The 71,706-nt window shown below is 36.6% G+C and overlaps 5 protein-coding genes and 1 long non-coding RNA gene across 6 annotated transcripts in view; 2 read left to right on the top strand and 4 right to left on the bottom strand.

Annotated features, from left to right (window-relative positions):
• Positions 1-11,240: 11,240 nt before the first annotated feature.
• LOC111401568 (peroxygenase-like) lies at positions 11,241-15,502 on the bottom strand. The gene is made up of 7 exons (XM_023029366.1): positions 15,396-15,502; positions 15,146-15,314; positions 13,492-13,641; positions 12,901-12,986; positions 12,129-12,223; positions 11,930-12,055; positions 11,241-11,580 (listed from the first exon to the last, which is right to left on the bottom strand). The coding sequence occupies exons 2-7, from the start codon at positions 15,258-15,260 to the stop codon at positions 11,424-11,426; spliced, it is 729 nt and encodes a 242-aa protein (XP_022885134.1). The 5' UTR covers positions 15,261-15,314; positions 15,396-15,502; the 3' UTR covers positions 11,241-11,423.
• Positions 15,503-38,677: 23,175 nt separating this feature from the next.
• On the top strand, positions 38,678-48,372 carry LOC111401555 (eukaryotic translation initiation factor). Its single transcript, XM_023029346.1, has 5 exons — positions 38,678-39,044; positions 45,155-45,323; positions 45,469-45,594; positions 47,985-48,050; positions 48,133-48,372. The coding sequence occupies exons 1-5, from the start codon at positions 38,848-38,850 to the stop codon at positions 48,184-48,186; spliced, it is 612 nt and encodes a 203-aa protein (XP_022885114.1). The 5' UTR covers positions 38,678-38,847; the 3' UTR covers positions 48,187-48,372.
• Positions 45,789-47,978, bottom strand: LOC111401562. Its single transcript, XR_002704056.1, has 2 exons — positions 47,069-47,978; positions 45,789-46,669 (listed from the first exon to the last, which is right to left on the bottom strand). It is a non-coding gene; the product is annotated as an uncharacterized LOC111401562 (long non-coding RNA).
• A 1,641-nt stretch (positions 48,373-50,013) lies between the features above and the next one.
• On the bottom strand, positions 50,014-50,781 carry LOC111407472 (protein PROTON GRADIENT REGULATION 5, chloroplastic-like). The gene is made up of 2 exons (XM_023036972.1): positions 50,315-50,781; positions 50,014-50,112 (listed from the first exon to the last, which is right to left on the bottom strand). Exons 1-2 carry the CDS (start codon positions 50,579-50,581, stop codon positions 50,014-50,016), a joined length of 366 nt encoding a protein of 121 aa, XP_022892740.1. The 5' UTR covers positions 50,582-50,781.
• A 16,153-nt stretch (positions 50,782-66,934) lies between these two features.
• Positions 66,935-71,062, top strand: LOC111401545. Its single transcript, XM_023029334.1, has 2 exons — positions 66,935-68,276; positions 70,826-71,062. Exon 1 carries the CDS (start codon positions 67,380-67,382, stop codon positions 68,247-68,249), a length of 870 nt encoding a protein of 289 aa, XP_022885102.1. The 5' UTR covers positions 66,935-67,379; the 3' UTR covers positions 68,250-68,276; positions 70,826-71,062.
• LOC111407460 (actin-related protein 2/3 complex subunit 2B-like) overlaps positions 69,305-71,706 on the bottom strand; it is a 6,117-nt gene continuing 3,715 nt past the window's right edge. The window contains exons 2-5 of the mRNA XM_023036947.1: positions 71,051-71,282; positions 70,780-70,857; positions 70,512-70,641; positions 69,305-70,386 (exon numbers count right to left, since the gene is read on the bottom strand). Of these exons, the coding sequence (XP_022892715.1) occupies positions 70,271-70,386; positions 70,512-70,641; positions 70,780-70,857; positions 71,051-71,282 (556 nt within the window). The 3' untranslated portion in view covers positions 69,305-70,270. The remainder of the gene's footprint in view (positions 70,387-70,511; positions 70,642-70,779; positions 70,858-71,050; positions 71,283-71,706) is intronic.

Genomic DNA, 71,706 nt, shown 5'->3' with positions numbered 1-71,706 from the left:
AGTTGAGAACATAAGGATAAAAATAAGAAAAATCTAGGGATATGCATTGCAATAAAAATGTTGTGTAATCAATAAAAATTGTGATGTTAATATATTTACCCCATGACAAAATAGACTAAAGGCTAGTTAACCAAAAAGTGTTGATCATAGATCATTTTATTAAACATTATAGTTAACTAGGCATTTTAAGCGAATTCCCTATGTCAAAACCAAAACCGAAAGCCCAAGAAAACACATCATATCATATGTAAGTATAATATTGCATTTTCAGCAATTTAACATTTCATCATACACTGTAGTCTAAAATCAATCAACATTCTTCTACTAATCAAACAATAATATAGCACATGAAATACAACTACAAACATCATATTGCTGGAAGACATTTTAGAATATAACCAAGTGTTACTAATACAATCCAACCCATGCTTTCTAATCATTTATGAACCTGCCAAAGTGCAACATTAAAGAGTTTGAGCATAATTTATAAAAGGAACATATGTATATCAAATGTAGAACAAGCAAGGGTATTGTTCATCTTGCACATAATGAGGACACGTTAAAAAATTACTTTAAGAAAATTAGGGAGTAAGAAAACAGAAACTAGAAAGATAGTAGATCAAATATGGAAAATAATCTTTTAGCAACTCGAAGTGAATTATAACCAAAGTGAACATTGCATTGCACAGGACCGCCCTAGCATCAATAAACGTACAAATAAAAGAGAAAATTTCGATCCAGATAAACTTTTTAATAAAAAATTAATTAGCATTAGTAAATACCACATAAATTATCAACAATTACCACACTTCAATTAACGATAAAAAATATTACACGAAACTCTAGAAGTAAGAAAACATCAATCTACATCAATTATACACCTAAAGAGGCTGGTCAACTTGAGATAGGAGATTTGAGGAGCGTTGAGGTAAGAGGTTGTGGTGTACAATTTAGTCTGTGCAGGGTGAGCTGTCTCAAATTACTTCGATGGTATTCTTCATCAGACACATGAGAGAGGGGGAGAGAGAGAAGGGCGTGGGGGATGGGAAGAAAGGAATTACACGCATGCACAAAGGGCAGACGGGAAAGAATCAATTGGCCCTTAAATATGATTTTTTTTTCATTTAAAAAAATATATTTGAGGCCTCTTTTAAATTGGGCCTGAGGCACAAGCCTCATTTTTCCTTTGCCCAAAATCAGGCCTGTGTTGTGATCAAGTCTGTGTTAACAACAACTGTTTGCGATCTGATGTGTGTTAACTCTTACGATTTGTTATCAGGACATTGTCATCCACAACTGTTTGTAATTGTGACTAGGCCTATGTTAACTGTGATTGTCTATGACTTGTAATGAGTTCAATATGACTTGCTATTTTGTCTGAAATATTATCTCAAATACATTATCAACATTTTCCCCTATATAGAGAGTAACCTAAATCTAGTTGATATAAGCCTAAATAATTCCAACCATGTACACTGATGTCATACATTAAAACCACCAATCGAATAACCTCAAACTGCATTAAAAAATAGTCATTTGTAGCATTAAAGAAGTGAAAATATTAATCCACATGTACATAGCAACTAATATTCAGCTACATAATGTATCAACTGTGGTTGGACAACAATCTCGTCTGCGTTGGGTTGTGTCTCCTCCCGTAAAAGTACATAATGTATCAACTATGGCTGGACAAAAATCTCACTGTGGTTATGTAATATGTTAAACAGGTGTCAGTTAGTATCTCCTCTGCTCATCTCTGAATTTCCTAACAAAGTTTGAGATCACATTTGTTATAGAGCTTGTGGTAGATTTTCTAGAGAACAAACAACCTTCTTCAATCAAGTAATTTCAATCTTACATGAATTAGAATGTTAGACATGTGATTGTCATCTTGACCACAAATGGAAACATATGACTCGGACCTATAATTGGTTGGTTGTGACCTGTATAAAATAGAACATAAATTGTGGCCTATACAATCACTTGTATTATGGTATGCAAAATTAATGTTTCATGTAATGACTTGCATGTATCTTAATTGAAATCAATGGTCACAAAATCGAACATAAAGTTACAAACAAATACAACGTTGGATGAAAGCACATCTTCTGACTAGGTTAACAATTTTCATGTGAAATCAAATCCATGTAATCCTCCACATACCAACCTAATCAAGCTCAAATCCAAACACATTTAACAAGAATTACTTCATAAAACTAAAATTAGACTATATTAAGAAATTATCTCAGAATTTACAGATGCTAAGTTACACTATACGTAAAATTAGGTCACACACAAATTACCAAAATCAAGTAAAAAACCCATTCACATTATACTCCCAGTACTCATTTATTACATTTGACATTGCAGAGCATTTAAACGAAGAAATATGAACAAAAAAATGAACTATGTTAAGCCTCTTTCAACGAGGCTCTAAGCATTATCAAGTGACAATCGCATAGCAAAAGAACCTAGTGTTGGGACCGGGTGGAAACGAAATGCAAGGATTGAGATTTAATGGACACCAATTTGAAGCATAAATATAAGATCGCAAAAATACCATAAACGAGATTAAAGTAAAGAAATAAACTGGCAGATGAACGATGTTATTTTATTCCTTGAATGAAAGGAGAGAATTACAACAATTGGTTTCAACAATACTGAAACTCGGGTTCCAATTTGAGTCACCAATTCTAACAGTCTCCACCTTGACTCAAATTTCGGTGCAACGAACGAAGCTCCAAAATTTCTCCACCTTGAGAAATAATCCGTCTGCATCAGAATATCCAATCTCCTCAACACAGTAACCAAAACTCTCCACGATAACAAGTTCACCCGCCCGGCATCCACAAGCGACACCCAAACCCAAAACTCGGGTTCCAAAAATTCCACCAAGGAATTACTGTTGACCAAACATGGTTGAAGCACACCTTGTAGTAGAAACCAAACACAGTGCTTGATCAGAAGATCCCTTGCCAGAACTATCACCTTCATTGATCTACAAAGCATCCCAGACATTATTGACAACACTGTACCTTCGCTCCATGGATCTTCCCCTAGCATTTGAACATAGTGCAACTGCTGAATTTGGTGGCAAAGCAGAATCACCAACGCTTTCGCTAGCATTGTTCTGAACTGATCCAGAGCCCAACACAAAAGTTACTGTACCAAATTGAATGTCCACCACGGTACTAAACTTGTCCAAATGTCTCTTCTTAACTGTTCTGCGCTTCCCTGCAAAACGTACAACTGGGATCTCCTCCATCCCTCCAGTACGACCCAAACACCCCTTCGAACCTTCAAGACGCCACCTGCACCAGAGAATTTATACCCTTTTTCATCCAGGGCACTTAGCGAAATAAGATTCCTTTTCAGGTCTGGAACATGTTGAACTTAGCCAAGTAACAGTTCCATCCTCCAGCTTCAATCTGACTTGACCGATCCCAACAACACGGCAAGACTGGTTGTTTCCCATGACAACTCCACCTTGCTGAACAGTTTCATATGTCTGAAATAAATTCTGTCGGAACACATGTTGCGAACACGCTGAATCAAGAATCCACTCATCTATTTAGATTTCACGTCAGATATAGCCAACAAGACCTCTACGCTATCCGAAAAATCCTTAATTACATTAGTCTCATTCGAAGTACAAGATTGCCCCGAATGATTTGCATGTAAATTACCTTTACCCTGCAACTTGTCACAATCTTTCTTCAAATGTCCTTTTTACCTGCAGTAGAAGCAATACACATTGTCGTACCTTGTCTTCGACCTACGCCTTCGTCGTTCACCATGAGTAACCAGAGCATCCCCACTCCAAGATATAGGATCTCCAACCAACAACTGCATCTTCTCCTTTGAGAACAGAGCGTCGTATACCTCCTCAACGATCAGTGTGTCTCGACTATACAAAATAGTATCACGAAACAACAAAAAAGAATTGGGTAGCGAACATAACAAGATCAAGGCGAGATCCTCTTCATCATATTTTACCTCCAACATCTCCAGATCTGCAATGATTTCCTTGAACATAGCGAGATGTCCTGCAGTGACCCTCCTTCCACCATGCGATAGGAATACAGCTTCTGCTTTAGAGTCAGTTTGCTCGTCAGACTCTTCGTCATGCACAACTGCTCCAACTTGAGCCACAAAGCAGCCGTCGTCTTCTCCTTCAAAATATCTTGCAACAAATTATTGGATAAATGAAGATGAATCAATGAAACGGCCTTCCGATCCCTCCATTGTCTTTTCTCCATAGACAAATTTGCTAGCATCCTTTCAATACCTAGCAAAGCATCATCAAGATCCATCTGCGTCAACACAACCCTCATTTTTACTTATCATAGCGAAAATCTTGTATTGCGATCTAGGAGCGGAATATCATACTTTATCGAAGCCATCTCTGACAAATCTCAATCAAATTACGAAGAACTTGCAACCTACAATACCCCAAACTGAAAAATTTTCGAACGTGCAAGGAGGCTAAATAGTCCAAAACCACAATTTTACCCAAAACTGAAATTGGACACCACCACAAGGTCCGTCTCATTGTCCAGAGAAAACTGCCTGAAGACACCATCATCGGAAACCACTGCACGAGCCCCACTCACTCGCCTGAGTTCCCACCGCCAACGATCGGTCGGAAACGCATCGGCGATCTATAACTCTTTCTGGATCATCTCTGCCTGCTGAGTCCACTTGTGGTGTTTGTTTCTCCAAACTCTTTTTGGTTTGACCAGAAAAAACAAAAACAGATCCGACAGAAAATCGAAAAACTGGACATATTCGTTTTCTGATTTTCTGGTAATTTTCAGACCAATTTTGATTAGTTTCTGACCAGAAATCCACCAACAACCCCAATTTGATACCACTTGTTGGGACCGAGTGGAAACGAAATGCAAGAATTGAGATTTAATGGATACCAATTTGAAGTATAAATACAAGATCGCAAAAATACCATGAACAAGATTAAAGTAAAGAAATAAATTGGTAAAGGAACGATGTTATTTTATTCCATCAATGAAAGGAGAAAATTACAACAATTGGCTTCAAAAATACTGAAAGAGGAGATTCATATTTATACCACAAGAATCTAGCGCTAAAAGAGTCATAAAAAGGTAAGAATTATAGGTTAAACCTGAAAAAGGGAAAAAAACGAGACAAGGACTTTGTTTCCTTATTTTCCGGATACTATTTGATTCTCCAAATCCATCACGCATCTTCAAGATTTCCTTTCCAATTTGAGTCACCAACTCTAACACCTAGGTCCGCACTCTACATCATTCTGCACATGTAGCAATTTGACCGAGCCCATACTAGCTGAAACCTATGGGGGCCAACCTCATGGATGAGGTGAACTAGGTAGAAGTATCCTAGGAAAGATCTTCATACAAGATCTTGTAAAAAGTGGGTAATGTAACAACTCAATGGATAGGTGGCTATTTTCAATTAACATGTCAAATCTATTCTTACATGTTGGGCCTAGGGCTGCATATGGTCATAATATTAAATGCACTTAAACTTAGGTTTGATTGATTGATACCTATGATAAGAGGCTCTCAGCTACTAAAATGAAGCCACATGTTTCTTCATCCAATGGTCCATGCTCATCCTCTTCCACTATAAAAACCCACACATTTCGCACTATTTCAAGGTAATGCAAGTTTAAACTCTCAAACTACAACATGATCATAACAATATTTTATTCTTTACTCCCAAAATCGACCATCGTTTTATGTTTGGGGCTCATGTTTAAAGTCCTTTCATACTTATATATCTACTTCTCCTACTGACTTGACCGTCGAAGTATGCATGGCCAACTCTACCCCTATCGGAGAAGACCTAGAGCTAACAGTTGGTCCTAGTGTGCAGATGTGGACATGAGAGATCTTAGGATCTGTTGGCCACCTTGGAGGTACATTTTTTAAGGTCAACAATTCTACGTCGTTTGTGGAAAAGTGTTTGAAAAACATATGGAGGCATATCCTCGCAAAGAATGACCTCCTTCCAAGGAAAAAATCCAAAGAATGACGACCTCTACTAATTGGCTCCATGCATTTAGGACCAATTAGTTAGGAGCTAGGTTATACTGCCTAAAGATGTATATAAAGAATGGGTGAAGGGGCAATTTCATTTCCCCACTCAAAATCGCTTCGCTCATCGCCACGCAACCCTGCCTGGGATAACAAGTTCTCTCATCAGGTGAGACAAACATCTCTACAGTATTAGGGATTCTATACCTCTCCTTAAAAGCTCCAGCTCACTCCCCTTCACACAAGTCGGGCATGACGAAGCCCACATCTAGCATTGTAATCTCAAGACCCTTCTGTATCATCCATACGCTATGAGGTCCCTCCATTGCATCCCTATTCCTCTCAGTTGAAACTAGTAGAGGCAAGCCAGCCTCGATACAAATCAGTGCCATATCCACTTTTTCAAACCACCTCCCTGTTTTCTTCCTCAAAGATGATGCCATTGAATGACGACTCCACGGCACTAATGCAGAAAAATATGAGCTTCTCACGTACAATAATCACGAAGAGACAAAAATATGAAAGGAAATACTCACCGAAGCAACAACAACAATGACTGAAAATCTCAAAATAAAATTGTCAAGTGTTTTGGGAGATTATTATAAAGTAGAAAGGTAAAGAATGTTTGATTTCCTCCTTTTATAGGCAGCGTGAGTGGAGCACCACCACTCGATTGAATAAGATTTAATTCTGATCGAATATCTGCATCACCATCAGACACATTAAATTCAAAGGGTGCCTACAACAAAACTCAAATAAACGACTTTGATGGATTCGTGAATCATATGCACTAGGGGCTCGAGTGACCCTACTGGCTGTAACAAACACCATTATTGCGCAATAAATGCACACGTAACACAAAAATTGGAAACCACCAAGCCACGTTGCAGTTGTACCACGGGAATCGACATTTCTTTCAAATCATTAAGACACGTGCCTCCATAACCCTTAGTAATTCAACAACCTTATCATCGACTGCCACTTCACTAATGGGCTCTTCCTCGTGCAAAAGGCTTCGGACAAATTTGCTTCAGCCTTATCATCGCCTACCTCATTACTAATAAGCTCTCCTTTATGCAAAGTGCCTCAACCAAATTTGCTTCAGCCTTATAATCGACTGCCTATTTACTTATGGGCTCTCCATTATGCAAAGGGTCTTGCCAAAGTTCAATTCAGTTTTATCAAAGGCTTCATCTTCTCCAAAAGGCTTACCTAAACGTAAAGGCTTCACCTTAAATCAAGTTTGTAAACTGCTTCAAAAATCTGGTTATATTGTACATTCTAAGTCTACGCATTATATTAATTTTCATACATAGACTTGGAGGACTATTGTTACGCCTCTTTCAAGAAAGCTCTAAACATTGCCAAGTGGCAATTGCACAACAAGAGAACCTAAGCCCGTACTCCACATCATTTTGCACATGTCAATTTGACTGAACCCATACTAGCCAAACCCTATGGGAGCCGAACCCTCATGGATGAGGTGAAGGAGTAAGAAGCATCCTAGAAAAGATCTTCATATAAGATCTTGTAATAAGTGGGTGATGTGATAACTCACTGGATAAGCGGCTATACTCAATCAACAAGTCAAGTCTATTCTCACACGCAAGGCCTAGGGCTGCATATGGTCATAATACTAAATGCACTTAAGCCTAGGTCTGATTGATTGATGCCTATGACAAGAGGCCCTTGTTGCTAAGATGAGGTCACGTGTCTCTTCATCCAACGGTTCTTGCTCATCTTCTTCCACTATAAAAACCTAGGCTTAGCGCCATTTTAAGGTAATGCAAGTTTAGACTCTTAAACTACAACTTGGTCATGACAATATTTTACTCTTTACTCCCAAAACTGACCATCTTTTTACATTGGGGGCTCACGTTTAAAGTCCTCTCACACTTATATATCTACTTCTTCTACTGACTTGATCGTCAGAGTGTGAGCAGACAATTCTACCCCTATTGGAAAGGCCACGTGTGGTTAATGGTTCGTCTTAGCGTTTAGAAACACAGCTTACGTGGATGTTAAAGGTTTTGGAATTTGTTGGCCACGTTGAAGGTATATTTTTTGAAATCAACAAACTGCACTAGGCAGGCTAGGGGTTGGACCATAAAATGGGAACTTGTGTATTTTTCCAGTTGAAGAATTTGGAGTATTTTGAGTTGTTTTATTGGATTTTAATTTAGACCGGTGAATGTTCCATGGTTTTTTATCACAATCACTAAGAAAAGACAAAGTTAAAGGATCGGTGAACAAGAGACGAAAAGAGGAAATCAAAAAAAGTTTGATGGGATTTGTGAATTGCTTAAAAAAAAAAAAAAAAAACACTTGTGAATTGGCGACCTATTTGCAAAAGGTTGACACCGATTTTAATGCCTAAATCTGCGTGTCATTAGTATTGATTTGCTGTAGAGAATTATTGTAATCATTTTCGATCATCGACAACAAGTGTCTGATTATGGTACCAAAGAAGTAGATGATTAAAGCCACCTCTATTGAGATCTCGATTTATCTCAATTTAAGAGAGAGAAGACTAGTGATTGGGGCGGAGAGGAGATGATAGAGATCAATTGTAATTTTTTAGAACAATCTCTCTCCCATTCTGCATGATAATGTAGACAATATATTTTTTCTTCGGTCCCATTTATATAGACTGAATTTTCTTATTTTCTTTGTCCCAATTATATAATCATATTTCTTATACTGAGAATGATTTATTTTGTTCGTTTACTAATATACCATTATTTAATTTGTCTAGTTATAAACAATTTTTCATGCTCAATCTTGAAATTGTATAAATATAAATAAGAGTAAAGTATGAAAGATTTTTGTCTTGCTTTTTCAATAACATTAAATAAGATTTCTTAATCCGTGAAAAAACAAAACAACCCTATATAAATGGGACGGAGGAATTATTGCTATTTTATATTTTAAAAATTAATTATAAACACAATTTTGAAATAATATACTTCAATTCTCATTTTTGGCATAAGAAGTTAGGAAATTGGGATGTGTGTACTTTTCCAATAAAATTTGAGATCGTCTTGAGTTGAGCTTGGAGTTTCGGCTAGGGCCCAAATCGAATCAAATCGAACAGTTCTTCTTAAGTTAAATATCCAAACAAAAATCTGAATCGAAAATCAATGGGTTTGATTCGATTCTTGATTCTAGATCAAGAACCAAAGAACCGAATCTCTCTAATTTTTTAATTAATTTATTTTAAATAGTCATATTATATTATATTTTATAAATAAATTTGCTAACAAGATAATTTAGCCCAAACTCAAAAATATGATTTTCTTATTTTTAATTTTCAGTTCAAAGTTAACTTAATCAGATTATCTAAATTTTATACAAATTTGCTACTCTACCGTAGTGTCATTTTTACTGTTTTGGAGAAATTGAATGAAAGCTCAACAACGCCTCTCTTAATTATTGTGAGCTCGATATTTTCCTGTTTATGTGATTTTAACAATTAAATCTATGAAAAACTTAGCAAAGAGAGACACAAAATACATATAAGATTGGATTACGTTATTTTATAAGAGCTAAAATTGAACATATCATTATTTGAATTAATATATTTTTTTAAATATTACAAAATTTAATTATACTACTGAACCTGAGAACCGAACTCGAACGATTCCATAATTAAATTTGAACCTGACGGTTTCATTGACTAAATACTCGAAAATTTCGAGTTCGGTTCAATTCTCATTAGAACCGAACTGAACCGGACCATGTTCAGTCTTAATTTCGGGTCATGAATTAAAATTCTAAAGATGGTATGTACATAAGGCAAGGCAAGAAAAATAGTTTCGCCCCCACTAATGGCTTAAATTTTGTAATACTTATATGGATTGTGAGACTTAATCTCACCTTTATTTACATTTAAATCATATTAAATTATCTTACCCAAAAAATTAAGAGACTGGATAATAAAGAAATTTATTTATTTACATTGTCTTACATAATTGCTTCATGAATTAATTACATATTCAACATGTTTATCCACGTTCATGTTGGAGCCAATTAGGACATGATATCTTTTGTGCCTATAAGCATTTAAATTGGCAGACACATATTCACACCCTATTCTTTCAGTGCATGTGCAAATAGGAATATTATTTATGCTATTTTCATAAATTCTCCCCTTCAATGTTAAAGGGCATCTAAAATTCCATGTCTATAACACTTGATTAAGTATTCATCTTTGAATTAATTAATTAAGTCCATTTGCCAGCCTGATATTCAAGAAAATCAATTACTTCGTGACAAGTGCGAAATCCCTACTCCATGTGATCCCATTCTAAATACCTCATTCTGCTCAGTACTGTTCAAAACTGCATATGTATAATAAGCACTATCCCACAGGTATCAATATGCAATATACAATATTTTCTTATCAAAACAATGACAAGAAATCTAAGGGCCTTGTTTCATAGGGGGAATTTTCCATGGATAATAATTCTCTATTTTCCACTGTAAGAATTTTCCAACCTTGTTTTACAAAAAAGTTTTAAATTATTTTTTTTCTCAAAAGCGGAACAAATTCTATCCACGATTGTAACAAAATTATATTCCTTTAATTGAGAATTTTCATGAAAAACAAAGTCAAACAAATACCAAAAGATAGAAAATTTCAACTTTTTCCAGATGAAAAATTATACCAGTCAAATACATTTAATTGACAATTCCCAATAAAATAAGTTCTAGGCAATTCAATTTCCCGAAATTCGTTTTCTTTCCACCCAAATTTGTTCAGTATATTCAGAAATACATGACATCAACTCAATACAAGGTGAATTCTAAAAGAACAATTGATGAATGCACAGTTCATCTTTGTTCTAGTTGCAATATCAAGAAAGATAGCAAAGATACCTGAATTTTTGACATTAATCACACACTTCTGTCTACCGTCCCTTAGCACAAGAAAAATGATTTCAGGTAAATCTAAGATAGTACTTGTTACTAGTCTTACATTTATTCTACTCAAGTCATTTCATTGAAACCTATTTAGAGGTCTGGACGAGCCAAGGGAAAGCTCCAGCTTTAGAAGTGATCTGAAGGAAACCTAAAATTCAGATTCAAAATATATAATAACATTGGAAATGGTCGATTCTTCCCGTTCGATTTGATAGTCTTTACTTGAGAGCATGATAGTCAATATTGCATGCGACCAAACATTACAACGAACAAAATCCACCGTCAACATAAAAATGATTTGATTACTTTCATGACATGATAACAAAATACTTGTAAACCAAGTCTTATTGATCAAGCAACAATGTGTCCTGGACAAACTATTAAAGAAATGTTCACGAGCTATTACACATAATAAAAGTCTTCGAGTGACTTGCACCTTATACGCCAAGCAACGACTTGGACAACTCATTTTATCTTATTCTCCTCTGCTTCCATCTGCATCCTAGCACAATACTCGAACAAACTTCCATCATAACAGCGTCTAATTGCTTCCTTAGAAAGGAAACCATCACTGTCCCTAGCTAGGACGTATAGAATCCCCCATTCCATCTTGCTTGCAAACCTACAAATCCAAATTTGGCTCATAATCAAACAAAAAAGAGAGGGTTTACAGCTATGAAACACCGACACGGACAACCAACACGTCCATATGTTGATTAAATTCTTTATTTATATAGTATAAATTTAATTTTATACTTGTTATTAATTTTTCTTGTTGAAATCTTTTAAATATGAGTATCTATTTGTTATTTAATAATAACTATGATTATAAATATATAATATTTCTAATAAGGTAAATAAAATGACCATGATAGAGTGTCGGTATCCAATACGTATCGAACACGGACAAGCTACCCTAGCTGATGTGTTAGTGCCACAGAGGTTTATAGCTTTAGGTCAGTTGTACAAACCATCCAAAGATGTCAAATGCTTGTCTGTTGCCTTCGGTCATATTCCACAGTTCTCCAAGGGTAAGCTTATCTGGTACTGTCTGGGCGTACTTGCTAAACATGTTCTCAAAATTCATGAGGAAGTACCTGCATAAATGAATTCTATGTATAGATGCTCCAAAAGCTACCGTATAGAGTTTTAACTGTGCGTATTGCGTACCTTCCCTCCGTGTCATAGGTTCCAGAATCACTTCCATGCTTCGCCTTATGTATGTTATGTATGTATATAGGAAAGAGAGGAGAAGGTAGCCAACCCTGAAAAAACAATATAATTAGAAGAACCAATAAATATCAGAAGAGAAAGGAGGACACTGAATGCCCACACACACACACACACACACAGAGGAAAGGCTTCGTTTCTATGTCGAATACCATTCCGTCTTCAGACTAGGAAAAAGAGCCAGGAAAAAAAAGCCGTAACATGGAAACTGTAAACCTTAAAACCAACTAGGTAGCTAACTAAGTGACTGAGCATAAAAGGGAAAAAGAAAACTTTACTGAACAATAACTCACCTTTCAAAAAAGTTTCTTTTATTTCGGATGTAACTCACATCTTACAGTAAAAAATAAGTACTAATCTCCGACCTTCACGTATATATATTTTTTTAAATAATAATAATAATTATTATTATTATTATTTCAAAACTTACTTGTGTGCATATAATTGAAATTTCCCATGAGTAAACCTTTTTAAGTTTATGCTTAGCCAAATATGCCCAATACTGATTTTGGCATGAGTTGAATTAATAGAAACTACAATGAATCATTCTGGAAATTGAAGAATTTACAAAAAAATTCATGCTACCCTCTCATATATAGATCCAGCGATAAAGGATAGCTTTTTCTTTTATGATCCACCCAGCCACTTGATAATAAGTATGTTTTCGTATCAAAAAATGGTTGAATATTAACATGAAGGCACAATAACTTACAGGAAGTGTAGGGTAACTCAACCCCACATTAATGACGATAGCAGCTACAAGAGATACTATCATATTGAACCCAATTTGGCGAAATCCTGATAAAATTAAGATGAAATTAGACATATAGTTTAAAGAGAGTGACAGATATACAAGTCACTAGACTCTCCACGACACTGCTGAATTGTACCTCCATGGTCATTTCTGAACAAAGGATTACACATATCATGATTTTTGCTCTAATGTTCCCCATCATAAGTACATATTTGGTACAAAATATTGGACCGAACTGGAGTATAATCATAAGGTTTTATGCCCTGTTTGGTGGGGATGAAAAATCAGTTTTTTAGTAGATTTTGATAGAAGAAGATGAAATGTGTGGTTAAAAAGTTGTGAGTTCTATGAAATGTATGGTTAAAATTAATTGCTGACTTTAAGAATCCACCAAATAGGGTATCTTCTTTTTCTTTTTTAATATGTTAAGTACTACCCAATAAGACATGCATCAATGTATCCAAGGTATCGAATACAAACCCTGTTAAGGTTTGACATGAAATGAGCTACTGAAAGAGAGAGTTTAACTAGGCATCAAATGATATTTACCAGCATACGTCTCCCATGGATAAACAATTCCATTGTCATCTTGGTCAAAGAAAGCACAATGTTGCTGAAGAACGCTGAAGTTGTTATGCACGTGTCCTGGAGTTCCATTGGGATGTTCTGTATCTGGAGCAACTAATGCTCTTGCCATATCTGAATATTTAGACAAGAAGTTTAGATAGTACAGTCACAATGGTGTCGCCAAGTTCTGTCAATGCCAAGATCAGTTGCATAAAATTTGAATAATTGAAGACTTCGGAGAAAGCCCTATAGAATAGAAACTATGCAAAAATATTGAAGATTATAAAATTCAAGCCTTTGGAGAAAGCCGAATAGATAGTACACGAGTTAATTGTTCCAATGATTACTGAACTTAGGTCCATATTTTTTATTAGTCACTGAAATTTAAAATATCGAGTTTTGGTCACTGAACTTAGGTCAATATCTTCGATTACTCATTGAACTTAAGTTTATGTCTTCAATTGCTCACTGAAATTTAATGTCGAGTTTTATGGCCATTGAACTTTGGAATATGCCGTATGTTACTCACTAGCATAACTGTTGAACTTCGAAAAATATCGAGTCTACAGTGAGTAATGTACAACATTCTTCAAAGTTCGATAAGTAATGTGCAACATTTTTCAAAGTTCGATAAGTAATGTGCAACATTTTTCAAAGTTGGGTGGCCAAAACTCGACATTTTAAATTTCAGTGAGCAATCGAAGATATGAACCTAAATTCAGTGACTAAAACTCGACATTTTAAACTTTAGTGACCAATTAAAGATATGGATCTAACTTCAGTGACCATTGGAACAATTAACTCGATAGTACACATATATATGATTATGAAGGGTGGCTCATGCAGACAATGAGCCTCTCTTGTCCGGCCATGCTTTCTATTTGATGAGCCTACTCTGTCTGCCAAACTTCTACAACTCTACTTAGGACCTGTTTGGCATGGTTTTTGAGCAGCCAAAAGAAGCTTTTGTGACCCAAAAGCTAATTTTTTATCCTTTCGATTAACTTAATAAAGATTATTCTTCTAATTAAAAAGAACTTTTAAACGAAGTTGACCAACGTGACTTCCTCCAACCTTTCGAAAGAGGAAGCTCTTTAAAAAATTAATTTTCAAAAACAAAAAAGTGATTGAGGTGAGACAAAAGTCCAGCCAAACGATCCCTCTTACTAGTTAAAGCACAAGAGAGATCTCCCGAAGAATGGTAGCCCACAGTCTACGGAATAACTGTAAAACCTCAGAAATTCCTAGTTAGCATCAATAACACTATTTTAGCATCGCATTTGACAATACAAATTGGATCTTCCTTTCTACAGGACTCAAATTTCGCCTCTCTTATAATTAACAAACCAAGTTCTACGAATCTATCTTGGCATCGGGGAGACGATGAAGACAAGTTAAAAATATCAAGAACGCCATAAAATAAAGCAGAAAATCCGATCCTTCATCTGCCCATATGTAGAAAATATGGGAAAATCTATATTCTAAACAGAAAGAAACAGAAAATTCAAAATTGCACATCAAAATTCAAAAATAAATAAACCAACTGAAGAATACAATGATTCATCCTTGTACTCATATATGACACAAATCATCAATATTCTGCAGAACTGGCACATAAAAAGAGGGTAAAACTTACAGGGTTTCGGGATAGAGGTTTCCAAATCAGTCCGGACCGGACGCTCAATCGTCACCGGAGCAAGCGGGGCCTCCGTCGACAATGCAGCGCTTTTCTCCACTGCACCAGCTGCCATTTTCCCTCGATTACTTGCGAATTTTCACGATTGGATTCTATGAACGATTTTCTCCTTACAGACCATAGATATGAAAATTGGTTATGGAAAACGTTAAATAGCGGAATCAGGAAGCGGTGAGAGAGTGAAGCTTACAAACAGCGTGGCAATCATGCAATGCATCCCCCTTACAAGTTCGGCGCCGCGTGACATTCAGGCCTTAGGCTTGCGACACGTACCTTTGACAAGTGAATAATACTACGCACGACTCATTCTTCATGGAGTGTGCAAAGTTCTTTTAGGGACGTTTCGTGGTATAATTAAGCCATGTTTGAGGGTCAATTTTTGAATAGTATTTTTGAGAGAATGTATAGTTAAAAGTGAAAAAAAATTAAATTTATCTGTAAAATATTTTATTATGTAAATGTGTGGTCGAAAATAAGTATGAAAAATAAAACTAGTATTAAGCTTATGTTTATACACACCTCCCAAATATGAACTCTAATTAATTCGACTGCTTATCTTCCTTCAATGAACTTTTGAAATTATTCGCTATATGGGTCATGAGATAGTTCTAGATGGTATTATTTATTCATCATTTTATAAATTAAAAAATTAGTAAAATTGATACACATAAATTTACTTGCAAGTACCTAATGTATTTACCTTATGTGACATGGGTCGACTCTCTAAATCATATAACAAGACTTTTTCACATCTCTAGGTTAAAAAAAAGGTTGAACCCTAATCTTGAAGGCCCCCACTGTCCCTCCCTTAGATCTTTGTGAGGGAGGTAAATGGCGAAATGTGCCCCAACAGGTCAGGGAACAAAAGTTGCTTGTACACTGCGCCTACAAGGAGTCCAATTCCATGTCTCAGGAATCAAACCCCCACACTGCGGCTGCCAGCAAGGCGTGAGATAACCTCACTCTTGTCCTTTGCACCACTGGACTATGCCCCAGTGGACTTTTCACATCTCTATGTTGCATCTATGGATGGTGACAGAAGCTAGCCTAGAGAACCACCCCCAACGACGAACAAGGCGGGTCACTAGACGTCGACGCGAAGCCATCGACCCCCCAGGGAGGCTTTACCTTTACGCGAGGCCATCGACTCCCGAGGGCGCTCTACCTCTACGCGAGACCATCAACCCCCGGGGGCGCTCTACCTCTATGCGAGGCTATTGACCCCCCAGGGCGCTCTACCTTTACGCAAAACCATCTACCCCCAGAAGTGACCTATGTGGCCACCCCAACACTTAGTCAAAAATCTCAGGTAAATTGACAAAACTCCATGGCGGTTATTATGGGCACAATCTCTAGGCGGGAAGTTGGGTTAGTTGGGAAGCCAACGTGGGAAACGTGGCACCACGATCGCCCGGCACTCACTCGGATTCCAGCACCTATAAATATCCCCGAAGGCGACACAGGCAAGGGGTTTGACATTTTTTTAGTTATCTAAATTCCATCCTTATTTCTCCTAACACATATACTGATTCTCACGACGGAGGTATAACAAGGGAGAAAGCCTCGTCCTCACTTGTCTGGTTATACACACTCGTCGGTGTAGCAGGAATGCAAACAGCCACCAGGTAGATTAGGAGGTATTATTCCACCACCATTTCATTGGTTCGTCTGTGGGAAGTTTCTTCCATTGAACACCAAAGCCATGTCAAGAAAACGAACAAGAAGTGACGCGCTTGAGAGCAGCAATGGCGGAGACGGAGTCGGAATCGATCACTAGGGGCCTCGACCTGCCACCGTCGTCGCAGTACGTGACATAAAGCCAGTTCAGTGCCCTGGAGACCCAGCTAGCGACTATGATGACCTTCTTGCACAATCAAACACGGGGAGCCACCCTCCCACCTCATTCGGTGGAAGCCGCGCCACTACCCCAGGAGGCACACATAGAAACTCCGCCTATCATCCAATTGATAACTGCAGGCTCGGGAGCTCCAGGGGCTACAGTCTTGCAGCCTAACCCACCCATGGCGGATTTGGAACGGAGGATGGAGGAAATCATGACACAGAAAATAGATGATGCAATATCAAAGAGAAAGGATAAGCGTAGGTAGATGGTCTTCGAAGAGGACCCATTCACTCCTGAAATTATGGCAATCCCCTTGCCTAAGGGCTTCAAGCAGCCTATGATAGAAGCTTACAACGGGGTCACAGATCCACTTGACCATCTCCGGACCTTCGTTGATTTAATGAGGCTCTATGCAGCACCTGATTCAGTCATGTGTCGGTCTTTCTCCCCGACCCTCAGGAGAGAAGCCAGAGACTAGGTGGCGACACTTGCCCCCCGATCTATCCGAACATTTGATGAACTTTCCAGGAGCTTTGTGGCCTATTTCCTCAGTAGTAAAAGAAAGAGGAAGACGGCCATCAAGCTAATGTAGGTGGTCCAGGAGAAGGACGAGTCTCTACAAGAGTATATGGTCAGATTCAGCCGAGCGACCCTTGGAATAGAGGATCTTCAAATGTCAGCAGTGGTGACTATCTTGATGAACGAAACTTGAAACCGGGCCTTCAAAATGTCACTTTCCAAGAACCCCCTAGAGTCAATGCACGACCTATTGAAAAAGGGAGACAAGTATGTTGAAGTTGAAGAAGCGGAGAAGGTCACAAAACACCTCGGAGATGGATGGGAAATGGAAAGTCACAAGCGAAAGGTGGGAGACGAGCTAAAATCTGCCAACAAAAATAAGTCAAGTAGTGAGTAGACGGATAAGGGAACCATCTAAGACCGACAAGTCAGGCAAAATTGGGAGGAGCCCAGGACGTTCACCCCTTTAAACACCCCGCGCGCAAAGCTATTGATGGAGATACGAGATATGAAGGAGCTCGAGCGCCTCCTAAGACGAGGGCTCTTGCGCAAATATGTGAAGGACAACTGGGGTAAACAAAAAGTGGATGGCTGCCCTCCGCCTAGGGCAAGAGTGATAAACGTGATTGCAAGGGAGATAGCAGGAGGCGGAGATTCAAACTCAGCAAGGAAAAGCTATGCGCGTTCTCTTGGGATCTGTTCCATCCAAAGAAAAGTAAGGTTTAGTCAGAACATCACTTTTGGCGAAGAAGATTTGGTAAGCGTACCCCACCCCCATGACGATGCCTTGGTGATAGTAGGCAACACAGCTGATTTCGACGTCAAGAGGGTGCTGGTTGATGGAGGAAGTGCTGCAAATGTACTTCATGTGATGCTTTTTTGGCTTAAAGATCTCCCCTGACAAGTTGAAAACAATAACCACCCCCTTATAGGGCTTTGGAGGGGCCACGGTAATTCCGAAAGGGACCATGGAACTCCCTGTCACGCTCGGCACATATCCGGTCGCTGTGGTAATTGTGGCAAGCTTCTTAGTTGTAAAAACTCTCATAGCCTATAATGCTACCTACAATTGGCCATTGCTGAATGTAGCTGGAGCCATCCCCTCGACTTATCACCAGGTCATGAAATTCCCAACCAGCAGGGGAGTTGGGTATGTGCGAAGGGACCAGCAAGCATCCAGGAAATGCTATGTAGATAGTATATCAGTGAAGGGAATACCATCAGTCATGATGTTGGAGGTTGAACCTCCGAAGGGGCGGATCGAACCACTTGACATGATTGAAAGGATCTCTGTATCAGAAGGATGTGAGTTTAGCATCGGGGCAAGTTTGGAATCTGATGAAAAAGGAAAGTTGGTAAGGTGTATGGCAGATAACCTAGATGTTTTCGCGTGGAGCCCGAACAACATTACTGGGATCAGCCCAGCCATCTCTCAACATCGCCTCGGCGTCCTCCCCGGAGCTAAACTGGTGAAGTAGAAAAAGAGAAACCTCGCCTGCGAAAGGCAGGAAGTGGCAAAAGCGGAGGTAGAAAAGCTACTGCAAGCTGGTTTTATTCGAGAAGTGCAGTATCCTGAATGGTTAGCCATCATCGTATTAGTGAAGAAGTCAAACAGAAAATGGCGCATGTGTGTAGATTACACCGGGCTCAACAAAGCATGCCCAAAGGACTCATATCCACTCTCCCGAATAGACTACCTGGTCGACGCCACGTCATGTCATGAAAGACTTAGCTTCCTGGATGCATTTTTTGGGTACCATCAAATCTCTATGGCTGAGCTCGACTAGGAGAAGACATTATTTATCACAGATTCTTGGACATATTGTACACGGCCATATAGTTCGACCTCAAAAATACAGGAACAACCTACCAAATGATGGTGAATAGAGTCTTTCGGGAACTGATCGAAAGTGTCATAGAAGCCTACGTCGACAACATGGTAGTGAAAAGTGTCAAGGCTATCTATGATGTGGATTGTCTACAGAAAGTATTTGATTTGGCCCGACACAATAACTTGAAGTTCAACCCGGAGAAGTGTGTCTTCGGTACTGTCTGCGGGAAGTTCCTAGGCTTCATGATCACCCAAAGAGGAATTGAGGTAAACCCTGACAAGATACATACGATACTAGAAATGAAGAGCCCTACTAGTAAGAAGGAGGTTTAGCGGCTGACAGGGCGAGTGGCAGCCCTCAATCGCTTCATGAGTCGGGCGGCGAATAAGTGCTACCACTTCTTTAAAGCTATAGGGGGCTCCACCAATTTTGAGTGGACTCAAGAGTGCGAAGAATTGCTGGAATCCTTAAAAAAGTCACTATAGCAACCTCCTATTCTGACCAACCCATGCCGGGGTGATGTATTGTGTCTCCACCACGAGCAATTAGCGTCGTTATTGTGAAAGAACTCCCAAAGGCACAAAAACCGATCTACTACATCTATCAGGTCCTCAAAGGCGCAGAGACAAGGTACAGTCTGGCCGAACAGCTGGTGCTCGAGTTGATTATTGCAGCGAGGAAGCTTAGACCTTACTTTCAATCCCATACGATGCAAGTAATGACTGAACAACCCATCAAGCAGATCCTACATAGACCGGAAACCTCTGGGAGGCTACAAAAATGGGTGATCAAAATAAGTGAGTTTGACATTGAATTTATACCCAGGACGGCCATCAAAGCACAGGCTCTGGCAAACTATATTATCGAGCTCACCATCCCGACAGAGCCCCCAGAAGGGCAGAAGGCATATTAGAAAATCTTTCTAGACGGTTCCTAGAATGTAAAGGGATCAGGAGCAGAAATCATAATGATCGGACCAAACTCTGAAGAATTAGAATACTCGCTGCGATTTGAGTTCCCTGCTACCAATAACAACGTCGAGTATAAGGCAGTCATCACAGGTTTGGATTTGGCAGCAAGGCTGGGAGTGACTTCAGTGGAGGTATGCAGTGACTCACAGCTAATAGTAGGGCAGGTATCTGGAGAGTACGAAGCAAAAGATGGGAGGAGGGCAGTGTACCTAATAAAAGTAAGGGATTTGCAAAGAGGGTTCGCAAGCTTTAAGATGACGAAGGTCTCGCGAAGAGATAATAAGCATGCAGATGCACTAGCAAAGCTCGCATCGGCCAACCCAAAAAACTTACTTCGGACAGTAAGTGTACAAGTCCTACAACAACCCAGCATTCAGTGCTGCGTTGAGGTAAAGAATATTGAACACGATGAAAGTTGGATGGATCCGATAATCAAATATCTAGTAGAAGATAAGGTGCTGAAAGACCCCTTAGAGGCGAGGAGATTGAAAGCTCGAACAGCTTCATTTACCATCATCGATGGGTAGCTCTACAAGCAGGGTTTTACCTTGCCATATCTAAAATGCATACGCCCTACCGAGGTTAAAGAGGTACTATTTGAGGTATATGCTGAGACCAGCGGTAACCACCAAGGGGCAACATCCCTTGCCTTCAAAATTCTGTGACAAGGCTACTATTAGCCAACTATGAAAGAGGATGCCAAAGAGTTGGTATGAAAATATTACACATGCCAGCGTTATGGAAATTTGATCCATGTCCCAACCGAACAGCAGGTAGCCATATTTGAGGTGTGCCCATTTTTTCAGTAGGAAATGGACATTCTAGGACCTCTGTCCATGGTAAAAGGACAGAGGAAGTTTTTGTTGGTCGCCATCAACTACTTCACTAAATGGGTGGAGGCGGAGCCACTGGCAACCATCACAACAGGAAAGATACAAGGTTTTGTATGGAAAAATATAATATGCCAGTTCGGAGTACCCAAGGTATTGGTAACGAATAATGGCAAGCAGTTTGATAATCATAGTTTCAAGTACTTTTGTGCAAGTTGTCACATCGATCATAGACTGACCTCGGTCGCCCACCCTCAATCGAACGGGCAAGTCGAAGTGACAAACCGAGTCATTTTCTAGGATCTGAAGACCAGATTGGAGAAAGAGAAAGGGTTGTGGACAGATGAGTTGCCTAATGTGCTATGGGCGTATCGCACGGCTCCATGAGAAATGACCGGATAAACACCATTTAGACTAACCTTTGGGATGGTAGCAGTAGTCCCAGTTGAGATCCTAAGCGAGACTAGTAGGATGAAAATCAAGCAGTCGGATGACACTGCGACTAGATGGGAACTCGACCTGCTTGAGGAGGTAAGGGAGAATGTGGCGATCAAAATGATGGCCTATAAATGAAGAGCAGCAAGGTACTTCAATCGAAGGGTAAAACCAAGAATCTTTCAACTAGGAGACCTCGTTTTAAGAGATACAACAGCAGCAGGACACCCCCCGGCAAAACTCGGACTAAACTGGGAAGGCCCGTATGAAGTAATCCACAGCCTGAGGAAGGGAGCTTATAGCCTGAAAGACATGAGAAGAAGACCACTGGGTAGGCTACGGAACGCAGAGCATCTCAAAAGATATTACCGGTAGAATATGTTCTTGTAAATACAGTAGAATATTTTGCATTTTTAATCCCCCCATGTAATGCCTCACAAAGTCGCCATTAGTTATAATTATTTATCATGTTAAATGAAAGATCTTGGTAGTGGCGGATGATGAGGGCACTAAGGAAGGGCCAACCTAGCTGAGACGTCCCGGTGCGCCTACCGAGCTCACGAATCCAAGTATTTTTATGCTAACATGCAATCTTGAATCTCCATGCTCATCCCTTGAGGACATGCGATCGACATAACCTACGTCGCTAGGCGGAGAGCCTTGAAAAGCCAAAAATTGGCTAAGACCCTTAACCGTTAGACCACCTTCTGATGGTCGACATAGCCCACGCGGCGAGACAGGAACTCTTAAAAAGCTAAAAAATTGGCTAAGGTGCTTAATCGCGGACCACCTTCTGACGATCGACATAGCCCACACGGCTAGGCGGAGAGCCTTGAAAAGTCAAAAATTGGCTAAGGCCCTTAACCACCAGACCACCTCCTAACGGCCACATAGCCCACGCAACTAGGCAGAGAGCCTTAAAAAGCCAAAAAATTGGCTAAGGCCCTTAACCGCCAAACCACCCCTTGATGGTTAACATAGCCCACGCGGCTAGACGGAGAGCCTTGAAAAGCCAAAAAATTGACTAAGGCCCTTAACTGCCAGACCTTCTCCTGATGAACGACATAGCCCACGTGGCTAGGCGGAGAACTTTGAAAAGCCAAAAAATTAGCTAAGACTCGTAACCACCAGACCACCTCCTGATGGTCGACATAGCCCACGCGACAAGGCAGAGAGCCTTGAAAAGCCAAATAATTAGCTAAGGCCCTTAACCGATACACTTCTCTCCCAATGGCCAACTTAGCCCACGTGGCTAGGCGGAAAGCCTTAAATGGTCAAAATGTTGGCTAAGGTCATCGACCGTTAAAATCAAGCCTAGCGCACGCGGGACTAATGACATTCACCCATGCTATCAAACAACTGAACGTATGAAACAACAGTAGAAAAAATAAGTTTCAACATTAATAATCGCTGATAACATAGCATTCATACAAAAAGTATGTGATGTACTCTTGCCCATACCTCGGACAAGTAGGGAATGACGCTACAAGTAGACATAAAAGGCGACACAAAAAAGAAGGAAACTAACAAAAGGTGCTACTACTAAGCCATGCTTCAACTCGAAGAGGAAGCACCACCACTATCGTCCCGCGACGAATAACCAAGTGACCTAGATGGCGGGGCCCCACTCTCCTTTTCGTTGCGCTGCGCAAGGAACTTATCAAAACCTAAGGAGTCGATAGAAGGGTGCTCGGTCTATGTCCACTCCATGGTCAGTTTGATGGACGCCGTTATCGCCGTCCCCCTGTTTGAATGCAAGGCCCTGGCATAATCAGACGATGACTTGTACTGCTCCACAAATGCCTCTAAGTCCCTAGTGTACTTAGCAGAGGCCTTATACCTCTCAACTACCTCCTCCGGAGCACAAGCCAAAACAGACCGCAAATTGTCATTCTATGTCTCCTACTCATGGGCTCGAGCCTCCGTCGCCTCTAGAGATTTCTTCAAGGAAGGTATTTTCTTCTTGTAATGATGAGACTCTTTCTTTTTTTCCTCTGCAAGAGTCTTCAACTCTAAGGCCTGGCGACGACTCGATTCAGCAAACCCGATCTAAAGGGCCACCACCTATAGGATAAGGAGACAATGTGAGAGTCAAGTAATAAAACCATGCTCAAAAAATAAAACTCAGTGTAAAAGAGATATGGAATTAGAAACATACCCTCTAGAGATAAATCACCGTAGCTCTCTTGATGTCATCTGCACTGCGTCCTGGCCCAAGCAGGTGTCACCAAAGATTTAAGCACCTCCATCTCATGATAGCCCGGGGTGGGAGGAAACCAAAAATTCGGAAGTGAATCCTTGCGCTCGCACTACATACGGCTAGAAGCAGGGATAACCTCAATAGGCTCATCCGAAGGCTGGGGGTCTCTTGGGCCATCTGAGACCTTCCCCCCTGAATGGTTGTCTTCTTCCTTTTTAAAGGGATAGGAGACGGATTAACATTGCTCATACGCCCCTGCTTGGGCATAGAATCCATGGTTCCTTCTAAATCAAACTCCATCCCTGTGCATGAAAATAAGGTCCATTAAGTTTACAAAAAGAAACATGGGAGTATGAAGTAATGAAGAGGACCTTGAGAGCTTACCGCCAATAGGAGCAAGGTCCTCGTCGCCACCCGACAGGGTCTTCAATACCTCGTCTAGGTCAAAATCCATATCTACATATATACTCCAAAACTCATTAGCCCAGAAAAACGACAAGCAAAAAATATGTGCAAGCAAAAAATCGCAAAAACCAACGAACCCGCCTACCAGTAGGACGACTTATCCCTACTATTAACATGTTCTTCATGGTCAGAACCGATCCTAAGTCAGGCGTGAGGGGGGTACATCGACCAACTCCTGCATTTAAGTTTTTAGAAGAGAAGTAATTTCTACTTGGCTATTGAAAAGGTGAATTTAGGGATGCCGCCAGTTGGTATTGAAATGGAATCGACCTTTTAGAGGTCGGACAAAGAAGAACTAGGATTTCCACCCACTGTTCGAATTCCTAAACTTGGGAGAGAGCAAAGGGATCCTAGTAGTGAAAAAGACAAACGCACTGCAGTGAGCCAGTTCATGCATCTCGAAGACGCACCTAAAAAGGTCTATAGAAAGTGGAATTCTCCTCTTAAGGCAAACATACAAGAAATACAATGCCTTTCTTTATGCATTAGGGTTAATTTGACTACGGGTAAGGTAAAATTCATTGAAAATCAACACCAAGAAGGGGTGAATAGGAAATCGAAAACCCCCATCCATAATATCCTTATACACAGCTACCTCACGCGGATCAAATCCGGGAAGTCTTTCTTTGGGACCTAGCGCTCTATAGACATAATAATCAACCCTATCATACCTAGCGAGAATATTTCTAACTTAAGTGGGGAATTGTAGAGACTAAAACTTTTTGGAATTTCAAGGGGGACGATCTCGCCCGATTTCTAAGTTTTGATTTGAAGACTTGGTATAGCCAATATGTCTCTTGGAGGAGTTCAAAATAAACGCTTGGGAATCAGATGAAAGGGTTCGATGATCAAACTCACAAGGGAATCCACTGGACGAATGGGGGGAGGTCGAAGGACTTTAGCTGGTCGTAGGTCCGATCGGCTTCTCTGATGGACGGCGGGGGCTGGTCAAACGACCAACTGCCAGTCGATCGGATTTGTTCTGGCATCGACCGACCCCCCATCACTACTTTTGTTGGAAGAAGAAGGAAAAAAGATAGTCTTGTACATGATTTTGCAAAATATAAAGAAGAAAGAGGAGAGAGTTACCTTGGAAGAGAGGGGAGACTAAGATGTTGGGAGGACGAGAAAATGATTCACATGTGAAAGACCACCTCTTTTTTTTAAGCAATAAAGTTCGAATTCTTTTAGGGGGAAAATTTCTTCCAAGTTAGGGGCCATTGGGTGGACGCCAAGTGTGCAGTGAAATAAGCCTCCAACTTTTAATTATAACGCTCGACTTACTTAGGCGAATAAATAAATAAAAACCCAGGATAGAGGAATTACTACCCCTTGCTGAATAACATCGACAAAGGGTAAGGGGGCTAATGATATAAGTTAGGCTAGAGAACCATCCCCAACGACGAACAAGGCGGGTCACTACACGTCGACGTGAAGCCATCGACCCCCCAGGGACGTTCTACCTTTACACGAGGCCATCGAACCCCCGGGGGCGCTCTACCTTTTCGCGAGGCCATCGACACCCCGGGGACGCTCTACCTCTACACGAGACCATCGACTCATCGGGGGCGCTCTACCTCTATGCGAGGCCATTGAACCCCCGGGGGTGCTCTACCTTTACGCAAAACCATCTACCCCCCGGAAGTGGCCTATGTGGCTACCCCAACACTTAGTCAAAAATCTCAGGTAAATTGAAATGGGCACAACCTCCAGGCGAGAAGTTAGAGATCCCCCAAGAGAATGTAGGTTAGTGGGGAAGCCAACATGGGACACGTGGCACCACGATCGTCCCGCACTCACCCGACTTTGAGCACCTATAAATACCCCCGAAGGCGACACAGGTAAGGGGATTGACAATTTTTTTAGCTATCTGAATTCCATCCTTATTTCTCCTGACACGTACTGATTCTCATGCCGAAGGTAAAACGGGGAAGAAAGCCTCGCCATCACTTTTCAGGTTATACATGCTCGCCAGAGTAGTAGAAACGTAAACGACCACCAGGTAGATTATGAGGTATTACTCCACCACCATTTCAGATATGATGCTCATCTATTCACAATGCACATCTTTTAGCTTGCCCGCATGCTCATGCATAACATGCGGTCCTCTCGAAGCATACTAGTCGGAAGGACCTATCCTAGCCATGACCGAAGCATTGAGGGTCATTCGCATGTCCCACAATGCAATCCTTGTTTGTGTCAATTGGGTACTTTAGTTTAATACTAGTCGACATGTCCTTCGTCATTGCTTAGCCCAAGTAGGTCATCCATTAATTCATGGCTAAATAAAAGTGCTTTCTTAGCATCCTCGTTCTCACCATATCGTCATCTTGTCATATTTATAAATTATTTGGTGTTGCCCCCAACGTCCTCATTCCTTGCCAATGGACCTCCCCACGAGGCCAAAACTTATAGTCAGTGCACACAATTTAGCACACAAGGCCTAGAGAGTGCTTGTCTCAATAGCTCATTTGACCTAGAGGTGTTATCGTATCCTTAGGGTAGCTAGAAGAGCATAACAATGCTTTATCCTGAACCTCAGGCTCCTTTAAGGTGCCCAACTAAGGCCTAATACTGCTCGATGGATTCTCGACCCCATATGAGAGAGGTTGCAATCCCCAAGTGTTAGAATTTGAGCCAATTGTTATGAATGTTAAAGACGAGATAATAAGAAAGATGAAAATAACAATCACAAAAACACAAGATTTATGTGGAAACTCGAGCAAAAAAAAAACCATGAGTAGAGAGGGGGGGGGGGGGAATTCACTATATCAAACATAAGAATTATAATATGTCTGATCTCAACTAACATGCTGGATAGTTAGATAACCAAGATATGTGTTGTACACCACATATATGTAATGCTAAGACTCCCTAATACACTAGGAGAATATAATACAAATAAAAGTCTAACACAAGTTGAAATTTTATTACAATAGGTAACACGAATAACAAAGTATTTGAGTTGGAATAGGACTCCAAAACATTGCTTTGACTCATTGTAGTCTTCTACATTGTTAAGACTTCTCTAAGTCAAACAACTAATTCCAAATATGCCTCTAAAATATAATTTGGGTCACACCGAAATTTTGACACTTCATTTTATGCATAAGTAAAGCCCATGGGCTATCTTTTCATCTAGATGGAAGCACGAAGGAGGTAGGCTAATTGATCCCAAGCATGTCCCCTTTTGCATTATTCTCATGTTTGGTGTAAATTAAATTTTTTTTACAAGTCTAAATCAAAGTCAACAATTAATTTTAAGTAAACATTTATCAAGATCCACAACTTTTTAACCACACAGTTCATCAACTTTTATAAATTTTATTGAAAAATTATTTTTTAGCAACGCCAAAGAGGAGCTATAATAGACGTAGTAAGAAAAGTCCAACCGACAGTAATAGACTTCTTTTAGTGGTATCATACTTTTCATAATTGATGTTCTCCACCTCCAAATAATGCTCCATTTGATCCGCAAAGCAATTAACATCTTTAATACCAAATCCACATAGTTTCAACCCCAAAGGATATACAATATTTGAGATATTACCATCATAATATTCTGAAATTACGACAATGTCATTTCCTGGCGCTGTTGCCTTCGGCACCTACATTTCCTAACCAAACAAACTCCCTTTATCATTTGACTTGGTAAAAGGTTTCCTACTTTTTGGCGAGCTCTCCATAAAGAGACTCTTCAAAAGTCAATTATTAAGGTCATCTTCTAAACACAGGAAGTTCCTACCATTATGACTACTATAAACACATGTCAAGCTAAGTTCTCTCCTTGTCACAATGGTCGTCAAGGGCATTAGCATCATGCTTAGTTGTGGTCTGTGACACTCTCATCCACTCTTCCAGGCTCCCTGGCTTGTTGAAATTTTAATCAACTTTAGATGAAGCCCTCATGGCTAACTGTTTTTTATAATAGGTCCTTCGACAAAATGTTCATAAATTCTTCTATGACACTATTCTCTACTCAAATGTGTTGACGTCCTCTACACTACACCAACTAAAAAATCTATATTTGCCTCACCCGAAATAAGGTTGATGCTGTCGAGTGTGTTTACCCAAACCAACCTAATCGCTTATGGATCCACATGAAGAAAATAGGATTACTTCGATACGAACTTTACCTTGTGCTTGAAGCATTAGTTCCTTGATTGAATGAATTTATCTCTCTACCAACTTCGTATTATGCCTGGTGCATTTGTTCCTCAATTGATCGGTTATATCTCTTCATAGTGACATCTGTTAAATACTAAATCAAAATATACAATTGAAGTCCACAACTTGAACAAAGTTTAGAGCCTAACGCTCGCTCACTTAAAATTCTTATGCTTCCTTGTGACAAAAGATTGTTACTTAAGAAATATAGCCCGAAAATAAGACAAAAGTAGTGATAACCACAAATTATTACTTTTTAACTCATTTCTTTCTTTTTTTTTTTTTTTTATCTCTCTATTGCAATACAATTTTGCAAATTGTAAAGTAATTAACAAAGTATGATGTGAGTACTTTAAAATGACAACAAAAACCTTTCTTAACGTTCGAAAATTCTAATTAAAAGTTGACCTTGAAAGCTAGCTCACTAAAATGAGACAACTGCAAATTTTTCTCTAATTTGTTCTAGAGGGTTGTGTGGCTTGAGTTCACCCTACCCACTCGTAGATCTTGCCATACTTAAACTAAAAATATATAAAGATGAGTGATGGAAAAGTAGATAATGCTTCTAGATCTAATGAAATATGCTTATAAAAAATATGTTTGACCAACTATACTTATATTTAAACAAGTACCAAACAAGGGCTTGAGGTGACATACAAAATTTTTATTTTCATATTTTTAGTTTTTAAAAACTTAAATATAAATTAATGACCTCTTTTTTTCTCTCTAATTCTCCATGAAAAGTTCTCTTACAAATCTAATGAAAATCTTGGTATGAGAGCTAGCAAGGACAATGATCCGTTGATTGTGGGGGAAGGGGCAATGACTAGGTCACAAGCAAAGAATGTCAAAAAAGCCATGAGATTACTTGTTCCAGTTACGATGGAAGAAACATTGATCACAACAAGCAAAATGACAAGTTTCATATTGGGCATAAAAGAAGAAACAAGGTGGATCAACTTGATTCTAGTAACAAATGAGGGAGCTGGGGCGAAGACCTATGCGACCTCACAGTATATCTATGCAAGTGATCGTATAGCCCGTTACAGAGACCAACATGGAGGCTGTTGATTGGCCTATGCAACCATATGCCTTAGACCTATGCAGCCGCATAGTACAAAACTAGACACAAATTTTTTAAATATGGTATCTTTTTTATATCTTTCAGGTTCAATTCCATTTTTAACTAGGGTTTTATGGATTCCCTCTAAATAGGATTATTCGTTTAATTGTAAAACATACAATTTGAGAGATATTATTGCGAGGTATATTTGCTTTCAACTTGTTCTTCATTGAATTAATTCTAAACTTATCAAGGATTAATTTCTTGTGACGTTCATTAATTCAAGTAAGGTTCGTAAATTTTGTCATGAAGTCGAACTATTCCAAATGTTGATTCTTGGCTTTTTTGGGTTTGATCTAATTTGTCGTGTGTTTTGTAATTTCAATTGCTACGTAGGTTCACCATCATTTGGTATCAACGTTTAAGATCCAAAAATCAAGGTTATATCCTTTACTTTTTTGTTTGAGTTTTTGTCCTTGTTTTTCGTGTTCTTCATCTTTTGAGTCATTCAATCCAATTAAAGTTTAAAATAAATTCAAAAGTTGTTTGTGCAATAAACTAGTGCCCAAATCAATTTCCTTTCAAACCTCTGAGGTCTTTGTTGAACTCCGTTTAGTAAAAAAATCTGAAATTACAAGAAAAAAAAAAAGTCCAAAGTCAAAAGTGTCCAATTCAAATTCAAGAAACACTTTCTTGAATTCATCCTTGGTATTCCATTCAAGTGCCAATTCCTACTTTCTTGAGTTATTCAAGAGTCACTTTTCCTTACTCAATTCTTTGTTTGAACTCTACAAGGATTGAACTTTGATTAGGATCGAATTAGTTCTTTGAGCACTTGCAAGGAAGCATTAAGCAGAAAAAGTCAGAGTGGTGAGATTGCTAGAGGGAAAAGGCAAAATTGAGTGATACACGAGTGTCACACATTATGCAAAAAATATTCTAAATTTAGGATGTCTGACGGAGATGATTCTACTTCAGGCATGAAGAATAGTCAGCTCATCATGATGGAGGAGATGATATGACAATTTGAGAGGTTGTTTGGGGATATAAGAGATAGAATGGATAGGCAAAAGGCGTGGATAGAGAGGCAAGACACATTTTTTGCTAATTTACGTAGGAAAGGGCCTATAGACATTTCTAATGCAAGGAGGCATGGTCGGGGGGGGCGGCCTAGATTGAAAATTGGTGGTAAAAATGAAGTGGGTAGTGAAATTGATGATGATGTATTAGTAGAGGTTGAAATAGAAAAGATGAGGAATAGAGGTAATAGGCATGATTGAAAGGCTAGATATTATGTTGGAGATGGAGTTGATAGAAATATGGGCAGTATTAAAATGACAATTCCTTTATTTAAAGAAAGGAGCGATGCGGAGGCATATTTGGAGTGGGAATAATGTCATTAAGTTTACTTATTATCTTATCATTTGGTGGGATTAAATACAACATCTAGGAAGAGGAGATCATGAGAGGCCTGTTGGTACATGGAAAGGATTGAAAGCTATAACGATGGAAAGGTTCATTCCTAATTATTACTATAGGGATCTTTATCAAAAATTACAAAACTTTTACCTAGGATCTATGAGTTTGGAAGATTATCATAAGGAGATGAAAATTGCCATGATTAGAGCAAATGTTTAGAAGGATAGAGAGACCACCATGGCCCAATTTTCGAATGGTTTGAATAGGGAGATAGCTAATGTAGTACAACTACAACATTACGTGGAATTGGAGGATATGCTAAATGTAACTATGAAGGTAGAGAGACAGTTGAAGAAGAATGGAGCAGCTAGATACCAATTGGGTTTTTCAGGTTCCAATTCTTCGTGGAAACCAAAGTGGGATAGCAATACAAGTGATAGATTTGTTTTGAAAAGAAGAACTAAGCTATTGAAGAGAAAGAAAAAGTTGTTAGCAAAGCTTTAAGAATCGAAATATCAAATGCTTTAAGTGCTTGGGATCATGACACATTGCTTTTTAATGCCCAAACAAAAGGACGATGATTCTATGAGATAATGGAGAAATGGTGAGTCATAGTGAGGGTGATGATGCTAGTGATTGTCAGAAAGTGAAGTGTGCAGTGGGAGAGTTGTTGGTTACAAGGTGAACTCTTAGTGCTCAAATCAAAGTAGATGACTTGGAGCAACAAAAGAAGAACATATTTCACACGAGATGTTATGTCAACAACAAGGTATATAGTATGATTATTGATGAGAGCAATTGTACCAATGTAGCTAACACAACACTTGTTTACAAATTGGGATTAACCATGCTAAAATATCCTAGGCCTTACAAATTGTAATGGTTGAATGAATATGGAGAGGTTAAGGTGAATAGGGGAGTGTTGGTGAGTTTCTCAATTCGGAGGTATCATGATGAAGTGACGTATGACATAGTTTCTATACACGTCGAATATATTTTATTGGAGAGATCATGACAATATGATATGAAGATAATACATGATAGGTACAAAAATAGGTACAACTTTACTAAAGATGAGAAATCTATTACTCTTATGCTGTTAACAATAGTACAAGTATATGAAGATTAAATCAAATTGAAAAATGAGAAAGAAAAAAGATTGAGAGAAAAGTGGAACGAAATTGATCTTCTCAACAAGAGAGAAAAAATTGAGGTGGCTAATTGTGAGAAAAATGAATAGAACTACAAGTGAATAAAGAAAATGAGTCTTATGAGAGAAGAGAAAAGTCGAAAATGAGTTTCTTTGCAAAAGGAAGTGAGTTTAAAGGAGCAATAGTTGAGAACTGACCTATGACCTTATTAGTTTATAAAGAATCACTATTCTATATGGAGGAATCTAAAACACCCATTGTTGTCGATTTTATCTCGTAAGTGGACGGATCGTAACAAATAGTTAAGTGGACCTTTTGAGTCCGAATTATTGTTCCCACGAGGACTATTTTCTAGCACTTAATTCAATTTTTTCTTTAACTACTATTTGATGGAAACAGATTAAAAGTTGTATGATTTAAGTTTTAATCTAAATTTTAGAAAATAAATGAATGCTCACACAATTTTTTTTGTAAAATCAAATAATTAAAGGACGTTAGACTAGAATAATTTCACCCATTGATCACCTTTACATCTCAAATTAAGACTCAATTCTAATGTAGTGTTCGGTCGAATTCTTCTATTGTATTCAATTTACTCCTCTCAAGTTTTCATTGAGCCTATTCAACTAATTAAATTTCATATCTCTATGCAAATTTAATTTAGTTAAACGATTTCTTTGTCCTAGGAATTCAATTATGACACCAATAAATGGCATAGGTATCTCTACTCGTTATACCAATGTAATGGATTTTACTGTATGGTATAAATCCTAAACTCATATCTCTATTCATAAAGGATTCACAAAATTCATCTAATTATTGATTAGATAATTTAATGCAATCAATACATAGCAAAAATCAACACATGGAAGAATTAAAAACCAAAAATCTTAATAGGAAAATATAAAGGATCTCAAATGGATTACATTATTCATCCTAACAATGGATTTAGCTACACATAATAAAAGAAGAGCAACAACAAATTATCATAGAATACATCGCCGAATTTTGAATAAGAGTATGTAGAAGAAAAAGTGGATCTTGCACCAAGAGTTCCTCATTCTTCCAATTTATGCTTCACACGATGAATTTGGCATTGTCTTTTCCCTTTGAATCTCTCCCCCTTTCTCTAAAGAAGTGTTTTTGCCTCTAGAACGTGTGGAACCCATTAAAGTGTGAGAATTTTCGTATTTATAGGTCCCTTGCAGTGTATGAAGAATACGATTTTCATATGGACTTCAAAATGGGTCGAAATTCCGCTTAGGTTACGGAATGGTGGCGCTGCTCTGAACTCCCGGCGCCGCAGCACCCTGAAGTGGCGTCGCGGCGCCACTTTTCGAACAGACAGCACCACATTTTTCAGTATTTTTAGCATAACTTTCCATCCTAATGTCCAATTGAAGCGATTCAAGATGCGTTGAAAAGATAACTCAAAGGGCTATAACTTTGATTCAGACATCATTCTCTAATTCGATTGTTTCCTATGTCAAAAACGGGTCTCAATGTGAGACTAAAATGTCATAGCATAACTTTTCGATTGGAAATTGATTTATGATCATATTTTGCCTAAATTTGATCCTTTTGACATCTTTTTTCATCAAATTGACTCCGAGCACTCTTAAATATTCATCATGAGGTCCAACACAACTTTGAAGTATTTGCACTTTAGTTCCCGAATTTTGGATCTCTTATAACTCAGCCATTTTCTCCAATTTTGTCCATATTTGTTTCTTCCATCAATTCCTTGTACTGTCATTGAATTTTACCTATTCAACATAAAATGTAATAATTTAGACTATAATTCATTCGAAAAGCAACTAAATATCATCGTTTTAACGCTTTGAATAAGTGTATAAAATACACTTATCACCCATCCCTAGTTTGGCTACTTCTTTGTTGTAGGAATTCGAAAACTTTTTTTCAAAGGACATGCCCAATGAATTACCACCTATTTGAAGCATTGAGTATCAAATTGACTTCGTACCTGGAGTTGTTATCCCTGACTAGTTTATCGGAGTAATCCCGATGAGACCAAAGAGCTTCAAAGGCAAGTGGAGTGCTACTTGTGCAAAAGAAAGATGAGACTTGGAGCATGTGAATAGGGGTGGGCAAAAATTGAACCAGCCAACAAAAACTAACCAATCCAAATCGAACCGACCGGTTTCACATCTTTTAACTAGAATATCAACTAGGATTTGGAAAAAAAAAATTCAATAAAGTGATGAAAAAATGATAAAAATTCGAAAAGTCACAAAACTCAAAAAATTAACAAATAATATTTAACACCAATCTAAATAGAATTAACTATTATTAAAAATAGGGCAATGCAGTACATGTCATCATGTTATCCAGCATATGGAGTAACGAGAAAATGTTGTTCAAGATTTTCTTCCCAGTTCCTCAACCAGACAATAAATGACGCGTGCAGATAGTGAATTCTCTTAATGTTTTGATCGAGAGTTAAGCCTTTATTTGGCAAATTTTAATCAATTAAAGACAAGTAATAGCATTATTATATTCAAATATATTAAAGACATGATAATGCAGTAGCGTCCCTTGTCACTTACTAATATTATCATGATAGAATATATAACCGGTTGATGGTGAGAATCTACATTAGTCAATATCAAATTATTTGTATATACTTTTCTCATAAAAGATCAAATATGTTCGGTCAATTGAACCAATCAATGACGGCTAAAAACAAGCAGGTTCGCATAGAAATCAGAACTGATTAAATATAGCAAATATACCACATAAAAGTAGGGATGACAAAAAAAAACCGTCATATCTGATACCCATGGAGCCTCATCTCGAACAAGGTGAGGATTACCCTCCTAATCAGGTACACAAGGGGGGACGTTGCCCCGACATGGGGGCAAAGTTGGACGAGTATGAAAAATATAGTCTCTATCTCATTCTTTGTCCCGTTTAAAATTCATTTCAATATGAGTTTTTAATCACACAAAAAGAAAAAAATCATCGTCATGACTAAACGAGTCTTTTATCACAAAAAATACCCATTGCCATCTCTACATGAAAGAACTATGTTCATTTGCAATTTTTTAGCCAGGAACAAAATATTTTACTGAACAAAGCAAGACCAAAACGAGATGATACACAAAACAAGATGAAAAAAGCATGCCAAAATAACATGAGTAAACTCTTTGATAATTAATAAAAGAAATAACACCAACAGTATATAAATGGAATCTAAAATTCAAATTTCTACTGCTGCAAAATGGCTTCTCAAATGTAATCTCTTCTTGGCAAAATATATCGGGAGCTTCATAACAGAAATTCACATAGAATTTTCTGAATTATATCAAACATACACTGGTCGTAACTAACATTAAATTGCTCTGATTTTTTGGAAAATAAGCCCAAAAAAGGTACAGTACACAAAAAATAAGCATTTCAAAATAAAAATCGAATAAATGCCATGAACAAATATAAAACAACGAAAATATAAATTAGCTTTAGGTAGGAACGGCAAATCGGATTGCCGGCTCAGGCCACGAGTGGAATCGGCCCGGAAAAAGCTTGAGGCAGCTCGACTTGAGACTTGGGCCAAGCCCCATTTGGAGGACTAGCCGAGCCCGTGTTCGCCCACGGGCCTAAAAAAAGAAAGTTCCCACACACTTGGCTGCCTTACTTATTAAAAAAAGGAGTAAAAAAAAGCAAGCCTGCCCAGCTCGACTAGAAAAGGCCTGAGTCCAAAGCTCGGATCGAGCCTAATTGTTGGGCCTGGAAAAAAGCTCGCTCAGTTTACCTGAGACGAACCCGAGCCTTGAGTTCGACTTGTTGACATCCCTAACCTTAGATTTATAAACTCTTCTTCTTTAAAGTTCGTTCAACAAAATTTTATTTCCTCTTCATCCCCTTCGATTCACTTTCTTCACCCATGTTCAAGTCTTTAATTAGTGGTGTTACATGAGTGGGGCTAATTGACGTGTGAATCGCCTCCTTCTTCGTACGGGTGAAGATACTGCTTCTTCACGTGATTAAGGTTTTACATTTTGTAAATGACGGGCTCTTTGATCTGTTTGGACAATTTTGGTTAGCCTTCTTCTTCGTGTGGATGAAGCGACTTTTTCTTTTTCGCGTGTCGGGTAAATATGGTTTTCACCTCCTGATTTATAGAACTCTTTGATGAGTTTGGCGATTTTGGAATTTTGTTAAACGTGCTAATTGTGATTATGAGAGGTTTTATTTTATTTTAATGTATTTATTTAATTCGTTGCTTTTTTAGAGTAATGCTATGTGATTCCACCGATATTGCAATTTCAGTATAAGTGATGCTAATATGACATTAAATAATAAGCACTTCTTTAGAATACTTAATTGAGTTTCCTCTAATTATAGGCCTAATATATTATCATGCTATTTTCATAAATTTCACTTAAACCATATTAAGCTCCCGTTCGAACCCATTTCCTCAAATTATAATTTTATTTTTCTTATTTTCTACCACATAATCTTTCATAAAATAATATTACACGTAAATTGAAAATTTTTCATTCTTTTTAAATCACAGATTTTTCAAAAAAATATTATTCCAAAAATTATAAATTAGACTAAGGGGAAATTTTATAAGTAAGAGTTCAACTATTACATATTTCAAAAGCAAGAAAATAAGTTTCAAATTTTAAAAATCAGATTTTTATTAAAATTTATTTATGATTTAAATAATTATTTATTTATTTTATTAATTAAATAAAGGAAAAATTTCATAAGTAAGAGTTCAACTATCACATATTTCAAAAGTAAGAAAATAAGTTTCAAACTTCAAAAATCAGTTTTTTATTAAAATTTATTTATGATTTAATTAATTAATTAAATATAGGTCACGGATCAATGCAATTTGGTCACAAATAACAATTTAATTAGTCACGTATTATTTTTTGGGTCACAAATCAAAAATTTTATATCACAAATTTTTTTACGATCATAATTCAAAAAATTTATAGATCACGGTTTGTTCATTGGTCACAAATGAAAATTTTAATTAGTCACAAATTAATTTTTAATCACAATTTATCAAATTATTGGTCACAATTTATTTATTGATCACAAATCAAAAAATTTATAGGTCATAGATTATTTTATGGTCACAATTCAAAACTTTTATAATCATAAACGATTCATTTATTAGTCACAAATCACAAATGTTATATGTTAAAACTTATTATACCGTCACAAATTATCAAATTATTGGTTACAAATTATCAATTTTTAGGTTATACATAGGGATGGCAATCGGGCTCGAGTCGCCCGTGACTCGGCTCGGGGCTCGGGGCTCGGTAGACCCGAGCCCCATTTTGGGGATACGAGCTTTGCTCCAGACCCGTGAGCTCGCGAGCTTTTTTAAGAGGAAAAATATATATATATATATATATATATATATTTGAGGCTGCCTTTTAAGGCAGCAGTTTAGAGGGGGAAAAAAGGAAGAAAACGAGCTTGTCTGGCTCGGCCTGGAAAAAGTCCAAGCAAAAGCTCGAGCCAATCCTATTTTTTTTGGCTGAGCTTTTGCTCAGCCCGGCTCGAGCCTGCAAAAAAGCTCGGCCATTTTAATCGGCCCGACTCGTTTACATCCCTAGTTATACATTATTACTTAATTACAATTTATATTTTTTATTGGTCACAATTGATCAAATAATTTGTGACCAACAATTGCGATCACAACCACCGACCCAACCACGACCATCGACAACACCGCCGACCACCACGACCAGATCCACCAGGCTAGGCAGCACCTCCACCTGCACCACCAACAAAAATCATCACAAACCTCCAACAATTCCCAGCACTAAGGCAACCTATCACCACTGTACCCAAATTGGAGAAAAAACCACCTCTGAAACCTCAAAATCATTCAACACCATCGCAAACAGAGGCAAACACCACCACAAACAGTCAAACACCACCACTTCAAAAGTACGCAAATAGAGGAACACCACTACAAACAGAGGCAAATAGCACACCTACTTTGACCACAGAGATGCAACATATTTTGAAAACCCCCACCACCACATTCACCCTAGATATCCACCACCACCACCTCATCTATATCACATATTGTTTATCAGTCACGTAAGTCGATTTCCACCACCACCACAATCATCTACATCACATCTGAATTGAAAACCCCTACCACCACATTCACCTTAGATATCCACCAAATTGTCAACTTCAATCGTCGGACCATCGTGCGTCGCTGCACCACCAGAACAACTATTCCACACTCTTCGCTTTGTCTGCCTTCTTTGCTTCAGATTGTGGTGCTGTGGTCGTCGATGTTGATAATTGCGACTGCGGCGGTCAGTGAGAGGGAACAGAGTGATGAGAGAGAGGAGATGTAAAAAGAGATGAGTTTGGGGAAAATGGGTTGGTTGGAGAGGGTAGGGTTGGTTTATTAATTAATTTAATTTAATAATATATTTATCTAATAATAATATATTGATTAATATAAAACAATCTGATTTTTGAATTGTTAAACTTGTTAAATGATTTTAGAATGTTAAAATTTTAAAATATGATTTTATATAATTTCCACTTAGAATAATGGGGACAATTGAGGCCTAAGACAACCTAGCTCAGTTAGATTTATTTTCGGCCCAACTTCTCCCAATCCCATCTAAAGCCCTTATAGAAATCGACCTGTGAAGATTGTATCCCTCTTTTTCCCTTTGCAAAAGCAAATTGTAGAGAGAGAAAAGACCACGATTTGGTAATTAGATTGATATGGCAACTGAAGCAGCAATAGAAGTTCCAGCGGCGGCGGTGGAGGAAGCGGCGGAGGTGGCTGAGAAGCAGCCGCACAGACTGGAGAGGAAGTGGACGTTCTGGTATGATAACCAATCAAAACAGAAACCGGGCGCCGCCTGGGGTAGCTCTCTTCGCAAAGTCTACACTTTCGACACTGTCGAAGAATTCTGGTGGTACGAATACATCCAGTTCTGTTTATACATATATTTAATATGCTTTTTTTATGGATTTAATTTATTGTTGATATCAATACTTTTTTTGAGCGTAGAATCCCGTTACTTTTTATGATCTTTATAGAGCTGTTTCAGTGTTCTCGTGTGATTATTGTTCATTTCTTTACTCGTGTTATCATCTCTATTTGTTTTTCCCTTGACTACCTGTAAATGAGCTTTTTCGCTTACTAAGGCCGTGTCTGGTTTGCCATCGGTGGAATCAAATTCAGATTACCTTGTCCTGGAATGAATCAGAATTCAAATACGGCCTTGTCATGTTTGCTTCCACTGGGAATAGGTATCAGAATTGGAAAGGGCATTTAAAAAATAATAATAATAATAAATAAAAAAATAAAATAAATAACCCTCTTTAAAGGTTATATTAAATTGAAAAATAGTTACGTTTTAGTTATTCATTCAAAAGGCCTTTTAGGTCAAATTTATATTAAAAAAATAAAAAATAGCCTTATATCTGTTCTTGAATTTTTCGCTATCCTTGAAGCTCTGTCCCATGGTTGAGTTTTTATGAGGAAAAAATGGGGGATACAGCACCAGAAATTTTGGGCTGTGAAGGCAACTTTTTCGCATTCTCTTTTCATGAAAGATGGAGCCAATAGAAGAAACAATTTAAAAGGAAGAAAGAAATTTTTGAATTATAATATTTTAATAGTGTTTGTAAGAAAAACTATGAAGAAGGGCCATTCTTCATTTTCTCTCTCCCAACAGGGCCTCTTTAGCAACTTTCCTCATTTGAAAAGTGTTTGTTTGGTTCAAATTGAAATCCGTATTTGTTAGACCACTAAATACAAAAAATGCATGTATGTTTTTGTCTTATTTTTTTGAATTAAATATAACAATTGGCAACTCCCCAATCCCCATTATAACTTTGGTAAAATACCCAAATATACTGCTTGATTCCTATCCAGGTTAACAGCCATCAAGTTCATTTCTCAGTCTAACCCAAACCTATTCATCTCTGTCCCACTTGACCTCAATTGATGCGCATTTTCAGAGATCAAGTTTGGAATTACCCAAGTTCCCAGCTTGGCTCTCTTGAGATCTACCCATCACAAGTCAAGAGTGTGCAATTGGGGTTGAGTTCAATTGTCTGTATGACTTGACTTTCGAATTCCTCTAATGTAGTTGTTCTCAGGCCTTTTGGCCCTTATAATGGTCTCTAGGAGCCATAAGTTCCAATTCCTTACATATTGCATCATATGACCTAAAGGGCACATGTCTTGACATATACGACCCTTTGTTCTTCATTGGTTATGAAGCTAATCTTTGCCACTTTTCGCTGAACCTATATGATGCAATTCTTCGCTACCAGGGGACACTTTGTCTGTTGGAAACATACTGCAACTCTTTAATTTTTTTCCGGTATATGATTTGCTGCGAAGAAATATATGTGGATTTTTTTTATATCTAAATCAATCAATGTAGAGTATTAGTTATGTTTGTTTGACCTTGTTTCGTCAAAAAAATATTAATTGATGCACGAATGGTTAACCTTCATGAACTAGATGTGGTACAGAATCGAAGTTTTTGTTTTGGTTTTTCGTGGACACCAATGATATATAGTAGAAGATTCATGCTCTAAGATATGATAATTTTATGTCAGTTGTCAGCCTACTACGACTCTCAAATTTATTCGGATATAAGAAATGCCATGAAGGAATATAAGTTGAGTTTTCTGATATCTAAATCAATTAATGTAGAGTGTTAGTTATGTTTGTTTGATCCTGTTTTGTGAAAAAAAAAATTATTACTGGAAGAAAGGTAACTTTTATTAAGTAGATATGGTACAAAATTGAAGTTCTTGGTTAGGTCTTTTGATTTGCACCCATTCTTCAGATATATGATGTAATTTAATTACAATTTTTTTTTATTTTTTATTTTTTTTATTTATTTTTTTTGGTGGGAAAGGTACTTCTTAAAACAATCTTGTTTCAAGAATCTCCCAACGCTTATGCCTTGAGGCGCACCTTAAGTGCCTCGAAGTTTACAGTAAAATCAAGGATTGTTGAAGAGAGCAACTGATATAGGTGTGCTTTAGCCTGTACAATTAAACTGTGATAAACCCTTCTACCATATGGAGTTGAGACTTTTGAGTTGCGTATGGCCTGTGATGGAGAAGTACGACACATCTTTTCATTTCACTTTCTTTCTTTTTTTCCCCATTTTCTTGTTGCATCTGTGCTTTTTGTTTCTTTTTTCGTTTTAAAATCAAAGCAAGAATATTTCTGGATTATCTGGTCAATGTTATTTTGAAAAATATTTTTTTTGCTATTTTGTTGATTAATTTTTAGATAGTTGATGGTTATTATGCATATAATTTTGCAGAGTTTTGAGTTATTTATTTTTTCAAGATGAGGCTTATGACTTAAAGCGCATTAATACTTATGCCTCATGTCACCTAGATGAAAATGCTTAATACCAAATTTAGCCTTTCAAAACATCATTAAAATCATAACTTCTATTGTTGTATATAGACGAGGGACTCATTTATTGATTCAAGTTCTAGATAATATTAATTATGACGACTTTGATTTATGCAATACAAGGTTTTTCCGTGTCTGCCCTGTAATCGTAACAAGGAACATACCTACCGTTTAAAAAAACTATTTGAGGCTTACCCTCAAATCCCGCCTCACTAGAGGCTTTCATAAAACTCCTTGAACCCAAAGTATACCCCTCCCTCCCCAATTTCTATTTGCAAGGCTTATGCCTCAATTTACAGCGGCTTACACTTCAACTTAGTGAGGCTCAAGGCTAAGCTTCTAGATGACTAAGTTTTTGCCCATTTCTCTTGCGTTTTCTAGACATTTTATTACTAGGCTTAGCTTTTTGGGCTATTTTATTTTATCTTATTTATTTTATGTATATTTGCTTGCTAAACTTTTTATTATGTTGTCTTGATTTACTATGGATTTTTAAAGACAGTGAATAATTTATTATGAGCATATTTTTGTACTTCCATATTCTTCTAAATTAGGCTTACTGCTCAAAGCACATTGAGGCTCAATTATGTCTCGCCTCACATAGGAAAAATGTCTCCTTTTTAAACATCTATGTACCTACACTAGTAAATGATATTAGTTTTTCATATCTGGCTTTAAGTATGTAAATAATTATGTGATCTCTAAATTTCTCTAACCATACTAGGCAGGTACAATAATTTGTGCAATAACCATTGTCTATTGCAATGGTTACATCTTTTATGACATCTATCACCATGCTTTTAAATGCTTATAATTAAAATTATGTCTAGAGTAGAAATGGCCCTTGACCTCTTATTTCTTACAACCGCTGATATAACAATTAATAATATTATTGTAGGATTCGAAGCTTTAACTTAGTTTTTTTAAATGCATATTCATATTTTTGATATTGAAATGATTTGAGATTAACATTTATATAGAAGATTTTAGACATAGTTGATTTTTTAGGTGGTTGAACTTACAGAAGTCCTAACATGTTCCAATAAAATATGAAATGATTTTAGATTAATATTTAGATAAAAAAATTTAGATAGGGTTGATTTTTTAGGTGGTTGAACTTAACAGAAGTCCTAACATGTTCCGAGGAAGATTATTTGTTGGTATGGTTAAATTATGATGGACAATGCATGCTTGAAAATTACAATAATACTGTTGCGCGATTAAGGCAAAAGAACATGCAATAATCTATATGTTCATAATAACAATGAGATTTGATGGTTGCCTGGAAAAAGAGCTGCACATTCAATGCTTGTTTGTCGTGTAGTCACAGCTGGGTGATATAAAATTAGACTCCCCTTGTGAGAAGTAGAAACCTTCTTCCTGTATCTTGTTATGCATTTTTCTCTGGCAGTGCAGCTTTGCCATTGTTCTTAGTTCCTTATATTTGGTTTTATCCTTTTCCATTGCACTCACCTAACCTGAAAAGTGCTGTCCTTTCTGCCCAAGTCTTCAGATTTCGCTTATCTTTTATATAAATTTAGCCATGTCCGGTAATTTAAACTATTATTCAATAATTGAAAATCTAATGGAAAGATGAGTCATGAAATTCTAATACCATGGTTCTGTCTGTGATCAGATTTTCTTTGATAGCACGAGCCTTATGTGTCAATATCTGTCTCGTGCTAGAAAACGGCATATCAGGGCAGTGGCAATCTGAGAGAAATCTTGTGTCATTTCAAAATGATACGAACTTCTGTTCAAATTCTTCACGATCAAGTGTTGCCCCCACTACCTTCCGGACTGCCTCACATCCTCAATACTCTAGGGCTTGGTACCATTCTGTTCTCCTACAAATTCTTGTCCATTTACGTCACAATACACCCAAAACCCCAAATTTCCACTCAAGGTTTTCCTTGCAGAATTCTGGACCACTTATTTCACTTTTTCAAGCCCAGGTTTGTTTTCTTCCCAGCAATCAAACTGCCCTACTCGTATAAGCCCGTGTGCATCTACGTCACAGCCTACCAAATTTCTAACTTCTGTTCACTTGTAAGAGCTAGTACAAATGCTTCACCATTTTTACTAGGTCCAAGGAGTCGGGGACTTTACCTGAGGACCAAACCTCTCAAAAAATCAACAAGGCAAAACATTTCACTTACTGTACCAGGCCACACATTCAGAAATTTTGTACAACCTATTGACAATAGGATAATGGTTGATCATGTCAACGGGGGTGGTGGTGACAACATTAACCCCAACAAGTTGGACTTGACCTTGAAGCTGTGAAAGCTCTGAACAATGTTGCTATACTTAATCCTTGTTCTTTATCAAGTATTGGTTCCTAGGCTTTGTCTAGAACTACATAAGAATAGGATTTTTCTATGTAATGCTTTGTTATTTACTTACTTTATGTAGTTTTCCTAAAGGTGAGTCTTGTAAGGGCTAGAAGGTCATTCTAGAATCTGTGACACCTTTACGAAGTTATGAATATAAATTTTGAGGATTTTCATCCTACTGCTAATGCATATGGTTGTTATTTCATCTTTACTTGTTGGCCGATTTTGCTATTTGTCTCATCTTGTATCCCTTATATCTGGCGCAGTTAATGATGTTTGCTCCAGGGCATTATCTTTTTAGTTGTAATATGTTTCTGTTGTCTACTTTATCAAATAAATTTCGACATCATTATGAACGAGTCCAAAGGTATGGAATCCTAGAATGAGGCTGGCCCAACTTAAATGAGATTATTAAACTCTACTCAATTCAAATTTGAAATTTAATATAATCTGGTGAATTTATTTATCTACTTTGCTAGAAATACTCATTTTGATTTTTATTTATTATTTTATGAATGTGCTCTAAATCTGTTAATAACTGCAAATATGTTCTCCTTTTTGTGGTGTTGTGGTTGATCACACATGTATTTTCGTTCTCTTCTCGAGATAGTTTCTATATTGTGAACTTCAATATGAATAATCTGATTTCAAATTAGTGAAGACACTGTCCATATGTTTATTTTATGTGGAATTAGCACTTCTTAATGGGATTAGAAATATTTCCATCTACTTAAATCAATTTTCCAATCAAAATTCTACTATTAGCTCTAAAATTGATATAGAACCAGCATCTTAAATTGGACTTTAGGAAAGGTTAGCAATGGTACGAAAATCCTTCATTTGAATATATACACTCCTTAAATTCACTTTTTAATAAGAAGTATTTCGCATAGTCATCTGCCTCAGCAAGTCCACCTACAAGCACTGGATCTTTTCCAGAATAAGTGAAAATAAATGGGTAAGTGGACTGATGCGCTCACTTGCTTCTCTTGGTATTCAACAAGGTTTACAAGATTTTAAATAGTATTAAAGAATAGGAAAAGGAGAAAATTAAAAGCGGTGTGTGAGATCTTTAGTTTTGATGATTAAACATGAAATCCAAGACGTTATTGCAGGGTAAATATCCTCTGCAATAGAACTGTTTTGCACTTTGTGAGTTAGGTATTTTCAAATTTACTACAAATGATAAATCGTGTGTACTGTACTGAACCCGAAGTGTGGAAGTATGGTGAACTTCCTTAGAATGTATGAAGCTGGTTTTATTTATGTTTTGAAATGGTGAATTTTCCTGCAGTTTATATGATCAGATATTTAGGCCAAGCAAGTTGCCAACAATAGCTGAGTTTCACTTGTTCAAAGCTGGAATGGAGCCCAAATGGGAAGATCCTGAGTGTGCTAACGGAGGCAAATGGACTGTTACTAGCAACAGAAAGGATAATCTTGAGAACATGTGGCTTGAAACTGTAAAAATAAATTCTTTCTTAACACTGTTGTTTACTGTTTAGCATTTTTTGTTGGGTTGATAGATATAAACCTTGATTTTTTTTTTTTGAAACTACTTAACTGGTTCATCTTTTCATATTTGACTGATAAATTTGTGTTCCTTAGTTGATGGCTCTAATAGGGGAACAATTTGATGAGGCTGAGGAGATCTGTGGAGTGGTCGCCAGTGTCCGCCAAAGGCAAGACAAACTTTCATTGTGGACTAAAAATGCAGCAAATGAAGCAGTGCAGGTATTTATTTGTCATTTTATTGTTATTCAGGTAATTATTTCTTAGCTTTTGATGGTGAAAGTAAATATGAGAAAATCCTACAAAGCCACTGGTGCAATTTACACCCCAAAATGAAATCGAGCAGTAAATAAGAAGCACATTAACACCAAAGAAAGAATCATTTAAGGGAACAAGATTTATGCGATTCATGGAATAAAGAACCTTGGATGTTACTTTTCGATTCAGCAGTAAAATGAGGAATATAAGTTACCGCAGTCAGCCCTTCGAGAGCTGTTCCTAAGCGCCATAAATTCTCATGCTAACAAAAAATAACAAAATGCCTTTTACACTTAAGTGGCTCATTTTCTTATCACAATCTACTAAACCATAAAATAAATGTAATTTGAAATTTAAGCAAACTACAAACTTGAGTCATGATTGTGGGAAATAAAATAATAGATCAGGTCAAGAAAATAAACCATAAGCATAGCATTTTTGTTTCATTTAGTTACTCCACTTTCATAGTCATTCTGTTGCCAAACTCGTCTCTTATGCCTTACGACAAGAACTTTTCATATTATTCTTCCAGCTCTGGATTACCTTGAGCTCTTCTCCAATCTATCGAGGTAGGCTTTAGCATGCATTTTTGCTAGGAAATCAACAATTTCAATCTCTATCCTCTTCTTTTAAATCAATTGTACGAACTAACCCATCTTCTGTTCCATATTGACATCATGGACTGGGTCATGTAAAGGATCTTCACTCTCTTCTTTGGTGTTGTCATCCTCTATACTACAGTGTCCAAAAGTACATGGTTGCATTTTCGAATTCCCAAATGGGCTTCCACTCATTCCTGTTGCCGGTGTTGCGCCCACTCTTAATCTTAAATCATTTTTGGTTTGTCAAGATCTCTATCTGCTGCACTTGATTTCAGTCCTTATTTGTTGTCCGTGACAACTCTCCCTAGGATGGTGAAAAGCCAACTGCTTGGTTCCAAATACTACTTTGATGATGCAGCAACGATGAGGATCAGAAAATCCTATTAAGCTGGTGCTGCAATTTACCCCAAGTAATCAGAAATTCGGCCGTTAATAAGCTGCAAAATAGTATCAGAAGGAATGATTCGACTGAACTTTAAGATCATATGTCAAACTGCCAAGGAATAAGGAGATCTGAAGCTACTTTAGATTCTGCTGCAAAATAAGCATAGTGCGCCCCATTGTACAAAAAAACTAAATTACCCTTTGCTTAAAGTTGCTCAACTATCACGTGACTTGCTTAACCGAGAAACTCGTGACCATTTAAACCTACTAAAGATCACCTTCTTATATCCAAAGATACAAACAGAACTTGTGACATGAGTGCTGAATGAAACAAAAGATTGACAAACTATTCTTGGGTCTTGCAACTTTTTGTGCATTTCCATATTGATATATAGTGTAAGTTGAATCAGGTAATTTTTTGTTGTCAGCGCAGGTATCAATGAACATCTTACCACCATTGATTGTTCTGCCATGCAAAGTTTTAATCTTTTCTTCTAGTTACCCACCCTGGTTGAAGGAGACCCAATAGAAGTATTTGTTCTGTTTGCATCTCTTGTAGAACGCCATGAAGATTGACAACAGAAGACTGATGAGCTGAAAACAAAAATAAATCTATGTGGGAGGGGAGATAGAGGATTTTCGTAAACTAAAAGGGAATTAGATATGGGTGTGGGTCGGGATGAGAAGACCTTCCAAGAAGCATTCTGCTGAAGGCATTACAAAATCACTAATAAGGAGGCAAAAATCATACAAAAGAAGTGAAATCAGGATGGATGACACAGCCATAAGACCAATATCGTATATAGGTTAAAGTATTAATGGTTAATCGCAGAAATAATGTTAGTGTTTAATTTTTAGGGGCCTATGTGCATTTCAATATTTGAACAGAGATTGAATTCCAATGTACTTTTTGCGCATAAGACCTCATTTAGTTATATATGATAAACTTGTTAGTTAACAATGTTTCATTGAAGCTGTACAAGTTCTACTAATATTTGGATAAGATAAAGTATGAGATTTGATGCTGCGTTGCGTGCCTCAGGAGGCAGTATCTTCCCCCTTCCTTATTTTTTGGCAAACCTCAAAGATGCCTTTTATACCTGTCCTTTAGTCATTCTTAAAACAATCCAGGCTAACATTTATTCTTATTGATGCCAACATCTGGCTCAGTGCACCAAAAGTTGGAGAACTGTGAGCTCTCCAATTTTGTCTGTTTATAGATTTTTATAGGGCTTGTTTTCGAGAGTGAAGCTTTTCCATATTATTTATCTGTTGCTTGATGCAATTGTTAAATTTCTAAATCCTCGAGTCTTTTACAGTCGCATGCCTGACACAGCTTATGATTGAATGTTAATTTGGTCTTCGCAGATGAGCATTGGGAGGAAGTGGAAGGAGATCCTTAATGTCACTGAAAAGATAACTTATAGCTTCCATGTAATTTCGTTTACCCTGGTGGTGTTTTTCTTTTCACAACAATGCACTCTTTCTTTCTTTATCATTTCACTGTTTATTGCAGGATGATTCCAAAAGGGATAGATCAACAGGTAAAGGTGGTCGATATAGTGTGTGAAGTTCCTGCCTTGTGCTGTTGCGCATTTCTCTTTTCAGCTTTATGAAAAACTAGTAAACCGAGTACTCTTCTACTGCATGTTAACCTCCAGTATTTTGCTTATTGAGTGTATCTGGAGAGGTATTGTATTTTTGATTGGTTTTATATAATGGTTAATCTTGAAGGAAATTTCTTCGTTGACTATTATTGAGTGCTATGTTGAATAAAATTCAACGATCAGCATGTATTTTATTGGGATCATAGGAGAGTTAGTTATAATCACTTAAGATCTACTAACCGTTGGATTTGATTAATCTAAATGTCATGATTATTTGTCAAAAATACTTATTAAATCCATGTGTAGGAGGAACGCTTTTCATATATATACACACTTTGAAAACTCATATTTTGAAGAAACTTAAAAAATAAATAAATAAATAAATAAAAATAAAATTCCAATTCCAATTCTTGGATTATGTAATCCGTTTGATCAAGGATTAATATGTTAGGGTATCCCTAATAGTCACTCTAAAAATAATAATAATAATAAATAAATAAATAAAAAGCTAAAACTATTCTCTATTTTAGATAATCAATTCTTAAAAAACAAGCTCCAAGAAATTTCCTATTTTAACTTTTTAAAATAAAGGATGTGTTTAGCTCCGCAAGCTTGACTCTTTATTCTTAATTAACAATGCTTACATTTAATAAGTTACAAATTTCATTCTACAATTTAAATTATTCAAATCACATTTGAATCGATTGGCCATTAACAAAAATTATGTTAAATAAGAGATGAGAATAAACCAATAAATGTTCATTCAAAAAAATGGTAAAATAAGGAGTCAAAATAGAGATATTTTTGAAGTGCATAAAAAAATTTATTCTCTAAATTTAAAGATAATTTCTATTGTGTGTAAAATGTTCTTTGCAAATAGATAGTTTCTCAAAAATTCTCTTTACAAACAAAAAGTACTAACTCTAATCTAAAAAAACTCACCACCATAAAGCAAATAAAATCTTAGTTCAAATATAAAGATACGTGGCTCCTCAAATTTTTTCTTTAAATAATAGACAAACTCCAAATTTTCTTTTAAATAATTCTAAATAACCAATTATTCTGTTTTGGCTACTTTTATCTATTTTTATTTTGAAACAAATAGACACAACAATTTTGGTATTGGAAAATTTCATAAATAAATCCTTCATTTGTGACAATCTTGATATTATAATTTTAATAAATAATTTTAAAATTAAAATGTTGATTATAACCAAAATTGCATCCTTTCATTATCAATAAATTCTTAAAATAAGCAATAAAAAACTAGGTTAATCCCATTTTCTTGAAAAAATAATTAGTGACGTGGAGACGTGAGCTTTTACAAAATTATAAAAATCAATAATACAATATCTTAACTTTAATAGTAAATTAGACTAAAAAAATTAGTAATTGGAATTTAAAAATAAGAGCCAATATTTAGGTAGTAAAACAAGGACCATTTATCAAATTTAAAACTATTGTAACATATTAGTCTGTTTGAAGGAGATTAAAATCAGATTTTTAGTAAATTTTGATAGAAGCCGATGAAATGTGTGATTAAAAAGTTGTGAATCCCATGAAATATGTAATTAAAATTAATTGATAACTTTGACGTAAAATTTTAATTTAAACAAAAAGGGACTTAATTATAATTATAAGAGATATTTTAAAATTTTAAATCCCGTTTCTACTTGGAAGTTGAACGAGCTCTACAATAATTAATATTACTATAGAAAGTTTATTTTTACTGATTATAAATATATTACTTCAAATATGCAAAATTTTGATGACATATTTAATACACTAAATTACTCGATAAAAATGAACAAGTGAAAACTTTCTAGAACCTGTTTGGGAGTGATTTTGATAATTGAATTTTTGACCGTTAAGAGAAAAGTGGGATCCACCTGTGAGAGAAGAAGTCAAATATAACGGTTGGAATAGTAAAATAACGATCAAAAAATCAATTTTTTTGGTGAAAAAATTGGGCCCAAACAGGCCCCTAATTTTTTCGATTTTGTTTATTTATATTTAATTTATCGTACTAAACATCAACGACTGTCGATAAAACGTCGAAGCAAAGAACATGAAAGGTTGTGACCGAATTACCTGTGAGTGTAAAGCAATAGCTTTGCCTCTCAGCTGGTTGAATGTCTTCTTCCCTATAACATTACGCGTGACAACAACAATTGGAGCAAAAAGACCCTTCCCTTCATTCACATTCTTCATCATCGGCCTCGATCGCACAGGATGCGCCATCCGAACCTGTGTTGGAACCGCCCTGGCGAGGGCGGCGTAGTCTTCACCTGCCATGAATGAAGAAGAAGAAAGGCCTAGACCATCTTTGAATCCAGTAGCATATACTGTAGCAGCCATTACAAGAAAATACTTGCAAGGGCCCTTTAGTTTTTTCTTTTCTTGGAGAGAAAATCTTGATAGTATTTTGTGTTGTGAGGAAGGGTTATTCGTTTGGTGCAATTTATAGCCTCTGGGGACGAATATTGGGAGCCACAGAAGAAGAAGTTTCTGATTTTTCTCATAACCTAAATTTTAGTTGAATCTTGAAAGTGCATCTTCCCTTATAGACCCTAGAAATTTGAAGAGATAATAGGGGATCTGTATCTGCTATATAACTGGTTCTTTTCTTGGATGGGACCCTTTAAGGAATCAATGCATGTCTTTGATTCAACAGCTAATCCTCACCATTTATGGTTTTTGTGACATCTAATTGAAAGGGTCAAGAATCAATGGCCCAAGGTGGCTCAAATCAGATGCAAAATTCTGACAAATCTTGATAAATGTTTTAGTTTATTTTGATAAAAGTCGGTAAAATGTGTATTTGAAAAGTTAATAAAAATTGTAGGTTCTATGAAATGTTTGATTAATATTAATTATTGATTTTGACCTCACTTTCTAGTAGCTTTTAAGTTATCCAAAAAAAGAAAAAAGAAAAAAAAACACTTAATAGAAAATTCTTATCATTATTAAAAAAAAAAAAAAGTCGGATTTACATATTGAACTCGAAAAGGGTTAATCGTTCAAAGACTAGAACCGGACTTTCATCAATTTAAAATAAAAAATTATTACTTGTGGTGCCTAATGAGCTCAATAAAACATAGCATGATACATGACAAGAAATTTCAATTTTTTTATTTTTATTTTTTGCCCCTCGGGGTATAGCCCAGTGGCGTAAAGGACAGGAATGAAATTATCTCACGTCTTGCTAGCCATCGTAGTGTGGGGGTTCGATTCCTGAGACATGTAATTGGACTCCTTGTAGACGCAGTGTACAGACAACTCTTGTTCGTTGGTCTGTTGGAGCACATCCCACGATTTACCTCCCTCATAAAGCTCTAGGAACGGGGTGATGAGGGCCCTCAAGATTGGGGTTCAACCTTTTTTTAAGAAATTTCAATTTTTCTAAATGCAGCAAAAAAATTCATTTAACCCATGATCACATCATTTGATTTTGATTTAACTGAAGACTGAATCGTGTTTTGAATTTTATTGATACGTGTTCAAAATTAATTATTATTATTATCATTATTATTTCTTAATGTTTGATTTTCAAAACATTGACTTTGAAATGTGGAGCATATGTAGTGTGAACGTTTGTGGAGCACACATTGGACAAGTAATAAACCTAGGAGGCTATGAAATTCCGTCCGTTTATGTTTACATCTAAAGAGTGTTATATGAAGCGTACTCATGATGACACGATATTTGAATCTTATATTAGACGTTTGTGTATCCATTGACGGTGCAAAATTTTTTCTCATTTAATAATTTTATTGCCTTACATATTAATTTATTTGCAAGTGATGTGATTCATAACTATGTTCATGGTGTAAAGTAGATAGATGATTATAATGTCTTTTGAACATGTGGATGTTATAAGAATTCGTCAGTCGATGTTTATATCTAAGGAAAGTTCCAAGAAAAGTTATGATCAACATTAGAATCCTACATTAGACGTTTGTGTGGTCAATAAATGTATGGTGCACATTTGTTTGTTTGGTGAACCAAACACTCAAAATCTAGTATGAAATGATATCAGAAAATTGCAACTAAAATTGTCATTTTGCATTGTATTGTAGAGGAAAATTGTTGAGTTTAGAGATGTAAACAATTTAAATAGTTTGAGGTTTACATCAAAAATCAACTTGAAAAAAGAAAAAAGAAAAAAGCGATTTTGGACCTTGTTAGAAATTTAATTAAGTAGAAAATATAGAATATCAGTCTAATTGTATGAGATTTAACTTTTGTAAAAGTCCATTAAAAGTCAATTTAGAAACAATGACAATTGAATATTAATCAATGTTTAAAAAAAATACACACACACGCACACAAAAAAACAAAACAAAAAAAACAAAAAAAAAAAAACAAAACAAAAATGACCTTCTAGTGAGTTAGATTCCTATGTATTCAAATCATGTTGATTATTTGAGCTATACACATCTCAAGGAAATAAAGGGAGTAGAATTTTCATAATTCTTACATATTGTAATAGAGTTGGTCAAATTTATTTTGCTCCATCCCTTATTATTTTTGTTCGAAAAGTGTATTTCAAAAATAGGTTAACATATTATATCCATATGCTCTCCACCCTGGCTCCTGAGAGACACATCCTGCGATTTACCTCCTCCACGATGGCTCAGGGCAGGGTCGGTGGGGCCCTTAAGGTTGGAGTTCAACCTTTTTTTTTTTTAAACATGACCATTCTTTTGGAGGGAAGTGTCGCCAGAAATGTATTGTCGTTTTCTTCCACTTGACTTGAAAGAAGGGATTTTCCTTTTTCATTTACTGATCAAATCACTTGATTAATAGTAACAGACTTTATTAACTGACTTCACTTTTGAGCATACCCGCCTTTCCCATTGAAAACACCGCACATAGGATCCGTACACATGGTATAGATCTGAGCATTGGATGAAAGTTTAGGGCTTGTATCATTTAAAATGATTTCCCTCCCTCTCAAATAGCACAGAAACAACTTTATTTTCTCTCTTTTATTGTTCTCGTCTCTTTTTTGGTTTACATCTCTTTAAATTTTCTTAGTGAAAATTAGATGGATTCTTGGTGAATCCATGAAAGCCAAAGGAGATTGGGTTTTGTTTCTTGTTTAGTGAATGGTACCTAGTAGATGGGAGTGAGCTTGAGTGGTACAGTGGTTATCTTGGTGATTTCCTTTATGAACCCTCTTCGTGCAAGAAAATTGGTTTGATTTCTTAGGGGTTGTTTGGACCCGATTTTTTCACCTAAAAAATTGATTTTTTGACCGTTATTTTATTATTCCAACCGTCATATTTGACTTCTTCTCTCACAGGTGGACCCCACTTTTCTCCTAAAGGTCAAAAAATTAATTTTCAAAATTACTCTCAAACATGTTCTTAAGTGTTTAGAACTATAATCCATGCCAAGTGGATCATCATGAACCTCTAGGGCTTCGACGAGCTATTGTGTTCTTTAGTTTCTTACATATTGTGGATGCGATCGTGGGTTTAAACTTATAATTGGGGTTGTTCAATTTGTCCATAGCATTATATGAATGGATAGATAGTCCCCCTGATTGCATTTAGGATTCTTGCTACTGATATGAAATAAAATGAGTTTATTTTATCTTTTATGTTTGGCCCCCGTTTTTTTAAAAACTCATTTTTTTTCAAAATTCATTTTTAATCACATATTCTCATATAAAATACTTTTACATGTATATCCAAAACTTTTCCCTATTTTTTAACCACACATTCTCGAATAAAAACACTATTCTACAATGCATACGGCTCGAACATGGGCTAAGCCAAAAGGTAATATTTATTACTTATTAGTTTGATTATCCCAAAAAGGTACCACGAGGCTATTGGTTGTTAAGACCTTTCAAATTCTCACTCCAATCCCAATTTCAATCATTATTATATTGAGAGAAATAAATGGTCATTAATGAAATAATTTGAGCTTTGTGCTACTTCAAACGTTGATGCATATGCGGAAATGTTAAATAATTTCCCTTCATTCGTTCTGACATGTCTAATATTTTTGAAAAGTTGATTTAATTAACTCATTAAAGAAACACAAGGATTAGTACGATTGTAGGCCTATGCCGTGTGATGAAATTGTAAGATAAGTGTAACTTCTAAGTGCCCAAGTCAACGAGAATATTTCACACTTCATTCATAAAATTGTATAGCAATACACACACACACACAATCTTTGGAATATATTTCTAGTAGGAATGCTATTTCTGTGGCTAATTTCTGTTGATTACACGTGAAGGCAGCAACCTTGATTTTGGCATAGGAGTCCAACTTTGATTTGTGCAACTTGCTTTGTTTATTGGTGCTTGATACGCCCCCCTCCTGCTGGAGCTACCATCGACAAGACTAATCTTGTTTCATCGACAAGACTAATCTTGTTTCAAAGAAGTTTCGTACGTTGTCGTGATAACGGTTTGGTTAGAAGATCTGCCAGCTGATTTTGGGTGTTGACATGACAAATATGGATTGTGCCTCGTTGAACCATGTCCTGAATAAAGTGTGACTCAATTTGGATGTGCTTCATTCACAAATGCAGTATCGAAATAAAGCTTACATGTGTTGGACCAAGATTTTCACATAATAATGTAGGCAGATTGTTGAGTAAAAATCCTAACTCGTTGAGTAGGGCAAGCAACCACATTGTTTAAGAGGTAGCATTAGTGTTAAGAAATGGGCTGCCTCATATTCTTGGGCCATAAGTTTGGGCCTATGTTCTTAGTGTGAAAAAGGATTGAACCCGGATGAAGAAAGCGTTATTTCCTAAAACACGCCTCTTCCTTTTAATTGCAGCTCGATCGTGGCTGTACACTTGGCAACCTCCTGACTGTTGATTTGTGGCTGTTTGACTGAACGTTTAAAGTGTTGTTTGGCCACACACTTGCACAACGATTTGAACTCTATGTGTTAGGATTTTTCTCTCCTTCCTCTCTCTAATCACATCGCATATTCTTTGTAATTTTTTGACCTATAAATCTGAATGATTCTGAGATTCTACATTTGATGTATATTGTGAGAAAGGTTCTTAGTGATTTGGTGTGATTTTGTAATGTGAGTTGAGGCGATAGGAATATCGAAGAAATCTCTGATTTCTTCGTACATACTGTAATTTTCTTGGTGATTTCTTAGTGGATCTAGAGCTCTATCTACTTGTGGATGCTCAACGGGTGAGTAGGTTTGATATCGAACATCCGAGCCCTTTTGTGGCAAAAAATTCTTCGTGGTCTTGCTTTACATTTCTGTGATTTTCATTCTGTTGTTTCTTAAAATAAAGTGTTAAATGAGATTCTGATACCAACAAGTGGTATCAGAGCCCTCTTCTTTTAATTTACTGTATTAGGGTTTGTGTTTTTTAAACAAAGCGCTTGTATTTGTTTTTTGAAAATGCAGATCTGATAGTGAAAGGGTTCTTTGGAAAAAGAAAATTAGTTTTTCTTGAAAGTTCTTCACTGATTAATCTTCGATCTAACTTTCTGATTGGATCTCTGTCAAGTACTGAAATACCTTTGTGTAGATCTGTGATATCTACAGTAAATAGTCGATATCGTGTTCTATTCAAATCTTTTTCTGGAAAATCACTGTAACTCGCTCTTGACTCGTAACGATCTGTTGTTTTTTGGTGATTTTCGGGTTAACTCATCACTGAGTTCTGCTGGTTCTTGTAACTCGTACTGAGTTCCTGGTGAGTTGGGTCGACTCAGACCGATTCATACCGTGTTCATGCTGAGTCATTATGACTCGTTGCGGCCCTGCATGAAAACTGAAATTCTTGGTCCATTTCTGGTATACTCTGAACTCTCCCCTTACTGTTAATTACCTGTGTTAATTTTTTGGAAGCTGGTTATTAAGGTAAGTTGCCCTCCAGTACTTTCCTTTGTCCAAGATCTCATACGAGGATCTAGAAATCTGAGGGAGTATTGGAATTAAGGGTTACCACCCCTTAAACCGTTTCAAAACTGAAAATTGCATTGATACTTTAACTCTTGTGATTCTGTTATTACACTTGTAAAAATGTCTACTGCATATAAACTTGAAATTGAAACTTGGAGTGGCACTGGAGACTTTAGTCTCTGGCGCCAAAAAATGAGAGCTCTGTTGTTACAACAGAGATGTGCTGTTGCACTTGATGGTAATTGGCCTGCTGAAACTAGTGCCTATAGGAGAAGAGAGTTAGATGACACTGCCTGGAGTTCTATTTTCCTTCCTCTTTCTGATAGTGTAATTAGGAAAGTAGGTGAAACAACATCTGCTGAGGCTTTATGGACTAAATTAGAAACCCTTTACTTAACTAAATCCACACCTAAAAAATGTTATTTGTTGAGACAGTTTTATAATTTTAGATTTGACTCTTCCTCTGGATTGGAAGAGAACATTGATAGATTCATAAAACTAGTTCAGGATTTAGAGAACTATGATGAAGAATTATCTTAAGACCAACAAGTTGTTGCCTTACTAAATTCTATAAGTGACAGATATATGGAAATTAGAAATGCTTTGGAGTATGGAGTACAAGAACTCACAGTTGATATAGTAATCTCTGCCCTAAGAAATAGGGAACTTGAACTTAAAACTGATTCAAAAGATTCTAAGTACAATGAAGGGTTGCACATAAAGGAAAAACTAATCCAAAATAAGAAAAATAATCAGTGTAACTTTAATTCTCACAAGAAAGGAAAATATCATAATCCTAAGTTCAGAGATAAAAATAAGAACCAAGTAAAATATAAGAATCAAGTCAGAAAGTGTTACCATTGTGGGAAAATAGGACACTTGATAAAAGATTATTTTAAGAAAATTTCTGATTTGAAGAACACACAAAATGCTGATGGTTCTGCAGCTGTTGTCTGCAAGAATGAACCTGATGTTCAAGGAGTTGTTCTTGTTAACACCTCCAATAGAAATCTAAAGGAATGGGTGCTAGATTCTGGATGCACTTTTCATATGTGCCCCATTAAAAATTGGTTTACTGAACTTGTTGACCTTAGTAGAGGACAAGTTCAAATGGGAAATGACATAAGTTGTCAGATAAGGGGAATTGGAAAATTGAATCTTCTGCTAAACAACAACTATATCCTTGAACTTGATAAAGTCAGATATGTACCTGAACTAAGAAGAAACTTGATTTCTTTAGGAGAATTAGATGAGGAATATGACATAAGGATTCATAAAAATCTTATAAGATTGATCCTTAATAATAAGGAAGTCATATCATCTCCTAAAATAAATGGCATCTATACTCTTCAAGCTGAACCTTTACTAGGTTATGGCTCTCCAGCTGTAAATTCAATTTTTGATAAGTCATTAATATGGCATAGAAGACTTGGCCACATGTCTGAAAAGGGACTGACAATTTTAAATAAAATGGGATGTTTTGAAAAAGATAATATTGAAAGGCTAAGTTTTTGTGAAGACTGTATAATTGGAAAGCAAAACAAATTACCTTTTAAATCTGGAACCCACAAATCTACCGTTATTTTAGAATATTTACATGCTGACCTTTGGGGGCCAACATCAGTAAATACTTTCAGATTTTACCTGCTCATTGTAGATGATTTTTCAAGAAAAATTTGGACTTTTCTTTTAAAGCACAAATCTGATACTTTTCAAAATTTCAAACAATGGAAATTAATGATTGAAAATCAAACTAATAAGAAAATCAAAGCACTTAGGACCGATAATGGCCTGGAATTCTGTAATTTAGAATTCGATTCCTTTTGTAAGGAATCTGGAATTCTAAGGCATAAAACTGTAACATACACCCCTAAGCAGAATGAAGTTGCTGAGATGATGAATATAACCTATTAGAAAAGGTCAGGTGTATGTTACACAGTTGTGGACTTTCAAAGTCCTTTTGGGGAGAGGCCCTGAAAACAGCAACATATCTTATAAATAGAAGTCCTTCAAGTGCCATTGATTTTCAAGTCCCAGAAAAATTGTGGTCAAACTCTATACCTGATTATAATGGACTTAAAGTTTTTGGATGCACTGCTTACTCCCATCAAAATGAAGGTAAACTTGAACCAAGATCCTTGAAGTGTGTCTTCTTGGGGGTATGGGGAGGAAACGAAAGGGTATAGACTTTGGGTTAAATGTCAAAAAGGTTATAGGGTTATCATCAGTAGAAATGTCATCTTCAATGAAAATGAATTACCCTGCAAGAAATCATCATCTGAAACAGAATCTACTGAACCAATACCTATGAAAGAATCTGTTCTTGAGAATCAGATAGTTGAACCAAATTATCAGAATGACTTAATTGAGGTGGACTACCCAATCTGATATTAATCAGGATCTGAGTAAACCTGAAGATGAAACTGAATCAATAGATCAATCTCTAGCTGATTACCAATTAACTAGAGACAGAAATAAGAGAAATAGATTCCCATCCTCTAGGATCAGAGATAATGAATTTGTTACATTTTTCTCTGTTCTTAACTCTATAAATTCAGAACCTTCCACCTTTGAAGAAGCTGTAACTTGTTCTGATTCCAAGCTTTGGAAAGAAGCTATGAATGAAGAAACAGAATCATTGATTAAAAATGAAACATGGATCTTAGTGAATAAACTTAAAAATCAAAAGGTTGTGGATTGTAAATGGATCTTCAAGATAAAAGAAGGTGACTCCAGTATTGGAGATAAAAGATACAAAGCTAGGTTGGTTGCAAAAGGCTTTACCCAAAAGGAAGGAGTAGACTATAACGAAATTTTTTCACCAGTTGCAAAATACACAACTATAAGAATTTTGCTTACCTTAACTGCCCACTTTAATTGGGAACTTGATCGACTAGATGTAAAAATCGCTTTTTTAAATGGGGACTTTGATGAGACCATTTATATGAATCAGCCAAAAGCTTTTAAAGAAAAATCTAAAACTGAAAAAGTCTGCCTATTGAGAAAATCACTTTATAGCTTGAAGCAGGCTCGCAGGGAATGGTATAAGAAGTTTAATTCATATATTCAAACCTTAGACTTTGTCAAAAGCAATTATGATTCATGTTTCTTCTTCAAAGGGTCAGGTGGACCTAAATCTATTTATTTACTTCTATATGTGGATGATATGTTACTTGCTTGCCCAAATAGATCTGAAATTGATTTTATTAAAGTAAAATTAAAATCTGAATTTAAAATGAAAGATCTAGGACAAGCTAAGAAGATTCTTGGAATGGAAATAGAAAGGAATAGGGAAGACTTCACTTTATGCTTGAAACAATGTTCCTATGTCAAGAAAATACTTGAAAAATTCTCTATGACTAAATGTAAACCTGCTTCTTTACCTTTTGCAAATCACTTTAAGCTATCAAGTGAACAACCACCTAAAACTGCTGAAGAATTTAAAAGGATGAAAAATGTACCATATGCAAACACTGTAGGGTCCATAATGTACCTCATGGTTTGTACTAGACCAGACCTAGCTCATAGTATAAGTATTCTAAGTAGATTTATGGCTAACCCTGGTGAGACTCATTGGCTGGCTATGAAATGGATTCTAAAATACTTGAAAGGTTCATTAGATATAGGTTTGCTGTTTAAAAACAGCAAAGAAGGTATAGTTCTTAAAGGATACACTGACTCTGATTTTGCTGGAGACTTAGATAATAGAAGGTCCACTTCATCATATGTTTTCACTTTGTGTGATGGGTGCATTAGTTGGAAATCCCAATTACAAAAATTAGTTGCTTTGTCATCTACAGAAGCAGAATATATAGCTGTCTGTGATGCTGTTAAAGAGGGTATTTGGTTGAGAGGACTATTAAATGAAATTGGATTCATAAATAATTCTGTTAGAATTTATACTGACAATTAGAGTACTATTCATCTCAGCAAAAATTCTATATATCATGATTGAACAAAACATGTTGATATTAAGTTTCACTTTGTGAGAAACATGGTTGAAAAAGGTCTGATCAGTTTAGTAAAAATTCGAACAGAATTTAATCTCTCTAATTTAGGGACCAAAATACTGCCTTTAACTAAATTTAAAAACTGCTTGAAAATTCTAAACATCACTTGAAAGGTAGTGAGTTTAGAAAAATCAAGCTGTACTATTTTAGATATGTACTAACTAACTTTTTTTTTTTTTTTTTTTGTCTTTATAGGTAAATAAGAGCAAATGAAACAAGTTAGTTCCGAGACTCCAGAAATTACCAAGAATAATTCAGCAAGGTGGAGATTGTTAAGAAATGGGCTGCTTCATATTCTTGGGCCATAAGTTTGGGCCTATGTTCTTAGTGTGAAAAAGGATTGAACCCGAACGAAGAAAACACTATTTCCTAAACACGCCCCTTCCTTTTAATTGCAGCTGGATCGTTGCTGTGTACTTGGCAACCTCTTAACTGTTGATTTGTGGCTATTTGACTGAATGTTTAAAGTGTTGTTTGACCACACACTTGCACAACGATTTGAACTCTATGTGTTAGGATTTTTCTCTCCTTCCTCTCTCTAATCGCACCATATATTCTTTGTAAATTTTTGACCTATAAATCTGAGTGATTCTGAGATTCTACACTTGATGTATATTGTGAGAAAGGTTCTTAGTGATTTGGTGTGGTTTTGTAATGTGAGTTGAGGCGATAGGAATATCGTTTCTTCGTACATACTGTAATTTTCTTGGTGATTTTTTAGTGGATCTAGAGCTCTATCCACTTGTGGATGCTCAACGGGTGAGTAGATTTGATACCGAACATCCGCGCCCTTTTGTGGCGAAAAATTCTTCGTGTTCTTACTTTACATTTCTGCGATTTTCATTCAGTTGTTTCTTGAAATAAAGTGTTAAATGAGATCCTGATACAAACAATTAGCAAGGGGATGAGCACGCTACTGCCCGTTGTTTCTTGAATCTCCAAGAGATGGGATTAGAGCCAAGGAAAATGATATAAGCGAATGCAGATCCTCGATCATCAAGATTGCATGCCCATTCGGCATTTGAGTATGTGGTGAGAACAGAGTTTGCATTCTTGCGAAGCTGAATGCTAAGAAAAATTGTTTGCTTCAAGTAGCAAAGGAGTCGCTATGTGGCGACTTGCCGGACGACAATTGGCTTATGCATAAATTGAGACAATTTGTTGAATGCAAAGGAGATATCCAGGTATGTGAGAAAGACATACTAGAGAGCCCCTATTACACAACGAAATTCTGTGCTCTCAAAACCAGAAGTACCATTAATTAATTTTAGAGTAATGCTTGTTGACAATGGAGTAGAGATATCCTTAGCACCAAACATATTGTTTTGGACAACACATCACATATATATTTGAGGTAAGATAAGAATAAGCCGACTATGGTAGAGATGACCTCCATACCTAAGAAAATATGGAGTTGCCCCATATCTTTGAGAGAAAACCATGAGCTAAGACTATGAATAAGTAAGTTTGAAAACCTCGGTTCGCTACCGATAATTACAAGGTCTTCCATATAGACCAAAAAATAACATGTGTATTTTGATAGATGAACAAGAATGAATTTGTGTTTGAATTTTTTGAAAACCAAGCTCAATCAGGTTATGTTTCAGGGTGGAGTACCATGCCCGTGGCACCTATTTGAGATCGTAAATGGCCTTGTGCACTCTGCACACACGATCTTGATTGGACATATCCTTGAACCCTGGAGGCTGAACCATATACTCATTTTCCAGTCAACTCACCAAGCAAAAATGCATTGTTCACATTAAGCTATCTTAATAACCATCTTTTCATCACAGCAGTTGTCAAAACAGTTCTAATTGTAGCTTGTTTCACAACAGTACTAAATGTCTTTTTATAATCTAACATATGTAATTGAGTATAACCTTTTAGTAACAAGCTGAGCTTTAAATCTATCAATGGACCCATCTGCCTTCTTTTAACTTGAAATACACATTTATAACCCACTGGATTGTAGTTTTTAATAGATGGGACCAATTTCCATGTGACATGCCTCGTGAAGACAGTGAGTTCATCTGGCAGAGCATTACGCCACTAGAGATCAGATATTGCTTGACTTCAAAAGTTGGTTCAATGGTGGGTTGGATAAGATGTTGATCAAATAAACTTGTTTGGATTTGTATATGTGGTTTTGGGGTCGGGTAGTCATCAAATGGGTTCTTTGTCGTAGTTTAGAGGTGGTTTTGTCTAGACATGAACAAAAGTGTTTGGGATAAGGCGGTATGGTTGGTGTACCTGATGAGATGACCTCAGAGTGGTGCTGGGTTGTTGAGTTAGTGCAGGATATATGTGGGGTTGATTGACCTAAAGTGGAAACAAAGAGCACAAGAGAGTTACCTGAAGATGATGTAGAAGCAGTAACAACATGGTCCAAAAACACTAGCGATGGAGATACTGGTGAAGGTTACAAAGCATTCTAAATAGACGGTTGGCACTTGCTCTGTTTGGTGTGCGACTGGATCAAGCCTTGGCTCACATCATGTATAGAGACACATAACCTATTGGTTTTGAAATCTAGACACTTATATTCATTTTGTGTTTGAGAATAGCTAAGGAATAAGTAGGGAACAAATTTGAGCGGGAGGTTATGGGTATTGTAGGGCTTGGTGAATGAAAAACAAAAGTAACCAAAATTTTTAAATTTGAGATATTAAGGACGCTGGCCAAATAATGCTTTATATGGAGATTTGTTCTTTAACAAGGGTATGGGTTGATGATTTATGAGATATGTGGTAGTATGGAAGGCATCAAGCCAATAAAAGAGGGGCAATGATGCATCATGTAGTAAGGTGATACCTGTTTCCACCAAGTGATCTGACGACATTTAAGGATCCTATTTTGCTGTGGTGTATGAGATGCTATGGTATAGTGGCTAATTCCATGAATTGAGACATTGTTTTAAGGAAAGGAATTTACCACTATTATTAGATTAAATACTTTTTACTGTGGTTTGAAATCTATTTTCAACAATTTTTTTGAATTGTGGAAAGATACTACTTCCCACAATTGAACCATCGAGACCCACAGAGATAGAGGCCCCCAAATGTCAATGTAGATTGGATCAATGGAGTATGACTTTGAAGACTAGATGAACAAAATGGTTGTTTATGCACCTTATTAATTGAGCAAGAAGTACATAGATGATACAATCGCTCTTTTGTTATTGAAAGTGAAAATAAATTAACTAAATTTTGAATAGTTTTGAGAGATGGATGTTCAAATGCTTGTGCCACCGATTAATTGAGATCTACTCATACACATTTGCAATCATTTTTTATGAATCTACCAATGAGTCAGGAAGTGTGTAAACACCGTTTCACATACACCACCGAGCATGGTCGCACCCGTGATCTAATCCTTTAAAAAGAAATAAAAGGGTGAAACTCAAGAAAAACTTTATTTTGAGATGTAAAATGTTCCAAGTATCTGCAAAAATTTGATTTCTGCCCATTAGAGTGTTCGATCTAAATGGAAAGTACGATGAGGTGTTTGAAATACCAAGGAACCGATATGGGAGACTTACAAACCTAATAAGTCACCAATGACAACCTTTTATGTCCCATTATACTCAGAATGGATGGATAGATTTACCAAATCACTAGTAATGTTATATGATGCCACAAAATCAATGAGCCATTTATTGTCTTTGGTGCGAGAAACAAAGGCACAATTTATGGTGATATCAGAAGGATACAACCGCAGACAATTTTTTGCAGTGTGATCCAATTGATCACAAAATAGACATTTGGGCTGATAATGGTGTTGGGCCCAAATTAAAATGACCTGTGGAGTTTTGAAGCCTTTTATTATCACGATTATGGCCATTGTTGGGACGAGGTGGGCCTGAAGTTTGAAAAGGCCCATTGCTCTTATAAGAACCACGTTGCCAAGGTCTTCCACAAATTGCGAAAAGCAGAGCAATGTTGGATGAAGTTAGATGTGGCAACCAATTGCTGGGCGGTGGCATTGAGACAATGCACATAACTTTCATGGTTGATGAGGAGATCATGAAGTTCCTCAAAGGTTAATGAGTTCTTTCAAACATGAATAGGGATGGCAATTTCCCAAAAGTCGGCACACAAACAATGAAGAATGCAAAGGGTAAGTCCAGGGACGGACTCAGCCATTTTCTATTGTGGGGTCAAAAATTAAGAACGCTCAAATGAAACTCAAGTGCTACAAGGACGGGGGCTTCAGTCATTAGCGTTTGAGCGCCTTCTTTGGCCTTGCTTGGAGCCCCAAGTTTCTATCGTGGCAAATATCAACATGACATAGACTTGTGTTTTCGAAAAACTAAGGAAGAATAAACATAAAAAACTATAACTTGGCGAATAAATTGAAACAAGAAATTTGCAAAATTAAAAAATTCACCTGATAGGCGATAGCTTCCAATTACATGAATAACATCTTTGTCATTGCAACAAGCTTGTTGGATTTTTCACGTGAAAGAAGAATATTGTCATCTACGATATTTCCAAATATGTGATATCCAATGAATGCAACTACAAAATAACAAATGGCTAAAATAATATATGCAAATATTTGAGTTTAAACTCGTAGAAATATTTTATTAACAAAATATACTACACAATGGGATTACACACCCAATGTCTCTGCACAACTTTTTTCATACTGCCACTCCACTATCTCTCACATACATGATACACGACACATTCATATCACTTTCTTTCACTATTTCCTCAACTCTTTCTTCTCTCTCTACATACTGCTTTTCTCTTATCTCACCACAACTCACTCTATATTATATATTGGTAAATTCTCTCCACTCACTGCTTCTCTCAATTTTCTCTCACACAACTCTTTTATCACTCTTTCTCTTTCTCAGCTCATCTCCACAATGTCGATGGAATTTCCTTCTAGTTTCTTCCAACATGGCGGTAAAAATGGACTGAGATAGTCCTTTTCTGGATTGTTCGCAACTGCTTGAAAGAAAAAGGTTCAAGAAATGGGATACATTTTATATTTTTCTCTAGAATTTTCTTTAAGTTCTATGCTGTATCTTCAAATATTACTCCTTTCCACGTAAGCCTTTTTGAAGGTTTCTCAAGGCTCAGGAGTTGAAATAGTTGCCCCCAAAAGGAATTGGTGCCTGAATTTCTAGCATGACATTGTGTCTAACATAGCAAAAGCCACATCACCCAATGCATTGAAAAGTTAAATCTGGTTGTAGTCAAGACTCGTGGGCCGTAATTCTTGTTTGTCGGAGCTAAGATCAAGATGAAAAGGGTGAGCTTGATCTGACTGAAGGAAATGGGGAAAATTCAATGGGGTCATTTGACCCCACATGACCCCATGTGGATCCACCCCTGGGTGAGTCATCATTAGAATGGGATGATCGATGAGGGCAACCTCATATATAAAGGCTTTCATCATGTGTAGGTAATTGGGCATGGATCGATTGTCCCGACAAATCAAGGTAAGCTCTTCCTTTAATTGCATTGCTCGAGTTCGCGATTTACTCGCATGCATGGTGCTTAATTTATTCCAAGCTTCCTAGGATGTTTTGGCACCTGAGTGGAGAGTGCTGATGGTTGTGGTGGTAGAGGCCAAGATACCATTAAGGATAAGTTTATCTAGCCGGACCCAATGGATGTTTTAGTGGGCAAAAGTTGCGATGCCAATAGGGATGGGACATTGGTGGTCCAGAATGACATAGTCAAAGAGGTGATAGCCGATGAAGAGGGCTTCAAATTGGGCACGCCATTGTGGAAAGATTGAGGGTGTTAGCTTCTCATTAATCTGAGCAGAAATGTTGATAGTAATCAAAGGTTTATCAGTTGGAGAGGGTGGCTGGGTTTGGGGAGAGGATCGATTGCTTGCTAAAGCCTGCAAGCTCCGATGCTAGAATGAAATTGTAAGGTAAGTTTATTTTCTTAATGCTCAAGTTAACGAGGATTTTCTACACTTCCTTCATAAACTTGTACAGCTATATTTATACATTCTTTGGAATATATTTCTAGTATTAATGCTATTTCTGTGACTCATTTCAATTGCTTCCACTTGAAAGCAGCAACCTTGATTTTGGCATAGGAGTCCAGCTTTGATTTGTGCAGCTTGCTTCATTTACTGGTGCTTGATACGTTCTAAGATTAGCCTTGATTTGAGCTTATAAATCATCTTCCTTGTCTTTGGCTTGAGTAAAGGAATTTTCCTTGATACCATCTAGCTCTTTGGACTTGGCATTTAAGGGTTGGGTCACTTCAAGCTTAGGCAATGTAACTCACTTTTACACCTCTATTGTTCATGTTTGCTACAAAAATATTTGTAGTTGTTTATCATTCCATCACGACAAAACTGAACTTATTAAGGCCTTGTTTGAGCACCATTTTTTAGGAGAAAATGAATTTTTGAATAGTGTATTGATGAGAAATGTGTGGTTAAAAAATAAGTAAAAGTTTTGGATTTACATATAATATTATTTTATTTTAGAATGTGTGGTTGAAATGATGTTAAAACACTGTTTAAGAATGTATTTTTTTTTTTTTAAAGAATGTGGTTCAAACAAGGACTAATAATGGTTGCAGACAAGTTTTTTTTTTTTTTTTTTTTTTTCACACTTTCTTTTAGCTATTCTATTTTTATAGTGACTATCAAAAAGATTACGCCCTATGTAATTTGGTCACTCATAAAAACAAGACGTTCAGCTTCCTAAAACACTATGTACTATTTTGCAAGTTATAGATCGTCCTAAATAATCCAAAACATATTTAGATCTCTAACATGTAAGAAATATTTATTTAATGTCGTATAAAATGAGATTTTAATGGATATCATGATGGTAAGTTCTATAGTCAATTTTAAATTTATAGACCAAAAAGACGGAATTGCATTAAAGAAATTACATGGATAACACCAAACTTTGACGTGAACGACGTAGCCTGTAGTTGTAAAAGGATAGAGGTTTAATTGATTTCTTGAAAAACGATTGGGGACAATGCATTATTAACCTTAAATATAAGGGGGAAGTTGCAATACTGTAAGTCAACCCTTCCGTTTCAATGGAAAACACAACGGTCAACAATTCATCTTCTGATCAATCAATCATGGATTCAGTTTTTCCATAGAACACTTCAAAATTCTATCCCAAATTCGATACTGATACGCAAATTTTCAATAACAATACACGAAAATAAAGAAATACCCAATTGAAGAACCAGAAAAATTCTGCACATACGCACAACAAAATCAAAACAGTAAGAGAAAATGGCATCATTGGCAACCCATTTAACAGCCTCCCTTTTCCTATTCCCACTTGGAATTCGCCGTCTGCTTTGCTCTTTTTCTCTGTATCTTAATAACCCATCTATTTACAGATCTAGATCATGGTATTTTTCGGAGCCCAAGTGGAAAAACTTAGATTTCTACACTCTTATTGTAGTCCTTCCATTTGCATCATTCTCCCACATTTTCTTCTTTTTTGTGTTTCCAGGCCAATCCCCTTACAGATTTTCGTTCCTACAACAATCTCTTGTCATTTTTGTCTTCTGGGCACTCTTGATTTTGATCATTTTGAAAGAAAGTTTGGATCTTTCTGTTGTTTCCGAGAATTTTGTGTTCATATTTGCTGGCATTGCATTTGTGATTGAGTTTTACTTGAACGGGGATGGAATTGTAGGGCTTGGTGGTGCTGCATATGGAATATTGGGAGGTTTGGCTCTCTTTTGCGCTGCATGTTGCCTGTATTTGTCGGTTAGACCATCGGCATTTTTTGCTGATTTTTTGTTGTCTTCTGGTCTTGTTTTGAAAGGGACTTGGGTTCTGCAAGTGGGATTATCATTATACACAGATGCATTCGGTTTGAAAGGGTGTTCTAAGATTTCTGGGGTGGCCCCGACTAATGGGAAGTCTAATGTCCAGTGTGAGCTTGAGGAGGATAGATTGAGGGGTGTGGCATTGATGAATTTTTTGTTTGTTGGACATGTTACAGTGGTGATGATTACGAGCTTTCTGTTGTTTGGATTGTTGCATTGTAATAGGAATTTGAGGTGTGGTGAGTCTAGCGGTCCATTGCTGGCTGAGATTGGATCAGAGGGAATGTTGATGCATCCGCTTCCTGAATTTGAAATGGAATGAGAAGTTTTGTTGCTGTTCTGAGATCTGGTACAAAACATTCATGTGGATTGAGTTGTTAAAAGCTAATTCATTTCTGTGGTCAGATTGCTTTAAACTTTTTCTTTGTTTTTATACTCAGGACGTACATTTTGGGAATAGAAAATTTTATTTATTGCTTTAAGGCAATAGTTTCTAGCATTCTTTCTTGACTTCGTGCTGCTATATCTTCAGTATATTATTCCTTAGCAAGAGCTTGTGCTATGCTGTCAATGTTAACTGACTTGAACCAGATTGAAGGCACACGATATCCTTGGAGCAGTGGTACTTCATTCATGATATGCTAATGGTGGTTACTACGCAACTGCCATTTTCTTCCTTTTAAAGGGACATATTTAGTTGTAAACTACTGGTCTCAAGTGGCATATAATCAGCTCATATAATAATTATAGACTTGTCTCAAACTAGGTTGGTTCATGTGATATCTTTGACTGGACGGCAGATGCAGTAATGCTGATTTAGGAGTGTTGTATTTGAATACAATGAACAGATTCTAGTAGAAATGTTTAGTTAAATATGAGTCATTGATACAATTCATGACTGGAATCAACTAAAAGAATCAGATAGGGATGAACATTTTGTTCTCTGTTTCTTATTTCTTGTTTCCTTTTTGAGTTTATAGCCGGGAGCAAAAGGTGGCTCTTTGGCACAGAAAAAGTTGTCGCCTTGCCTGGTTGATTGCATTATCCAATTGCAGAAAGTCTTTCTGAAATTTTGCCTCGTTAGAGTCTTTGTTGCTATAAAAGTGAATCACTGTTTTCTGTTATGCAATGTATAACTGTTTTCTATGTTCCAATTCTTAAGGCAACGCGTAAGACAAGGAACTCACTGTTCATTGAAAAATGCTTTAGCAAACTTGGATTTAATTGGTAACATATGCATGGATGTAACGTCTTATAATCAAATATTATAAAATGTCTCCAGGAGAAAACTGAAACATCTCATAGAGAGGGTGAAAAGTGAAACTCTCTTCTCCCAGTCAATATTTTTGCTTGCATCACAGGAATAGGGGGTAAGTTGAATCACCTAGGTTTATTAGTATATTCTTTTTTATGATGGAAAATTTTGGGTTCTGTTTATTTAATTATTTTGTGTTCTGGATATAAATACTTTAATCATTGCACTTGTTTGTTATAGGCAGAAAACTATTTCTTACTTTCATTATTGCACTTGATATAGGCAGTAAACAATTTCCATCAGTATGTTGCTTGTGGAGTGATGGAATAACTAGTGAGGAGATATGAGTTGAGCTTGTATCTTCCATCAAACATATTGATTTAATTGAAGACAACTGTTTTACTTCAGTTTTGTATACCTTGTAACTGAAGAAAATTTGGGCATTGTTAACCATCATCTGTGGAAATGATTGAACCCGTGGATTTTTAATCTGGAATGAATTCACTTGAGCTTTTTGCTGAAATTACATCTTCTTCTGAGGATTTTGGGTTTTGAGAACCTTGCCAACTTCCTCACGTATTTAAATCCTGCATCAGAATATTCAACTTCATAATGGAAAAATTTATTGAGGGAAGAAAAAAGGACAGGCTAGAAAAACAATATTTGCCTGAACTGTGCCTACATGCAGAATTTATGCAGTAAATCGTTAGCTGTAAACACCCTCCCCAATTTATGCTGTAGCTGAGTCCCTTTATTAGAGTTGAAACTGCCCATTTCACTACAATCTTTAAATGCAAAATATTCCGCTCATACCTTGGACTTCATTCTTAATTTGTTCTTCTTCAATTCCTGCATTCTGCAAGATCTGTAAGTTGCCAGAAGAGCAGCCCATTAGATATAATTATTTTTGCAGTAATACGATCTCACATCAAAAAGGAGAGATGTAACCTCACATGCATGACCTCAGGTAGGGATTTGATTACCTCAACCAAGTTTCCAAGATGCATTCTCAGCCTCCGGTGTATAAAACCTCTAGTGCTCTGTTTAAGACTAAATGTTAGTTCCAGGATGCAAGCAACTCTAGTATTCTATAGCTTATGAATGTGCATTACCTTCACATGATATTTCACGAATGTATAGAATTTCAGTAGGTTCCACACAGTCTTGTCTAGTTTCTTGCCTTCCATGAGATGGAACGTAATATCTTGAAATGTCATGGTAACAGGACTTGGATAAGTTGAATCAAAAGCTTGGAAACATGGGGTAGAAAATGCTACGACTACTCATTGTTAATTTGTTGTACAAATAATGATAGTAACAATGTAATACCTAAAGAAAGAAATCCTCCATTGGTACTGAGATCTTCAATGGGTTCTCTTAACTCTGGAGGTGGTATCGGCAACCAGATGTAATGAGGCGCCTTAGCACATGCTCCAGTACTTCGAACAACCACAAGCTCCTGGGAGAAAATATTCAATTAATGAAATAGTAGGAATAATGTAATCTCGCGAATCTAGATAAGATTAAAAGTAATTCCTTCTTGAGAGAACCAAGAAAAAGCTTTCATTTTTTCCTTGTACAATTTAGCAATTCTTACCTGAAAGAAGGCTGTTGCAATAATCACATCTGCTTTTTCTTTTAAGCGCATTGGGAATACTGCAGTGATTTTTGCTGGCTGTCAAGATGTGGATTTGCTTGTAGTCAGGTGAGAGAAATGGTCTTCGAAGACTCTATAGATGTACCGAGATTGAGCAATTTATGGTTTGAAATTCACTGAATTGCCATCTGTTTCTATTATTGTTCTAAATTTTTCTTTGGTCTTTGTTACTGCTGTGGAACCTATTTAGTCAACAGTTGACAAAAATTACCTGTTTGATGACATAGAATAGCTCCCCTGGATGATAAATGAGTTTGATTGGTTTATACCTTCCCTGAGATATTTCCTGAGATTCAACATTCCTTAACATTTCTTTCAGCTGTGAGCTCAGTACTACGGCTTGAACCGAGGAAATTTCTGCAATAATCTTTGTTGAGACTGGAGAAAATAAGTTCCAACAAAATAAATCAGCGTCTAATATGTAGTCATTATTCTGCTCATATCAATCTTTGGCAACAAATTATATTATCTCAGACATAGGAAGATTTTGAGGATCATGATACAAATATTTTGAGTTCTTAGATATCATTTCAATGAAGTGAGTGTTGTTGCTTTTTGCTTTATTTATTTATTTATTTATTTTTTTTTTTTGTGTGTGTGTATCTATATTTTGTATTTTCCTCATGGGATAGAGTCTATGCCACCTCAAGGTCTCAGAATTTCAAACATTCCAGCAGTTTTACCTTCAAATTTCTAGAGAATCAGGACAAAATTTACTTTTGTATTTATGCGATGAGCCTTGCTGAATTACTTCAGGAAGTTACTTTTCACTAGATGATATAAGACTGAGCAGGGACAATTTTAGGGACGTTAACAATGATGAAGTTAAACTAACAGAGGCATATATATTTCTCCGTTTCATGATTC

This window comes from Olea europaea, chromosome 1, assembly GCF_002742605.1.
Source record: "Olea europaea var. sylvestris chromosome 1, O_europaea_v1, whole genome shotgun sequence".
Lineage (NCBI taxonomy): Eukaryota > Viridiplantae > Streptophyta > Magnoliopsida > Lamiales > Oleaceae > Olea > Olea europaea.
Note: the sequence above shows the minus strand (reverse complement) of the source record. Positions and strands in the feature narration are given on the sequence as shown.

Excerpts from the sequence above, each read along its gene's own strand:
- LOC111401555 (XM_023029346.1), top strand. The coding sequence starts at position 38,848 with ATGGCAACTGAAGCAGCAATAGAAGTTCCAGCGGCGGCGGTGGAGGAA. Across the intron at positions 39,045-45,154 it reads ACTGTCGAAGAATTCTGGTG|TTTATATGATCAGATATTTA; the intron begins GTACGAATACAT and ends ATTTTCCTGCAG. Across the intron at positions 45,595-47,984 it reads CAGCAAATGAAGCAGTGCAG|ATGAGCATTGGGAGGAAGTG; the intron begins GTATTTATTTGT and ends TGGTCTTCGCAG.
- LOC111401568 (XM_023029366.1), bottom strand. The coding sequence starts at position 15,260 with ATGGCAGCTGGTGCAGTGGAGAAAAGCGCTGCATTGTCGACGGAGGCC. Across the intron at positions 12,224-12,900 it reads TGAGTTACCCTACACTTCCT|GGTTGGCTACCTTCTCCTCT; the intron begins GTAAGTTATTGT and ends TTGTTTTTTCAG. Across the intron at positions 11,581-11,929 it reads GCATTTGACATCTTTGGATG|GTTTGCAAGCAAGATGGAAT; the intron begins GTTTGTACAACT and ends TTGGATTTGTAG.
- LOC111407472 (XM_023036972.1), bottom strand. The coding sequence starts at position 50,581 with ATGGCTGCTACAGTATATGCTACTGGATTCAAAGATGGTCTAGGCCTT. Across the intron at positions 50,113-50,314 it reads CTATTGCTTTACACTCACAG|GTGGATCCCACTTTTCTCTT; the intron begins GTAATTCGGTCA and ends CTTCTCTCACAG.
- LOC111401545 (XM_023029334.1), top strand. The coding sequence starts at position 67,380 with ATGGCATCATTGGCAACCCATTTAACAGCCTCCCTTTTCCTATTCCCA.